Source organism: Gouania willdenowi, chromosome 20, assembly GCF_900634775.1.
Source record: "Gouania willdenowi chromosome 20, fGouWil2.1, whole genome shotgun sequence".
Taxonomy (NCBI): Eukaryota; Metazoa; Chordata; class Actinopteri; order Blenniiformes; family Gobiesocidae; genus Gouania; species Gouania willdenowi.
In genome coordinates, this window is record NC_041063.1 from 5,524,127 (window position 1) to 5,582,117 (window position 57,991).

General features: G+C 38.4%; 2 protein-coding genes and 1 long non-coding RNA gene across 5 annotated transcripts; 2 read left to right on the top strand and 1 right to left on the bottom strand.

Moving 5' to 3' along the window:
- Positions 1–18,033: 18,033 nt before the first annotated feature.
- Positions 18,034–27,066, top strand: LOC114454308 (heparan sulfate glucosamine 3-O-sulfotransferase 1-like). Its single transcript, XM_028434666.1, has 3 exons — positions 18,034–18,093; positions 25,087–25,382; positions 26,292–27,066. Exons 2-3 carry the CDS (start codon positions 25,119–25,121, stop codon positions 26,955–26,957), a joined length of 930 nt encoding a protein of 309 aa, XP_028290467.1. The 5' UTR covers positions 18,034–18,093; positions 25,087–25,118; the 3' UTR covers positions 26,958–27,066.
- A 2,953-nt stretch (positions 27,067–30,019) lies between these two features.
- LOC114454487 (kinetochore protein NDC80 homolog) lies at positions 30,020–45,655 on the top strand. Of its 3 annotated transcripts, XM_028434997.1 has the most exons (17): positions 30,031–30,144; positions 31,896–31,994; positions 33,401–33,484; positions 35,314–35,440; positions 35,553–35,725; positions 37,665–37,767; positions 37,867–37,956; positions 39,132–39,225; positions 39,322–39,422; positions 40,540–40,684; positions 40,834–41,039; positions 42,005–42,154; positions 43,238–43,327; positions 43,415–43,507; positions 43,585–43,715; positions 44,660–44,762; positions 45,308–45,655. In XM_028434997.1, the coding sequence occupies exons 1-17, from the start codon at positions 30,137–30,139 to the stop codon at positions 45,434–45,436; spliced, it is 1,926 nt and encodes a 641-aa protein (XP_028290798.1). In that variant the 5' UTR covers positions 30,031–30,136; the 3' UTR covers positions 45,437–45,655. The 3 variants fall into 3 exon arrangements, with proteins under 3 accessions (XP_028290799.1, XP_028290798.1, XP_028290800.1); XM_028434998.1 differs by lacking the exons at positions 31,896–31,994; positions 33,401–33,484 and having other exon boundaries at positions 30,020–30,144; XM_028434999.1 differs by lacking the exons at positions 30,031–30,144; positions 35,314–35,440 and having other exon boundaries at positions 31,941–31,994.
- A 1,636-nt stretch (positions 45,656–47,291) lies between these two features.
- On the bottom strand, positions 47,292–49,371 carry LOC114482155 (uncharacterized). Its single transcript, XR_003676311.1, has 5 exons — positions 49,300–49,371; positions 48,331–48,395; positions 48,106–48,197; positions 47,820–47,970; positions 47,292–47,498 (listed from the first exon to the last, which is right to left on the bottom strand). It is a non-coding gene; the product is annotated as an uncharacterized LOC114482155 (long non-coding RNA).
- Between the last annotated feature and the right edge of the window lie 8,620 nt (positions 49,372–57,991).

Below are 57,991 nucleotides of genomic sequence, written 5' to 3' on the forward strand. Positions count from 1 at the left end.
CTGGATGTGGTGTTTTTTTAATGACCCCTTTTAATGAAAATTCAAAGCAATACATCCTGTATACAAAACATATTAACACATTTTTTAACCAAATTAATGTTGGCCTTAAAACAGTCAAAAAAAGCAGGTAAGCTGTTTACACTATTATTAATACAAATTTATGTTTGGAAAATAAAAATTGTGGAACTTCCTAAACATATTGTATATACACATACATATGACTATGTACTGTATACTTATCGTCAATCAATGCAGTTATTGATGACAAATTACCAAAAATCCAAGTTATGTCACGAGGAATCAATGGAATCGAATGGCCCGCCACTAACTTCCGGGAACAAATTCAGTCTTACATGAATCACGTGACAGTCAAGCATTTTGGACTTTGTTGTCGCAACTCTCTCTCTATACGACTCTGGGCTACACAATCATGGAGAAGACTGCTGACCTGACAGTTTGTCCAAAAGACCACCATTGACACCTTGTTCAAGGAGGGCAAGACACAAAAGGTCATGGCTAAAGAGGCTGTCTGTTCACAGAGCTCTGTGTCCAAGCACATTAATAGAGAGGCGAAGGGAAGGAAAAGATGTGGTAGAAAAAAGTGTACAAACAATAGAGATAACCAGGCCCTGGAGAGGATTGTGAAACAAAACCCATCACAAATGTGGGGGAGATTCACTAAGAGTGGACTGCAGCTGGAGTCAGTGCTTCAAGAACCACCACACACAGACGTATGCAAGACATGAGTTTCAGCTGTTACATTCCATGTGTCAAACCACTCTTGAACAAGAGACAGCGTCAGAAGCGTCTCACCTGGGCTAAAGACAAAAAGGACTGGACTGCATTTTGCATGTCCTTTGGAAATCAAGGTCCCAGAGTCTGGAGGAAGAGAGGAGAGGCACAGAATCCATGTTGCTGGAGGTCGAGTGTAAGGTTTCCACAGTCAGTGATGGTTTGGGGTGACATGTCATGTGCTGGTGTTGTTCCACTGTGTTTCCTTAGGTCCAAGGTCAACGCAGCTGTTTACCAGGAAGTTTTAGAGCACTTTATGCTTCCTGCTGCTGACCAACTTTATGGAGATGCACATTTCATTTTCCAACTGGACTTGGCACCTGCACACAGTGCCAAAGCTACCAGTACCTGGTGTTAAGGTGGAAAAAGAGGAAGGTTACCTCGTTTTGGCTGTATGACACCCTCTGCGTTGGGAAGTGATGAAAATCAGACTGAAGAGTTGGTGAATTAATAAAAAATGATTTTATTCTAAACTAAATAAAAGAATACAAAGTGGAAACAAAAATGGTGACCCCCTGGCCAGGCGATCCAAAGACAGAGTGACGAAACACAATATTAAAGCCACGTATATCTCCCCTTAGTTCCCCCCTCCCTCCTCCCCCCGAGAGATAGGCATAGAGACAGGGAGAAAGAGGGAGGGCAGGAGATGGAAAGAAAGACAGTTTTACTCTTTGAGTCAAAACAGTTCGCTCCTCGTTATCTGGTTGCTATGGAAACGGAGGTGTGTGCGAACTATGTGTTTGTGTGTATGAATGAATGTGTATGGGGTGTGCTATGTGAGTGTGTGTGTCTGTCCTTGTGGTTGTTTTGAAACTTTGGACAGGTTGTTCTGACCCAGAGTGAAGACAAGTTAAAGTTGAAGACATGAGAAATCACACAATGAAAAGTTACACCCCAAGGCTTAAGGATTAAAATATAAGTAATTATATTATTAAGCATAACTAATTATTCTGCCCCAACAATCCACTCTTTTTGGACAAAGTCCAACACAAAAAAGCGAAATTAATTAGTGAGTTGTTTATCTTTAGCAAAGCACAGCCCAAAACACATAAAACATTAATCAAAATTAGTGTAACTTTAGCAACCTCCTGGTCCGTAGGACAAATGATATTGACACCGTTATAACACTATGGATATAAGCATTATTTTTTTTCAGGGGACACAGGCATCCCCAAAGTTGGAGCAAGAAAAAGGAGGAAAAGTCAAAGAACCCCATAAACACATAATGAATATTACGTGAGACGAGGCCATCACAATAAAATCAAATACCCTTAGCAACTAAAATCATTGGCGATCACGGCAATGAATATGGACTATATATATCACTAATAGCGAAAATACACATGGCAAAAACAATGTCAGTCAGCATAGCATCATATAAAACAACATGCGTAGGTGGCATCACTGAGCAGAGTCATCATCAGAATCAAAAACATGCATCATAAACACCTCAGGCTGGATCTCCATCTCTGGAACGGTTATGCGGACGTGCCGGCTTGGGAAAGCGCTCTGCACTAAACGACGCAAGATCGGTATACCGCAACAGAGAAGAAGAAGAACTGACACCAGTGTAATAGCGATCTTAACCAAGAGAGGGCGCCAGCCTGCAAGTAGAGTGGAAAACCAATCCGGTCCGGCCAAGCTATCCTTATTCATGGCATCGCGTAGCCTGGAAATGTTTTTGACTGCCTCTGCTATGATCTGACCGTCTGCCGTGTTATCCGGGATAAAGCTGCAACAAGATGCACCTACCATTGCGCAAACGCCTCCTTTGGCCGCGGTCTGTAGGTCTAGAACCATTCTATTTTGCAGGACCATTAAACGTATATTCGTGACCTCCCCCGAGAGGCCAGTAAGGGCCAAAAATGATGCGTTAACGAAGGACTTAAACCTGTAGTCTAAGGTTTCGACGCGCAGCAGTGTTTTGCCCACACCCGCCCAGGGGAACAGCGAAAGAGTAACCTTCTGGCCTGTCGTCCACAGTTTATGTTCGGGGGGAACGTCCGTGCCCCAGATTGCGTCGTGTGGATCAAAACCCAAAGGAGTGTGTGATTCGCGTTTACGTCGTGACGAAAGGGGAATAGTTGAGACTACGTATGTGTGATCAGTCACATGCACGGGTGCACACACCCCATCCCAGTTGGGGGAAAGGTGTGTATACAGTCTGTAACCGCATAGCCAAAACCCTTTTGCTAAATTGAACGTGCCATTAGTCCCGGGTGTATGAACGTGGGCACAGGTGTGCGAATTATGTGCGGTGTCGCATTCAGGACCCATAGTGTAATTGCAATTGTGACCGGGAATCTGGCCTAGTTTGCGAGTTCCATTTCTGGCGAAACAGAAGGGAAAAAGTGTGGTTCGCGTGTAATCTACATACATAGCGGAGGATGTATCATCGCGCAGTATAGTCAGTTTTTTTACTGGCTGTTTAGAACAACGGTTGGGGTCCCCCATGCCGAAGTTAGAGTAAGACAAATAACAAAAGGAGTCGGAAGCATCCATTGGTATCGCGGTTAAGCGGGGATGTGTTGATGACACAGGCATGTAAGAACAAACATAACAGTTGGATAGGCCCCTACTTTTAGCTTGATAGTGCGCGTATCGGTACCAGGTGTTTGTGAAAAACGGATGAGTAACATTGGTCGCGGCTAAAGTGTCGTGCAGGACGATATCGTTTATCCAGCGTCTATTTCTGCTTGCATTAGTCACCCTGTAAAAAGAATCATTCACATTAGGAACAACACTTGCATTCATTGGTTCAAGTCCAGTGTCCTCGATTGTCCCCCTGGAGGCCAGGAGCCAGAGGAGTACTGGAGCCGCGGACAGGACCATCGCGCCAATCGATGACCAGAACACGAGTGACATGAAACGACAGAATAGTGGCATAATTCCAGCCTGTTCCTGGGGCATAAACAGAGGGGCTCGTGACCTCTTCATCACAGCGGGAAAATGCTTGTGATCTCCCACGATGTCCTCAAGGTTGGATTTCAAAGGTTTCAACAGACCATATGCCCCGTTTGAAAGATTAGCTTGTAACCCCGGGGACTTTTTCTTCTGCCCTTTGTTGCAACTTTCAGGGCAAACAAAGGCTCCTCAACACACTGCTCCTAATCCAGAAAAGAGGAAACGCTCCTTACTGCGGTTCCACGATCAGTGGTGATGTTGGTACTTCCTCCGTTTGACCAGTCGCCTCAAGATCAGGGTCGACTGGTGTTGGCACCTTCCTGCAGTGTGATGCGTGAATCCACGTGGCTCGCTCTGCGACCTTCACAGCCGTGTGTGTCGTCAGTTGAACCTGAAAAGGGCCGATCCACCTTCGGTCGGTCCACCTTTTTCGTCTCGCGTTGTGCACGATCACAAAGTCACCTGGAAGGATATCATGGAGGTTCTCGGTGGTAGTCAGTGGGAGGGCCGCTCGTACTCTGGACCTGTTGAGAGTAAGAATCGTAGAGAGTTGTGCACAGTATTTTATCAAACTGTCGTCCTGGAGCGCTGTCTCAGCCCAGGACGAAACTGAGGGGGATAAACCCACATTGGGTGGGCGTCCAAAAAGGATTTCAAAGGGTGAAAGTTTAGACTTTGGATTAACCTGTTGTCTCATTTGAAGGAGGACAAGCGGTAAAGCTTTGATCCAGTTCAGCCCTGTCTGGTCCATGCACTTGTTCAACTTGTTTTTCAGAGTACCGTTAGCTCTTTCTACGGCCCCAACGGACTCAGGGTGATAGCTGCAGTGTTTTCTAAGATCCATGTCTAATCTTAGTCCCAACTCTGTTATCACTTGGCTGGCAAAATGTGTGCCGTTATCAGAAAAGATTTTGTATGGAATGCCCCACCTAGGAATGATGTCAGTTAGTAGTGCTTTGGCTACTGCTGTGGCTGTCTGGTGTTTGGTTGGAAAGGCCTCTACCCATTTAGAGAACATGTCTATGATGACCAGACAGTGCTTCTTTCCTTCACATGGTGTTAGCTCAACAAAATCCATCTGCAAGTGGTGAAAGGGCATGGATGGCTGAGGATGGGCTGTCTGGCTAGTCAAAGGTTTCTTTCTGCCTGGGTTGTTTTTAGCACAGATCATACATTTCTGACAAAACTCAGCTGCAAAGGAAGAAAATCCCTTTGTGTACCACACTGTCTGAACAGCTGATATCATACCACCCTTTGACACATGGGCTTGACCGTGTGTCAATTTAGCATAAGCAGGGAAAAGAGCAGTCGGTAGGCAAGGTTTTGAATCGGGGCCGTACCAAACCCCACTCACCTGGTGACAGTCTGAGGCCTGCCATTTGTGGCGGTCGGCTGGTGTGACAAAGGCGGAGAGTTCAGACAGAGAGGCGACTGGTTGAGGAGTGGAGAGAAAGGAAGAAGAGGGAGGAACACATGTGCGGGCCGCAGACTTGGCCGCCGCGTCAGCGCGTGCATTACCACGAGAGACATTGTCAGTAGCAGAGGAGTGAGCTGCACATTTGCAAACAGCAACAGAGGAAGGTAGCTGAATAGCATCGAGAAGAGCAGACACAAGGGTAGAGTGAAGGATAGGAGAGCCATCAGATTTGAGAAACCCACGCTGTTTCCAGAGCGCCCCAAAGTCATGCACTACCCCAAAGGCATAGCGAGAGTCAGTGTAGATTGTAGCGGACTTACCTGAGGCCTGGCGGCACGCCTCGGTGAGAGCACAGAGTTCGGCGGCTTGGGCGGAGTAGTGAGAAGGGAGCGAGGAAGAGGAAACAGTGGCTGAATCAGAAACAACAGCAAAGCCCACTTTGTTAGTCCCGGTGTCAGGGTCCCGGGATGCAGAGCCATCCACGTAGAAAATGTAGTCAGAGTTAGTGAGAGGGACAGAGGAGAGGTCAGGGCGAGGAACCAGGACCTGAGAGAGAGCAGCAATGCAAGAGTGAGGCTCTCCATCCTCCGGGAGAGGTAGGAGAGTAGCAGGGTTCAAAGTAGAACAACGGCGGACATGCACATCAGGAAGACCCAACAGGGTAGTGTGGTACTTGAGCCAGCGGGCCGCTGAGACGTGTGAGGTCTGCATGTCTCTCAGAATGGAGGTGACACAGTGAGGCACATGGAGATGCAGGGGAGCATAGCCAGTGATTTCACGAACTGAGGACACAGCAGCCTCACAAGCCGCGACTGAGCGCAGACAGGGCGGAAAGGCTCTTGCAACTGGGTCAAGTTTCTTTGAGAAGTAGCCACAAGGTTTCAGCTTGTCCCCGTGCAGCTGGCACAGGACGGAGGTCATGCAACCACCCTTTTCATCCACAAACAGTGTGAAAGGGCGTTGGAGATCAGGGATGCCCAGCGTAGGGGATGTCTGGAGAACCGTTTTTAAGCCCTCAAAAGCACGGAGGGCTTCAGGGGTCCAGACAAGGACCTTAGGGGGTGAGTTTTTCACCACTGCCCTCAAATGACATTCGTAGCTTGAAAAGTCAGGAATGAAGTTTCTGCAGAATGAGCACATGCCCAGAAAGGACAACATTTGCTTCTTGGTCGCAGGTTTTGGGAGAGCGACAATGGAAGCCACTCTTTTGCTGGACAAGGTTTTCCCGTCACGTGAAATGGAGTGACCAATGAATTGGACGGCCTCCTGGACAAACTGAAGTTTGGAAAGTGTAGCCTTGTGGCCATGTTCATGAAGGTGAAGCAGCAGAGATATAGTGTCATGTTCACACTGTTCCTTGGAGGGAGCTGCAAGGAGTATGTCATCAACATACTGAAGCAGGGAAGATCCCTGCGAGAGGACAAGGGAACAGAGGCTCTGCTCAAGGGCAGAACAGTAAATGTGAGGGCTGCACGTGAGACCTTGTGGCAGTCTGGTCCACGTGTACTGGTGTCCCTCAAACATGAAGGCAAACCAGAACTGTGAGTCCGGGTGTACTGGGATACTGAAGAATGCGTTGGCCAGGTCCACAACCGAAAAGTACTTCGCTGATGATGGAATCAGCGAAAGAATGGTGTGGGGGTTTGGAACAAGGGGAGCAGGAGGGATGATGGCTGAGTTAACAGCCTGTAGGTCCTGCACAAACCTCCACTCGGTCGGTTGGCCTTCTGGGCGAATCTTCATCACTGGAAAAATGGGGGTCAGAACTGGGGAGTCGGCAGATGGCACAATCACCTTTTCTTTTAAAAGAGAGTCGAAGACCGGTTGGATACCATCTAAGGCATCACGTCGAAGGGGGTACTGTTTCCTGTGGGGCCTGTAGGAGGACTTAGGTGTGATCACCACAGGAGCACAGTCTCTGATGAGGCCAACGTCATACTTGTGCTTGGCCCATAGGCCAGATGGCACTGAAGACAGTAGGGGTGAGATGTCCCCTGGTTGCGGTGCTGTCAGCGAGGTCAGTCGATAGCCTGTGGACAGGCTGATGGCAAAAACCGAACGGAGGCAGTCAATGATCAGTGGGGGAACCTTAACCCGATGGGCACTCGCGGCCGGTGAATACCATGTCAAAAGGTCTTCAGTTTGTTGCCAGTCATTGGTTAGATGACAGCGCAGAACAAAAGGGCCCAAGTCCTTCCACTGAAGGTTAGGAATTTTTGCCACCGTGATGTGAGGAAAAGAGTCGGGTACGTCAAACAAAGGTAGTTGGTCTTCCGTTAGCTGTACAGCAACAGCAGCGTGTCGAGAGTCAAAGTAGAGAAAGTCGGCGGCTAAGGTGTCATTTATACAGGTGTCCCTGTAAAAGGTCTCAGCAAAGGGATGGTCTGGGTGTTGTGAGACGTGTACTGTGCAGTGGCTGTACTCAGGTTTCTTAAATGTGAGGTGCTTGGGCACATGTTGTGCGGCCCAAAATTTAAGCGTGCATGCATCATCAAAACTAACCCACCAGTTGTAAACAAAAAGTGTGCCAGCGGACTCTTCTACAGAGTCTGACAGTCTGAGGAACATTTGTGCTGGGGTTAAAGGTCGTGAGATCTCGATTCCGGCATCGGTGCAGGTGAGAACTGCTTTAAGTTTAAGAAGCAGGTCTCTGCCCAGTAGGTTCACTGGGCAGTCGTTTGAAACCACAAATTGATGGGAGAAGTGTGTGTTCCCTGCTGGCCAAATACAATAAGCAGGTGTGGACACGGGTTCGCGAGAAGTAGCACCATTAGCACAAATCGAATAAACGAAAGATGGGATGAGCTGTAGACGGCAGCGTTCGGAAAGTTTAATCACCGAGTTTGTCGCGCCAGTGTCGATCAAAAACTGAAGCGGAGTACCGTTAACAATGATTTTGGTTACCGGTAACCTTTCGTAGGCGTCGGCCTTCATGAACAGACACGATGTCGGCCCATCAAGGGAGGCCTCCGAGTCAAAAAACAACCTTTCATGCAACAAATCTCTTTGGAGGGCTTTTTGAGCTTGCACCTCTTCAGCTAGGTCTGGAAAAAGCCTAAATAACTCATCATCAGTGTGAAAATCCGGGTGTTGCAACGCGTGTCTCTTTGTGTTAATCAGTTCTATAGAATGTGTGTCTGGGGCTAAAATGGATGATGTGTCCGGTGCATTGTTAGTCGGAGGAGTAAGCGTTGTATCCTTCGGTTGGACGGTCACGGCTTCTCCCAAACCCGCGTCCGCCAGTCAATCTGCCTGTTGGTCGTTCTCTCTTGGAGGGCGACCTTCAGGTCTCCGCTTGGCAGGGTAGCGTTTTTTGTTGTTGCGTTTGGGCTTTTTCCTGTGGGGACATGTGTCTGACCAGTGGTCCGGTGCGCCGCAGATGAAGCACTTGTCTCTGTTTTCTTTTATCCTGTCACGGTCATCATGTCGTTGAGAAGTGTGGCCTTGGTGTTGTCGGAACAACGTGAGGGCAGGGAGGGCGTTTGCCAGCATAAGTCCATCATTGCCTTGTTTTGCTTTGTTTTCAAGGTCCTCAGCATGTAAGGCGTATTTGAAAATGTCAGTCCAACGATTCTTTTGCCATCCGCCAATCAGTGTTGTTTCGACTGTGGAGCGGAGAGAGGGGCGGAGCCCCGATACGAGGAAGCTTTTAGCTAGGGCCTCGTAGGATGATTCATCAGGTGTGTTGTAGCCTTGTGGCGGCTTGACGTGGCCGCTGAAGGTGTCGACACAGGCTGTCAGCCTGCGGCTGTAGTCGTCAACCCGCTCAGTAGGTAACTGCGTGCAGGCCTGAATTTGGCTCATGTCCACGCGGACGCTGAAAGTCTGAGCGAGGAGTGCGGCGGTGGCTTGGACGTGCTTTTCCCAGTCTCCATTGGGGTTCCAGCCCAAAACCGTCTGACGTAGCCCAGCATTTTGGGGTGCTTCAATGAAGATCTGAATGCGGGCATATTCAGTTGAAGTCAGCAGAGTCTTGAGAAGTCTGTTTATTTCTGACCCAGTTGGTCGCCAAACTTTACAGAATGCGATGAGAGCATCCCCAAATGGCCCTCCTCCATTTGAGATGGGTGGAAACTCATCCTTTGCTGCTGTAAGCATTTCAGGCAGCATGTGTCTGTAAACCAAAACATTGTCTGTTGCGCCTGGGTATTCGATCATTGGGAGGCGGAAGTTCTGGATTGGAGAGTCCAAATCAGAGGTGGAGTCCACCTGCGCCCGTGATCGTGTCAGCGGTCCACAGTGGCAACCGTGGTTGATGGTGGGTGTACTTTGCGTTGAAGAACTGGTTGTAGATTGCGGCTCTTGCACAGGTTGAACAGCATGTGGGCATGCCTGTGGGACCCAACGGGCCAAATGTGCTGCCCCAGCGTCATCGTCATGTAACGTGGGTTTGTATGATGGTGGTTGAACTTGAATTGCTGGCAAAGTGTATGAAATTGGAGGAAAAGCATTAGATGAAGTCTCTATGGCTCCATTGTGTGTCATTGTTTGGCTGGGGGTTTCAGCTGTGGCCTGTGGGTAAATGTATGGTGGAGCTTTGGCTCCCTCTGCCGGATGACCAATAGCATTACACTGTGAATTTGGAATTTTACTTGTGTTACCCAATTCTGCCACCAGAGGGCGGCAGAGAGCCGTGGTAGAAACGTTAGAGGCAGGTGGTGACGTGGTGGAGGGTGGAGCCGTGACGTCCGGATACAATGGAGCAGGGGGTGTGGTTTGTGTGTGTGTGATGAAAGGGTTTTTGCTTGTGTGTGTAAATGTGTCAGTGTTAATTTTTCCCTGTTTTGGCATTATAACCGCTTCTTTTTTATCCCTAGCAGCCCTGTGTGCACTTTCTTTCTGCCAAATGTGTAAACAGCGTTCATGTGCCATCATTTCTTTCACATAATTGCTTTTAACCTTTGTTTTGCTCAAAAGTTGCTGTTTATGCTCAGATAGCGCGTCTCTCAGCTGTGTGAGCTGGCGTTCGCTCAAGCTGCCTCTGTTTGGAAAACCAAAGCATTCCACCCAAACCTGCAGCTTGTCACAACAATTTTCACCATACTTTTTCTTCATCTGGTCTACTAATGGTGCACTCCAGTCCACCTCCGGCTTAGCGGGGTTCACACTTAGATTATTGCCCATTATGCCCCCCGACAGTCTACTAGCTGCTGATCAGGCAGAAATGGCACGGCCGTGCTCTTAGTCACAATCTCAACTCCGGTGCCGAACCGAAGGAAAAACTCACCCGCCGTCCGTCTCCAAAGATATAAAAAAATCTCTGAATCAGCAGGGCTCAACCACCGCTCTTGAAAATAAGAGTTTGGGAGATAATTCGCAACAGTACCAAACTGAAGGAAAACACAACCTCCGGTACCGAACCGGGGTAAACTCGACTGTCAGGGTTCTTTTTGGGCACTTCTAATATTATTCAACTTTAACTGGACCGGAGCGACCTTCTCACGCACCACAGCAGAGGTGTCAAAATAAAACAGAAACAAAAAGAAGCATGAAGGCTTTGTGAACAAAAAACCAGCTTCTCACCTTTTTTAGCCGAATTGTTTGAGGTCCACCGTGGTCCGTTTTGGTCCCGTGCCAACCGTGCGACGACCCGATGCGAGCCTTCACGGAGGTATCCTGCACATTAAATGCTGGCTTAGGATCATTGACGCGTCCGTCACCCCCGTAATGGGTCGCGGGCCGCGCACACGGTCCGGACAGGGATCTCGTTCGTGACGCCAATTGTTAAGGTGGAAAAAGAGGAAGGTTACCTCGTTTTGGCTGTATGACACCCTCTGCGTTGGGAAGTGATGAAAACCAGACTGAAGAGTTGGTGAATTAATAAAAAATGATTTTATTCTAAACTAAATAAAAGAATACAAAGTGGAAACAAAAATGGTGACCCCCTGGCCAGGCGATCCAAAGACAGAGTGACGAGACACAATATTAAAGCCACGTATATCTCCCCTTAGTTCCCCCCTCCCTCCTCCCCCCGAGAGATAGGCATAGAGACAGGGAGAAAGAGGGAGGGCAGGAGATGGAAAGAAAGACAGTTTTACTCTTTGAGTCAAAACAGTTCGCTCCTCGTTATCTGGTTGCTATGGAAACGGAGGTGTGTGCGAACTATGTGTTTGTGTGTATGAATGAATGTGTATGGGGTGTGCTATGTGAGTGTGTGTGTCTGTCCTTGTGGTTGTTTTGAAACTTTGGACAGGTTGTTCTGACCCAGAGTGAAGACAAGTTAAAGTTGAAGACATGAGAAATCACACAATGAAAAGTTACACCCCAAGGCTTAAGGATTAAAATATAAGTAATTATATTATTAAGCATAACTAATTATTCTGCCCCAACACTGGTTTAAGGACCATGGTATTCCTGTTTTTGATTGGTCAGCAAACTCACCTGGACTTTACCCAATAGAAAATCTATGGGGGATTGTGAAGAGGAAGATGTGAGACGTCAGACCAACAATGCAGAAGAGCTGAAGGCCACTATCAGAGCAACCTGGGCTTTCATAACACCTGAACAGTGCCACAGACTGATTGACTCCATGCCACGCCTCTTTGCTGCAGTAATTCAGGCAAAAGGAGCCCAAACTAAGTATTGAGTGCTGTACAAGCTCATACTTTTCAGTATCTGTCTTAAGTAATATTCTAATTTTCTGAGATACTGAATTTGGGATTTTCATTAGTTGTCAATTATAATCATCAAAATTAAAAGAAATAAACATTTGAAATATATTAGTCTGTGTGTAATGAATGAATATAATATACAAGCTCCACTTTTTGAATGGAATTACTGTAATAAATACACTTTTTCATGAATTTCTCATTTTATGACCAGCACCTGTAGATCTGAACTCAGAAGTGGATCAACTTAACCACTTTAACTATACCTAAAATCTTTGTCCTTGAATATAAATTAAAAAAAAACCTAAAAACTGATAGTTTGTGTCTCTGTCGACCAATGTTGGCTTTCTGAACTTTATTCTGTTCTTTGCCTGTGGAGACACAGAGGTGATGGAAACTATTCAGTCATTTCATAGTTTTCTAATGAACTGAATGTGTTCCAGTCTTGTGGATGGACTTGTCCATTGTCCATGTACTTGAAGAAAACATGTCATTTCATAAAACAAAAGGTCCTTGGAGTTTACAAGCTCTTAGATCAGTGATCCCCACACTGTGAGAAAAAAAAAACTGTGAAATTTACGGTAAAATACTGGCAGCTGTGGTTGCCAGGAATGTACCGTGAAAAAAATGGGGAATCCGTAAAAAACAAAACGGTATACTGGTTTTGCAACCCTAAATTTTACAGTAGAGAACATGTTTTTTTTAACTGAAATCATGGTAGAAAAAAACAAATATTGTAGTTTATTATACTGTAATTTGCTGTAAAAAAAAAACTTTCCACAGCTTTTTTCACAGTTAGTTGCTGTTAAAACAACAAACATAATATAATAAGTTTTACAGTAATTTGTTGTTAATTTCACAGTAATGGGATAGACACTATTATGGAAAATAACTGTAAAAATAACAGAAATATGGTAAACCTTAATAAATCCTTTGACCGTAAAAAACACAGTGAAATTGTATAACAAATTACAATATTTTATTTTGACCATTTTACATTTTACGGTAAATTCCTGGCAACCACAGCTGCCGGTATTTTACCGTTAAAAAAATACAGTATAATACATGAGGAACATAAATGACATTTTACAATAGCAACCACTAAATCTAGAACAATCTAAAGATTCTCATATATAACCAAGGTAGTGAATATTACTAATAAACAATAAGAAAATTGACATTTCATCTATAAAACAGACTGAACAGGTCATGTGTTGTGTTTCTATACTCACAAAGCAGCATAGATCTTGAGTATACAGCATGTGTCCATATTTATATGGCTGGTAATCCATGAAGGAATGAATAAACATAAAACAAAAAGTCACTTGCCCCTGACCGATCAAGAGTAATGAGTCACTGGGTCCTGCCTTGGTTAAGAAAACACTCAAACGTGTAGTGGAGTTTCTAATGCACATGATGTTGAAGATAGAAGCTCTGCTGGAGTACTGAGATGTCCATCAGGAGTTCACTATGGACTGGCAGGATCTCCTCTGTAGAAAAACATGGACACAAAGTTTCAAAAGTTTGATCAGTGCTTGAGCAAAATGTACAGTAATGAACAAAACCTGTTGTCAAAAACAGGTCCAATGATAAATTATTTAAGTAGTAAGTTTGCAGTTCTTAAATCTATTTATGTAAAAGTGATACACAGCACAGCCCTAATTATAATCATTATTTGTGTTACAGTGTATTTAAGTTTCCCATTGATTTATTATAGAACTTGAAGTTAATGACTCAATGTGACGGTGACTTATTTTATAGTGTCAGTTTCCTTCATTGTATGAAACTACTCACCTGGACAATGAACCTGACCTAGACTGATTAAGATTTGTGTTTTCTGTCCATCTTTCTTTAGTTAAATTGATCAATACCCTTGCTTACCTCTTATTGAATCTTTAGGTGCAGACTTAATTGAAGATGGTGAGGGCCTCGTACAGACAGGGTGTGATGTTTAGGGAAACCAAAGAATTCATACAGGTGTCATCATTTCTGCCAGAAGACTCACAGCAACGTTGGCAATGAAGCTTTGATTGTGGACTGGTTAGATCCCTTCTGCATTCAGAAAGAAAACAACAAAAAGGGCATACACCATAAATAATAACAATGACAAGAAATTAAAATAAAATAAGTGCAAAACAAATTTTCCAATATTGACACTGTGCAAGTTTGTGCTGCTTTCCATACAAGTGATGACCAATACATCGGCCAGCTGATATTATTGGCCGATGTGGGCTGGTGCGTTCGCCGATCCGCATTATATACAAAGAGCAGAAATATTTTTTACTTCATCTTGTTCTACATCACCTGTTTTTAATATTTGTTAAATATTTTTTTTACTTGTCGTTCTACCTGACCTTTATTAATTTCAATAAACGTTTGTTCTTTTAAAATTGAGACTCGTACCATTTGTGATCATCATTGTGTAATTTTCATGATGTAAATCCCTATTCCATACTAGAGATAGACCGATAGGGCCGATACAGATTTTTTTCTATCAGCCTTAGCCGATGACCGATACAGACGGCTGATTTTCTTGAGCCAATATTTGAAGCCGATACTACGTTTGCTCCCTCAATTTACATCATAAAAACTACACAACGATGATAACAAATGGTATGAGTCTCAATTAAAAAAAAGAACATTTATTGAAAATAACAAAGGTGAGTTAGAACGACACCAAGTAAAAAATATTTAAATAATAAAAACAGACGATGTAGAACAAGAAGTAAAAATAATTTCTGCTCTCTGTAAATAATACGGATCGGCGAACGCAGCAGCCAACATCGGCCAATGTCGATACACGTAAAAAACGCAAAAATCGGCCGATGTATCGGTTCAGTAATAGGCTAAATTACTTCTCAAGTATCATTATTTAGACGTTAAGTTTTATACAATGACATAAGTAGTTGTTTGCTTTGGGCTGAGGTTTATCCAAACTACTTAAATTTTTTTTTTTTTTACTTCCTGGTATCAGTTAATTTAAAAAATGTGCATGCCTTAAATGTATTATAATAAAACATTGAACCAAAGATACATTAGTTGGTTGTGGTAATTTTAGCTGAATGTTTTTCAACAATTTGATTTAAACTACGGTGTAACAGTTAGGCAAGTGTCAAAAGGGTAAAACAAAAAATCTACCTAATGCTACAAATAAAGTAACCTCGAACCTTGTATGTATGAAATGAATAGTTAGTTAATGAATAGGGGGCACACAACCAAGCTAGAAAATGGTGAAGATTTCTAATGTATACATAATTTGGATTTTAGATAAATTAGCAAAAATCCTTGCAGCCTGTGAATCTATTGAAAAATACAGCAGTTTAAAGGGGACATATAATGGTTTTAAATCCTTCCTTTTTAGATATAAATCATACAGTTGTGGTCTATATAAAGTGGAACTGCACTGCTTGGGTCTGAATTCCTCATTATTATAGCTCCCCAGACCCCTTTTCTGATGTGCTTCTAAGAGCAACTCATTTTGGTGCGGTCTCTTTAAATGCAAATGAGACACTTCATACCCCGCCCCCTCTCCAGGTTCAACTCCACCCTGCTCGGCCATTTTTGTAGTTTGATAGAAGAGATACGGCCACGTAGCGGCGCAGAAAAAGTTTATTCACACGTTATTTACACAATGTCAACAACAGAAGACTTGTCCATCCAGCCTTACATGTTTGAGCCAGAGTTGGACCCGGCGGAGCGAGATGAAAATGAAGATGATGAACCTGCAGAACCCTAACAAGTGAGCTAACACAAGCACCGAGCTAACGCTAGCGCCAAGCTAACGTCACGAAATGCATTTTAATAGTCTTTACGCTACTTTACTGTTGGAATTTGACAGTCTTTTGCTGTATATTTTACGGACTTTTTTTTACAGTGTATAAGATTTTGCAGCATCTGGATGAGCCAGTGCTGGAAGAGATCCATGCCTTGTTTAACTACATTTGGGAAGCTGGATCGATGCCAAGGGTGTGGAAACATGCTGTAGTAATTCTAATCTTGAAGCCGGGAAAGGATCCCTCTTCTCCGTCGTCGTATAGACCTATTGCATTGACTTCAGTGCTATGTAAGGTGATGGAGAGGATGGTCACTAATAGACTTGTGTATTTTTTAGAAAGAACTGGTTATTTTGTGAATTATCAAAACGGATTTAGCTTTGGAAGAAATACCATGGACTCGGTTGCAGTATTGGATCAGGATATCCGAAGGGCAGTGGTTAATAAGGAGGCCGTGGTGGCAGTTTTCCTCGATATAGAAAAGGCTTATGACAGTATGTGGCGGGAGGGTTTGCTGATGCTGGCATTAGGGGAAGAATGTTTGTATGGATTAAAGAGTTCCTTAATGGTAGAACAATACAGGTAAGAGTAGAAAATCAACTTTCAAAAATCGTTAGTATTTTGAATGGTACGCCTCAAGGATCTGTAATTAGCCCTGTTTTATTTAATGTAATGATTAATGGTATTTTTCAGGGTGTTAATCCAGGTTTTGGAAAATCCCTGTTTGCAGACGATGGCGCTATTTGGCATAGGGGTAAAAATACAGAACACTTAATCAAGCAAACTCAGGTAGCCCTGGATCAAGTAGTACACTGGGCAAAAATGTGGGGTTTTAGGATTTCAGCATCTAAAAGTAAGTACATGATCTTTGGCCTGAAAAAGAAAATTCCACAAATGACTTTGTATTTATATGGAAACCAGTTAGAAAAGGTAAAAGTGTTTAAATTTCTCGGAATGTGGATGGATGAGAGGCTAACATGGAATACGCATATTGAAAAGACTGTTGGTAAGTGTGAAAAAGTTGTAAATGTACTTCGTAATTTGGCTGGCAGTGACTGGGGAACATAGGTCAACTCTGATTATGATTTATAGAGCAATGATAAGATCTGCATTGGACTATGGGAGTTTTGTATTTGGGGCTGCAGCAAAAACTGTGTTACAAAAGCTGGGCAGAGTTCAAGCAAAAGCCTTAAGAGTGTGCAGTGGAGCTTTTAGAACCACACCCATACCTGCACTGTTGGTTGAAATGGGGGAAACATCTTTAAAAATTAGAAGGCAGAAGCTGGGGCTCCAGTACTGGACTAGACTAGCAGGACTGCAGCATAAATCTGCGGCCAACTGCCTCTTGGAGGATTGTTGGGAGTTTGCAAAAAGGGAGGGAAAAGCGCATTTTTTGAGACATATTTGTCAGCTGGCTGGTAACGTGGGTTTGGAGAATGGGAGTGTTGCTGAGTTAATGTGGTCCCCTGTCCCATTCTGGCTTTTGCCAGAGCCGGACGTTCAATTGGGCATGTTGGGGATGGATAAGAGTTTTGTTTGTGGCCAAGTAAATGAATTTGTGGCTCTAAATAAAGAAACGGCTTGTCACATTTTTACAGATGGGTCTAAGGATCCGACATCAGGAAAAGCCGGTCTTGGAGTCTACATTATAAATAATGAAACTGGGAAAAGTATGCGTGTATCTGATTATGTATCTGTGTTCACGACTGAGTTGTTAGCCATTAGGTGGGCTTTAGATTGGATTGAACGAAATAAACCTGAGATGTCGTATATATATTCGGATTCCATGGCTGCCTTACAGGCAATTTCTGACCATCCCTCCGGGGCTAGGATAGATACTGTGGTAGAGATTTTGTGTTGCCTTCACCGGATAGAGTTGATGGGGTCTAGTATTGTTTTTTCCTGGATCCCATCTCATGCAGGTATTGTGGGCAATGAAGCTGCTGATAGGCTAGCAAAGAAGGCTCTTCTCGAGACGGAAATTGAATATGTGGTCCGATTGGGGAAGGCTGAGTGTGTCAATGTTTTCAAAGCTACTGTGTATCAGCAATGGCAAAGGGAGTGGGAGAATGAGTCTAGAGGGAGGCATTATTTTAAGTGTCAACCTTGTGTGCAGGGCAATAGACTCCTGTGGGCAACTTGCCGATCAAATCAAGTTAAGATAACCAGATTAAGACTGGGGCATTGTGGACTAGCTGCATATTTAAATCGAATAGGCAAACATCCGGATGGATTATGTCAGTGTGGTCAACTTGAGACTATTTCCCATGTTCTATTGGCCTGTAGATGTTATTCTGTTGAAAGGGGAACGTTATTTAAAGACCTTTCAACTCTTGGGCTGATAGTGTTTTCAATAAAGTCAATATTTGCACCAAGAACAGAGTCGATTTTAATAGATAAGGCAGTCGTGAGGTATCTCCAATCTTCCAACCTCTATTTGAGAATCTAAAATGGAGTGACTCTAAGTGAACAGAAGAGGGCAGCATTACGCTTCTTTTAGTGTATAGCCTGCCGGAAACCATTAGAAGAAGAAGAAGAAGATAATTTAGACCGAAACACGGAGCTCTCTGAATAGATCATTTGAAACCATCAGCCACTGGTGAGTCTTTTGCAGACACGTTTCCCAACCCGTTCAATTCTCCATCTGGAAAAATGTGGATTCTCTGTGGTGCCGTGCATGGAAGCTAAGCTCTGACCACTCGGTTCAAAGATAAAAAACGATTTTTGTTTTTTATAAAACAAACAGCCGAATTGTAGATAATACTTTAATTTACTTACTCACTCATGTAGTTTGGAGCTTTACGTTTTGTTTTGCGCAGTTTTGTTGTTTTTCTGATTGGCGCTACAATCAAAAATTATACTAAATGAGTAAAATAAAACAAACAACTAAACAATATTTATACAAAAAGTACACAAATTGACTCCAGAATCACTCTATAATGGCAACCAAAAACACTTACACAAAAAAATGCACAAAAAGACAACTGAAAGATAAAAAAAACACTCAAAATGACTCCAAAAAACATACATTACAGAAAAATACACCAAACAACAAAAACGTAAAAATGACTCAATACACAAAACTAAATATTTATACAAAAAATACACAAAATGACAACAGAATCACACTCCAATGGCAACAAAAAACTATAATTATACAAAAACACAACAGAAAGATACAAAAATACACAATGACTCCAAAAAACATACATTACAGAAAAATACACCAAGCAAAAAAATATAAAAGTGTGTAAAAAACAAAACAACAACAAACACATTTATCATGTTCATGGAAATCACACACACTGTTTTACTTTGCACCCACAAATAAAGCCCTTTATAACACTACAGAGCACAGAGTATGTACACCTCTTTGTACATCCAACCTTCAAACACATACTCATTTGGCCATAATTAACTCTACTTAAGCTCCCACATGAATGCATATTTCTGACGGGCACTGTACTAGTTTACAGAAATAAGAATAAACCAGTTGTAACCACAGGGTGCGACATCAACCCAGTTCTTCTCTATATGTTGCATTATGATGAGCACTTAGGGACTGTTCTCTCACCCAGGGGGTTGATGGGTAGGAGGTGTGGTTTTACGCCCTATATAATGTGTTGACGCGCTTTGTATCATTTATTCATGTGATGCTGCTGAACTGATTAAAAGCTATACTAACCTCCACCTCATCGTTCCTCATCCTGCCCCAACATCTTCAATTACAAAAAGATTTTGTGATTTATATGCAGAAAAATAGCATATGGATTTATAATGATTAACATTATATTTTATAATATTCAAAATATTAATAATCCAATATTTGAGAAATAATATTTATCTTTTTCATTTCATTTTTTCATTTTTATTTGCACAAATAAACAAGACAAAATGTATACAGTGGTTAAAAGAACATAACTGTGCAGGAGAGAGTGAGAAGACCATTTGAGGTCTTATAAGACCACCTCCCCAAAGTCAAATTGAACAAAAACAGGCATGAGCAGGTAGGTCAATATTTTAAATATATATACACATATTTAAAGATGACTTGTGTATTAACATTTTTTTAGCTGCATTTTAAAAGAGTCAAAAGTGGATATAGTCTTTAAAACAAGAGATAAATGATTCCAGAGTGAAGGTCCTCTATATTTGAGTGTATTTTGTCTGGCTGAAGTTCTACAGAAGGGCAGATGCAAATCTCTGCAATGCCTGGTGGAGGAGGCATGAACATCTGAAGTATATATGAAAAAAATGCTACAAGCCCTGGGCCTTATATTGGACATATGCACATATTTATACATGAAGAGACAAGTGCAATAAATATTAACATTATACATTGTATTTCCTGAAAAGAGGAGCAGATGAGGAAAATCTATTTGAAAAAATCAAAATTCTTAAAAATATTTTTTGTATCAATAAAATCTTATTCAGATAAGTTTGGCATGTAGCACCCCAAATCATATTACAGTATGTTATATGTGGATAAAGTAAACTATAATACAGTGTCATCATACATTTAGGATCTATTAAGGAGGAAATTCTACTCAAAATAACTATAGATTTCATTATTTTTCGACAAACATGTTGAGTGTGAGATTTCCAGGTCAATTTTTGGTCTACAATGACGCCTAAAAATTTAGTTTGAGTCCCTTGACTAATTTTGGTTCCATCAATTAATAGCTCTGCATCTTCTTCATTGAATCTTTTGTTTTTTGTGCCGAATATCAAAAAATTAGTTTTTTGTACATTTAGAAAGAGTTGATTTATTTTAAACCACTCAGAGATATTTGATAATTCTTCATTTGCTTCTCTTATTAAACTATTATAATTTGAATGAGATAATAAAAGACGTGTCATCAGCAAACATAAGAGGCAGTACATTATTACAAACATTTCTTAAATCATTGACATAAATAAAAGAGGTCCCAAAATGGAACCCTGTGGTACCCCACATCTGTGTTTACCTCTGTTTGAGCTTTGATTGTTAACATAAACAAATTGTTCTCTCTCATCCAAATAGTTTTGTATCCATTTTAAGGCATCATCTTTAATACCATAATTTTCTAATTTTGTTGAAAGGATTTTATAATTAACAAATGCATTTGACAAGTCTAAAAATATACCAATAGTGTTATTTTTATTATCTAGATCTTTAGTGACTTTATCGACAAACTGCAAAAGGGTCATTTCTGTAGACATTTCTTCTCTAAAGCCATACTGATGGTCATACAAAATATTATTTTCTGTCGTGTTTAGATATTCTTTAAGTTTTCAAGTACTTTAGAAAACAAGGGTAAGACATAAATTGGTCTGTAGTTGTTAAACAAACTGGAATCACCAGATTTGTACATAGGAGTTACTTTGGCTAATTGAAGATCTCCAGGAACAACAGCTGTTTTGAGTGACAAAGAGAGAACATGAGTCAAGGGCTCAAGAATAGAGGAAGCTACTTTCTTTATAAGACAAGCTCTAATTTAATCGTGTCCTGGTGCTGCGTCCCTCATCTTTAATATTATCTGAAGTACCTCATTTGGAGTTGGAGGATCAAATGCATTTAAACAAGAATAAATTTTAACACATTTTATTAAAGTAGGTTTTCCTGTTAATACAATATTTTTTGCAAGTGAAGGACCAATATTTACAAAAAAAATTGTTAAAACCATTTGCTATGTCTATGGGATTATTATAATCTCTGATGCCATCAGAAAACTGTGGTGTATACTTCTAGTTGTTTGTTTTTTGTTAAATAATTCATTTATGACATTCCATGTTTTTACTTGAATTTACCAGCTTTTCAGAAAAATGTTTTCTCTTGGCAACATTGAGAATTTTAATGAATTAATTTTTATATTTTTTATAGTATGAAATATTTAAAGGCGCAGGACTAGTGAGAGACTTTTTATACAACTTATTCTTGGTAATAGAGGATTTTTGTAAACCATGGCTTAGACATTTTCCTTTGTTTATTTTTACTTTTTACATAAGGAAATGATTTATCAAACAAGGATGAAAATACATTCATAAATGCGTGATAAGCCATCTCGACATCCTGGTGTTTGAAAACCTCATCCTATGTTGAATGAGCGAGTGTGGTTTTAAAACATTCCTCATTTTTCTGGTTGAATCTACGACGTCTCAAACTGCATTTTGACTTTGTTTGCAACGGATTTGTAAAATACTGAAATACAGGAAGATGATCTGAGATATCAGCAAGCATAACACCTGAAATAATTGGATTTACAAAATAGTTTGTTAATATGTTATCAATTAACTCTGTGTTTTTTAGTGTTTCCACTTTTCATATTTCAATGTCTGTGTTCATTTAAGTTAATAAACTGTATTTTCAGTGTATTCAACAAAGCTTAACCTCAGCAAGATTCTTTCTTTTTATAATATGTTAAAGTTTTATTTATTCAGAAAAACTGTTCCTCAGGAAATCCACTTTGATCTCCTGACATGTTTCCACTAAAAACTGCCAGTCTTCCTCAGAGGCATCTGCTCATTGCTTTGATATTTCTTTTGAAGTTTTTTTTTTTACTTCCGCGTAGTAATAAATAAATAAATATGCAAAATTTCAGTTTCCTATGTGCTGTAGATTATGAGATATTAGAAGCTAAAAATGGAAGAAAAATAAGAACCTATGAAAATAACCCCCCCCCCACTAAATTGTCCATATTTCATAATACGATCAAACAAAAAAAAACTTAGTGTGACTATTGAATATTTAAGAAACAATTGGTAAAAAAAATTCTGATTTTTTTTTTCAGACTAAAGTGTGATGACATGAATTGAGTCGTATTACTTAATGTTGTTTTCTATTGAAGACACTAGAGAGCAGCACATACAGTAGCTCTGCAGCTTGTGTGCACTGTGATGATTGGCTGATCAGGAAAAAGATTAATTTAATCGAACCTTGGTTTAATGAGGGACGAACGATAGAAAATCTGCCTTTAACCTAAGTTTAAATAAGATACACAAGTGTTTATTGCTTTCTTCTTTAAAAGGTGATGTTGAAGGACTCCACAGAGATGGAATGGATTATTATTCATTTGTAGCATAGATCTAGTGCAGGGTTGGGCGACTATCACAGCGGGGGCCACAAAAATTATGATTGTATCTGATCCAAGGACCATACTATTAACATTTATGACAGCATTATAACTAGTGCAGTGTCTGTAGGAAGTCTGTATTCATAGATGTATGGGCAGACTATACTGTATACTATCTATATAGACAGTCTGTCCATGCATGTATGAATATATACATATGTAGGTGTTTGTACACATGTATTATCCACACAGCTTTCAACTTATCCTGAGTTATCATGACTACCTGTCAAACACTGAGCTGTTCTGCAAAGCTGCATTTTAGGCAATTTTATGAAATACTCCATGAATGGTATCATTGCAGTTCAAACAAATCAAACGTTGCACACCCTTGAACCAAGCAGCAGCCATGTTGAAAGTCTCAGCTCAATCTGAGCCTGATTCACAGACGCACACACACACAGACAGACAGAGATTCCTTGCTTTTATAGATAGATGACTGATCTGAGCATTAATACAGGGAGAAAAGGTGTTTTCATTTTTGTGGTTTTGTTGTTTTGTCAGTTTTTAGCCACTTTGTGCTTTTTTGTTATTTTTTGTGTTCTTGTTGTAATTTTGTGTATTTTTCTGTCATTTTCTGCATTTATGTTGTCAGTATGTGCATTTTTGGGGTCACTTTCTGTATTCCTCCTCCTCCTCCTCCTCCTCCTCCTCCTCCTCCTCCTCCTCTTCTTCTTCTTCTTCTTCTTCTTCTTCTTCTTCTCTCTTCTTCTTCTTCTTCTCTTCTTCTTCTTCTCTTCTTCTTCTTCTTCTTCTTCTTCTTCTTCTTCTTCTTCTTCTTCTTCTTCTTCTTCTTCTTCTTCTTCTTCTCTTCTCTTCTCTTCCTCTTCCTCTTCCTCTTCCTCCTCCGCCGCCGCCTTTGGACGTAAATGGTTGTCATCTTAGGGAACTGACGGATCATGTCCAAACACATAAAAACACGCTATAGGAACAAAAGCAGAGCAGCAATGTGCTTTTGAGAAGGGGGCGTGGCCTTCTCCTGCCTTACAGCGGAGTGAGACTGTGCAGCATCTCTGCCGTACCAGGAAATAGCGATGTTTTGTCATTTGGGTTATGAAAAGCACAAAATGCTGACACTTTCAAACTTATAGGTACTGTAGGCTATTTGAATTGGAAAAACACATAATTTATAATTATATTAAAATCAAAACAAATAATCAAAATATTAATTCACCCTTGGGTAGGCACTGCCTACCTTGCCTACCCTGACTGCACGTCACTGCTTAAAACCTTGCTTATGTATTTATGGGCTAAAATAAGTTAGTATTTAAAATACAGTAAATTTCTTTTTAATACAATTCAAAGTGAAAATATTTAATTTATGTATGAAAATAGTATAATATAAAAGTATTTCTGTTGAGAAATTGTTAAATTGAAATTGTAATATCTATATTTGATATAAACATAAAGACAAAGGTTTCAGGTTATAAAGTAGACTTATATTTTAATTTACTACTTTGTATAGACTCATTTCATAATACAGAGGAAAACTCTATACCCAAAAACAATTCTTTAAATAAACATTAAAAAAAATAAATAAATAAATAATGCAATCAATATTTTGCTGTTCCCGCGGTTGCGCAGGCGGTAATTATAAGACTGTGACAAAGGCTGTGGGACAACATTAAAACAGAAAAACAGCGAGAGAGAAAATGGAGCACTTTCTTGTATGGTCGCCTGTGATATCGTACATGATATGAGTGACAACAAGTGTTATAAAGGCTCTTTTGCACAATAATAGGTGTGCCTTCAGATTTTTACTTGTCCTTTGTTGTGCCTTGTGCACAAAAAGTTTGGGAACCACTGCACTAGACTAACTCTTAATTTGAACCAGCACATTGTTACAATAATTACTTATTACTTTGTTCTTATTACTAAAAATTATGATTCTTTCCAAATGAGGGTGAATTTAAATGGTGCAAAGGGTGGAGATTGGCATAATTCCACCAGGCAGGGTTGGGGTCAATTACAATTGTAAGTGCGTAATTGGTAATTAATCACAATTATGACATTTTTTTTGTAATAGTAGCTGAAAAATCTGTTGATGTTGTTGTAATTGTAATTGAATTGTATGTGAGTTCATTTATAAATGTAATTGGCATTCATTTTATAAAAACTATAATTTACAATGTAATTTAACTTAAAACTAGAGAACCGTGTTATCGTTATATTGCTTACACATAGGCATATGTAGTTAACAAATTAAAATATATGGATTATTTATTAAAGGCTCAATAAAGGTGTTTAGTTGTAATTGAACTTCAATAATTGAGAACGTAATTGAAATTTTAGCTGTAAATAGAAAAAACGCTGCTCAACATAATTAATTGAGCATAGATAATTGAAGAGGTAATTGTAATTTAAAAGTGTAATTGACCCCAACCCTGCCACAATCAGAATATTGTTGTGGTTTTAAAACAACTGTTTACATTTAGAAATGGAAAATCTAAAAATCTGAACGTTTTTTCCTTCTTGTCTCACAGGTTTTTAAAATCAAAGGCCTGTGTGTGTCACCATGCTGTGGACGGTGCTGTTTGCCCTGCTGTTGATCCTGGTTCTTCAGACCCAGATGTTTGTGTGCTTGAAGGAATTACGCACCAGACATTCCACCTTGTCCCTTTCCTCTTCCTCCTCACGCTCTTCCTCTTCATCCTCCTCTTATAATAAAACTCAGCAGCGACTGCCAGGAGCCATCATCATAGGAGTGAGGAAAGGTGGAACCAGAGCTTTGCTGGAGATGCTCAACCTACATCCAGATGTGGAAGTGGCCAAAGCTGAGGTCAACCTAGTGAAAATGTACTCATCAGGCCTGGTCCAGTTATAGTCCAGCCCAGTTAGTCCAAAAGCTGAGGTAAACCTATCAATGGCATAAAATACTGGTAACAACCAGTGTTAATTTAGACAGAGCATTTTTATTTCGTTTTTGTCAAAGTCTTTTGGCTTAAATGCAACTTAGTTTTAGTTCAAATATCCACGTACTCTTGGTTCTTTGGTTATTCCGTTTAGTTAAAACCAAAACTGAAGTACAGAAAAATAAAAAAACGGACAAGCAGTGTTTTTCTGTGTTAAAATGAAATCTCTTTGTGTTTTTTTTGGATATTTATGGGAAACTATAGACGAGTAGCACAATCAAAAAAACAAGCAGTGTGCTGGATCAAAAAAGGTCCAAAGTAGCTATGAAGAAACGAAGGTCCGCACCACTGCGTAGTTTGCTCCCAAATTCAGTTTTTAATAAAACACCAAAAGACGTGACGTTTCGGGCTGATCGCCCTTCATCAGACATGGACGAGAGCTTCATGTTTTAAGCTCACCAAACAGAGGGGACACACAGGGGGGCGGACTTTTACTCCTGGACAAAAAAAGGAGCAAAAACAAAGTCACATTACTGATGAACTGGTGAACTGAAATGTTATTAATACATGAATGAATCCTAACCAAACAATGGGTGTTAAAAAAAAATCACACAAATGATATGTGACTAAAGGAACCAGAGGTGGTGTAATTAATCTACTGGTGCTCCTTGTTTCTTGTGATCAACTTCTCTGTGTTGATGGCTGCTGTCAATGGCTAGTGGTATTATAACGTGTAAAATAAATATTTTTAATAACCTCAAGAAAGCTGTAATTGTTTTTGTAACGTCATAATATAAGGGATGTAATAAAACGCTTTTCTGTACCTTGTGTATCAGGTTCACTACTTCAACGTGGAGGAACACTACCGCCGTGGTCTGGACTGGTACCGATCCCAGATGCCTTTGACTTCCTCTGGTCAGCTGACCCTTGAGAAGACCCCAGGATACTTTGCATCACCTCCGGTTCCTGAACGTGTGTGGAACATGAATCCAGCTGTGCGTTTGTTACTCATAGTCCGGGACCCCGTGGTGAGGCTCATATCCGACTACACCCAGGTTCTCCACAATCGCCTGACCCGACACAAGCCCTACCAGCCCCTAGAGGAGCTCCTTCTCCACAACGGCCAGATCGACCCAGGCTACAAAGCCCTGCAGAGAAGCCTGTACTACCACCATCTTACTCAGTGGCTCGACGTCTTCCCTAAGAAGCAGATCCACGTCGTAGATGGTGATGCCCTCATTCGGGACCCGTTTCCTGAGCTGAGAAAGGCCGAGAGGTTTTTGAAGCTCTCGCCTAGAATCAACCCCGACAACTTTTACTACAACACCACCAAAGGCTTCTACTGCCTGCTGTCTGACGGACATGACAAGTGTTTAGATGAGTCTAAAGGAAGGCCACATGCACCACTCAGTGCACAAGCGCTCAGGAAACTTTGTCGGTACTTTGAGCAGCCGAACAAGATGTTCTTTGAAATGATCGGGCGGTCCTTCTCCTGGTGCTGATCCAAAGCAATAGAAGAAGAAACACGGAATAATGACTTGTTTGGTTCGAGGCTGGATCTTTTGGAGTTTAGAAACGTATTTAAATCTGTATCAACTCACAGAAAAACAACCATTCACACGCTGATCAATCAATCAATCAATCTTTATTTGTATAGCGCCAAATCATAACCAATGGTATCTCAAGGCACTTTACAGTAGAGCAGTCTTAAGGACGGACTCTTCATTTTATGGATACACACATATGCATATATACGTATATACACATACATATGTATCCCACACCCAACATGAATTCATCATGGCGGCAAGGAAAACCTTCTGTTAAGCAGCAGGAACCTTGTGTGGATCCCATTCCTATGATGAACAGCCATCCACGTTATGCTGTGTTGGGTGTGTGCAGAGGAAAGGGTGGAGACAGAGCCGCTGAGACTCTGTAACTCCACACTGAGGATCCCACGGACCTGCAAGACAAAAGCCAGAAGGAGTACAGGAGCAAACACACAAGGGAAGAAGCAGACATAGAGGGAGTGTTTGAGAGAGGAATGGGACCCTCTCCGGTCCCTCTCTAGCCTAAATGACCTCTCTCTTAACGCCCTCTCCAACCTCTCTCCAACCGAGCATGCCAGACCCCCCCCCCGGCAGTCTATGCTGATAATTGAATATACGAGTAGTGCAAGATGACTGCGTGATTCTTTACAATATAAACTCCGGTCTCATAAAAAGACAATCACTGTTTATTTTGTAACAATTTTGTACAGAAAACAATTCAACTCTTAAATTTTGTGTTATTTGTAAACTGAGTTTAAAATCCGTTATCGAGAAAGTTTTTTTTGTAATTGTGTTGTTTTTCTATTTCACGCTATTGTTTTTCCAAGTTATTTGTAATTTTAAAAAATGTGCCTAATAAAAGGACATGTTTTTTTGTATAGACCCTTTGATTGTTTGTAAACATTGTGACATATTTTGTTGGGCGGGGCTTAGCCTGGAGGCAAAACTACTATTGTCTTCGTTTTTCTGAGCTCCAGTGTCCGCTGGAATCCTATAAAACTTTCATTTATGTCCACTAACGTTATCTCTCATATTCTGGCGCCCAAACACACAATAAGATGACATTCTATAGCTGTAACATTAGCTTCCACAGTCTTTAGCCAGCAGCGTTTCCTGTTTTTGCCTCCAGCCACGTCACTCGTGACAAGGCCATTAAGGGGTCTATAGTTGGACTTGTTTAAACCTGGGATTAGTCAGAGATACAGAGTCGGACAAAAATTTTTTATGAATTAATAAAATATTTGATAACAGACTACCAAACACCAGATGTCATTTTGACGTTCAATTTTGGGCTAAATCTGGTCTTAGCCTCGATTTAGCACAAAAATTGTCATTGAAATTGGGTTTTTTTGGACTGTCAGGATTGGTCCAAATTTAGTACCAATGTAGTCATTGAATTGAGGTTTTTATTGGACCGTCCAACATAGTCTAATTTTAGCCCTTCTTTAGTCGTTGAAATTGGGGATTTTTTGACCATCAAAATTGGTCCAAATTTAGCCCTAATATACAGTAGTTGTTGAAATTTAGTTGTCATTTAATCGTCCAACTTGGTCCAGATTTAGCACATTTGGTCCAAGTGTAGCGCAAAAATAGTCTTTGGATAGGACTACTCATTAGTGTTAAGTAGCTCAACAGTTTTAACTCTTTTATTTGGGTTAATTTAAACCAAATTAGCTTAAAAAAATAAATAAGAAAATGTAATGTAACAACCTCAAACATAACAGCCCACAAATATGGACCAAAAATACAAATATGATCCTGGTCCAAGTGGACTACAACGGTTCCCAGAATTAGGTATTACATTTTGAGAAGGTAAGATTATTTAATTAATTAATCAATAAAATTAATCTTGAGTGCACAGTACTACGATCAGAAAACGGCGGCTTTTCACAATTCTCTTTTCGACCAAATGTTGACGTTGTTTATATGGCAAAGACGTCTTTTCAATGGTTTTTCAACCATATGTTACTGGATGGGATAGACATTTAACAAATTAAATCAACAGGAAACTCTTCTAGCACAGCTGTGGGCTACAGAACCAATTCCAATTTTTAATTGTTAGTGTTTTTTAATCCAGTTTTTTTAAATTTTGTTTTTGTGTCCTTCGCGTGTCGTTAAAGTCATTTAATTATTAGTTCTCTATAATCAGTCAGTCACACCCCCCTTCATACTACCTTATTTTATCTATGGCTTTTTACACTTGCTTTTATTTTTCAGGCTTTTCTCTATTAAATTGTGTGAATGTGAGTTTTCTCCACAGCTTTTTGTTTTGCTTTTTTTTATTTAGATTTTCAAGACAGTTTGTTTGTCTTCTGTTTCCTGTCTTTTACTCTGTCATTTTTCCCCCTAGATTACGTTTTATAATTTACTTTAGATTTTCTCTATTTCTTTTTCCTTTTCTTTGTGTCAGGTTGTCTTTCTTTCTTTTTTTATGTATTTTTTGGGACACATGAAGGAGTTGAGATCAATGCAGGGACACCTCAAAGTGAAGATTATTTTGTAAATCAAACGAGTAATAGGAGGAAAAGGTATTTATACCCCTTTGATGAAAGAAACACTGCAAATAATGTTCCACTTCTTTGTCACTTGTCTTCTCAAATTCACCTTAAGCAGTAAAGATGTTCACTGTGGATGGAATCTGACACGCTTACGTTTAACAACAGAACAAAATGTAGTTATATAAATGTTTTATTTATTTATTTAAATTATAATCATTATATTTTAATCTATTTTATATTTTGTAAATATAAGCTAAAGATTGTTCATTGCACTTTGTATTTGAAATAAGAAATATGAAAAATCATAATTTTTTTTTTTGTTGTGGTTAATTTAATTCCTATTAAAACACTTAGAAGAATGACTGCAGTTTATTAATTGCACTTCGTATTTGAAAGTACCTTGGTTCTAAAAAGGTAGAAAACACTGATCTATACCAAATAAAACCAGCAGAGGGCAGCATTGTCATCTTGTTGATGCGTAACGAGGAACAGGGTGTGGAAGCTGAATGTGAGTTTTGTCCTTGGTGGCTTTCCGTAGCACAGTGACGTCACAGTTATTGACTGTTTAATTTCTGGCGGGTTGGATTTTTTCCTTTACGACTACGATTGTTTTTAAAGTTTAAACCAAGAAACATGGAGCGGTAGGTGATAAAAAACACATTAACTTGTTTAGAGACGCCACAAAAAACTATTCTGGGTTGGATTTTGGTTACTTTGCTGCCTAACTTTCGGTCTTTATTCAGTTCCTCTACTAACCGACGCTTGTGGCGTCAATGACCAGATAATAATGTGTATTTAAACTTCATTTTACTGCTTAACTTTAGATTTAGTTTTGACACAGCATTGCTGCTTTAGATTGTGAATACTAGAAAATATAGGTAACATAAATACCAAGCCGTCGTTGTTTAAAACTGGTGTTTATCGGTGTTATGTATTGAACGGGATCTGTTTTAAATGGTGACTGAAGAAATCAGCCTTTTGTGTGTTTTATAGTCACTTTGGTTATAAATGTTAATGTACAAAATGTAGTTAACCCTTTTTTAGCTGAAAGTCGATCAGAAAATAGCAACACTAATGTTACATGTTTACTACTTCGAGTTTTTCAACCTTGGGGTTGGAACCCCACATCGGGTCGCTTGGAATGTCTAGCAATTGATAAATATGTATATATATATTTTTTATTTTTTCATAATTATTATTCTTTTTCAAACTAAAACTCACAATCTTAAACAAGTGTATTTTATACTTTTACTTTGCCAAATATAAAAAATAATAATAAAATGTTGTGAAAAAAAAAAAAAATCAATCTTTATTTATTGTAGTAAAGCATAAAAAAAATGTCTTGGGGTCGCCAGAAATTCTTGATGACAATTTTAGTTAAAAATAATACAAAAATGACTGCAGAAGATTGTTAATTGCATTTTTTATTACAAAGACAGAATATTAAATTAATTAAAACACAATCTTAAACAAACGTATTTTATACTTTCACCATGTCAAATATAAATCTAGTTTAAAAAAACAAATCTGAGTTGGCACAACTTGTCACTAATCCTGCCTATTCTGTATTTGTAAAAAAAAAAAAATACACCATAACAAACATAATCAAAATGAAATTCTAGAAGAATAAAATGTCTTTGGGGTCACCAGAAATTCTTGATAACCTAATGAGGTCACAGTCACAAAAAAGGTTGGGACCCACTTCTTGACATTAGTAATTTGTAGATATTAGAGAACAATGACTAAAATGTGATATTGCAATACAGAGGTAGGCAACTTTTATGACAGCGGAGCTGAAAAAAATGTTTTTGTTTGATTGGGGGCTCACATGATCAACATTCATGTCAGCATTTAGAATATTGAGTGATCTGAGCATTAATACAGGAAAGAACAAAGAGTTTTTATAGTAATTTTGTGTGTTTTTCTCTCATTTTCTGTATGTGTGTTGTTGTCTTGCTCGTTGTGAGGCATTTTGTGCATTTTTTTCTGTAAAAGACATGTTTATTGGAGTCATATTGTGTTTTTGTGTGTGTCTCATATATTTCTTTACTTTGAGTAATTTTTGTGTATTTCTGTTGTTGTTTTGCTTGTTTGTTAGTACTGTGGGTTTGCAGAGTATTTTTCACGTGTTTTTTTTGTATTTTTATGTACTTTTGTTGTCATTTAATGTAATTGTGTGTATTACTGTTGTCGTTTTGTTCATTTTTGTATTTTCTGTGTTTTTATCTTGTCTTTTACTGTATTTTCTTGCAATGTTGTAATTTTTTGTATTTTTTAATGTGTTCTTGCTCTTGTTTTGTGTATTTTTCTGTCATTTTGTACATTTATGTGGCCCCCGTGCCACCAGTTTCCTGTCTGTTGTAATAGTTTTGTTCTAATAACCTGTGTTCAGTGGGAGGATGAGTCGAGCCACAACGGGCAGAGCCTCAGAGCTGCCGATGCGGGTACAGGACAGCAACAGGATGAGCATGGTGTATGCCACACCTCAGAGGTTCGTCTGCATGTTTTTATCAGAAAATATCACACTTTGAGCCTTTACTGTAAAATCTGGGTAGTTTTTTAGTAGGGATGCACTGAATATTGCAAAAAAAAGCCACATTCGGCCTTCGGTTTAGTGAGGTAAAATCAATGCCGAATAGTAGCGTGTGACACAATGATGCAATCAAACAACGTGCAGTGATTTTGAGTTGGAAAAGTGTGTGCACGTTGCTGCAAGCGCACAGCAGCAGCTCCTCCTTTCCACACAAACACAGCCAGACTTTCTCCTTTGCACTCTCCGTCATTGTTAGCGCTGTGAACCACACATCCCCATCATTTCCTCCTTACACTACACCGGGTCTCGCTGCATAGGCTGGTGTAGCATTAGCACGGAGTGCTAACAGCTGATGTGTGTAAACAATGGGTCTGTGGCTCCAAGCAGTGACTCCCAACACAATCAGCAGCAGAAAAAGTAGTGCAGTTTGTATTTAAAATAAAATATAATAAAGTATAATATATATTGTATTTTAAACAGCATTGTTATTTTAGTTGTTAGATAGTTGGAGAGGGAGGAGCTCATATTCTAGGAGGCGTGTTAGGTGACGTCACCTACCAACGTGGGCAAAATCCAACTGTCCTGTTTAAAGCAGACTTTACAAAATGTGGAATAACAAGGGAGGGAGGAAACATAACTTTTTTAACTTTATCCCTCTGAATGAGGCTAAAGGGATGAATATCACTGTAGCAGAACCATTATATAGTGTTTTTTTTTTTTTCATCATACCTCCGCTTTAATGCACTTTTGTTTTTTTGGATGCATGTTTTGTTTTATTTGAAGGCCTAATATAAATGAAAAACTTTGTTGTGCTTTTTTTTTTGAAAAGCAAAGACTACTGGAATATTTAAAAAATGTCATAATATTCAATAAACATTTACTTTCTTTAAAAAACATGTCTAAAAATATGTTCGAGGCTATTTATTTATGCACTAGTAAAAAAAAATAGTGAAAAACTTAACAAGAACTTAACAACTTCGATATTCGGTATTCGGCCAATTCAATTCATCTAAAGTTCAGTTCAACTTTAATTATATAGTGCAAAATACAACAAAGTCATCTCAAAGTGCTGAACAAAATGAAAAGTCCATAGTAAAAAAAAAAAAAAAAGAACCCAACAAGATCCACATGAACAAGCATTTAGCGACAGTGGAAAGAAAAAACTCCCTCTTTTTTATAGAAAGAAATCTCCAGTGAAACCAGATACAAAGCTTCATTTCGGTGCATCCCTAGTTTTTAATCATTTCTCCCTTCATAGTTGGCGGTAAGACGATCATTTCCTGTACATTTTTATTCTTGATGCAGTTTAAACCTACTTTTATGAAGCGTATCACACAGTTTAATGCTGTTATTTCTTTCTACAGTAAACAGCCTTCATTTGGAAAGCTCAGCATTGGAAAACCACCGTCTGTGACCTCTGAAAAGAGAACAAGCTTCTTTGGTGCCAGGTATGTCATTTATGGGAGAGAAGAGAAAATAATTTTGGGCAATTCAAGAATAAAGTCGAAATGTCGAGAATGAATATAATAGAATGGACCTTTATTGATCCCTAGAGACACGCAACAGAATAGCAGACAGTAAGAACAAAAAATAATATTGCAAATATTTGACTGTGGGATGGACATAAATTAGAAAAAAATTAAATAATGATTAAAAAAACACAACAAATGTGCAAATAAAGGAATATGATTGGTGGTGGTGGTGGGGGGGGGTATTAGAGTAGTTACAGTTATTGAGTTAAACAGTGGGGTTCAATAATTCGATGGCAATGGGAACTAAAGTTGAAATGTTGAGATTAAATCTGAAAATTTGAGAATAAAGTCGAAATATGAAGTCGAATTTTCAAAAATTACCTCAAAATACAATATTGTGATAAAAGCCAAAGGTCTGCTAATGAAGTCAAATCTACGGAAGCTGACGAGGGCCAATTCACCATGACAACAATCATCATATTGTGGCCATCGGCTCGAAAAAAAGTTTTTTAAGGTGCTTGTTGCTATTTTTTCTCAAAAAGGCAATATTTGAAAAAAATGTCTTTTTTTTTTTTTTTAACTCAAAGTCGTACCAGAACAGCAATTCTGGGTTAAATTTACTGATTTATTAACACACAGCTGCACAATATGTGCCACTTTTGGCTCTTTTTTTTTTCCTGTAAGGGACAGCACGTGTGAGTGAGTTCTGTAGTGTGGCTTGTTTAGATGAAGGTCTGGGTTAGGATACACTCAGTCATCATCTAACTGAGCTTTTCATGCTGTTTTGAGAAGAAGCAAAAGCAGCGACTCCTAAAATGAGTGTTTTAGTTAGGGATGTAACGATTAATCGTAAGGCAGTTAAAAATCGATTCATAGGTATCACGGTTGATATCGATTTTCTGAAAATTGAAACGCAGTACTTTTTTCCACAAGTGTAGGCGGCGGGCGGAGTCTGCTAATACTTTCTTTCTGGCCGCCTTCTACTCTTAAATATGTTAATAAATGATTCATTACCCCTTTAGCACCGAAAGAATATCTGTAATATTACTTGAATATCTGTAAAAGTCACGTTTTTCTATTAGCTCTGTCTGCCAGCATCGCTTCTCTTCTTCACTGCAAGATATCTGCATGCCAACCGACCACTGTGTTACCAGCGCCCTCTGCTGGTCCAAACAAATATGACATAAATCAGCGCAATCACGGGTTTTTTTTTTTTTTTAAAGTCCAATTGTTAAGGCACAAAATACATTTTCAGTTGCACTTTTAAAAAGAAAAAGAACTATTATGCAGTTTTGCATTGTTTATTATAGAACCAGAGTTTAAATGAATAGGCTTCATTTTCATTTGTATTATTCCTTTATTTATTTCATTCAAGATTTATTTTTAGTTAAATTGCATTGTTTTGAATAGTTTATCAAGGAATTATTTTGACAATGAAAAATAAAAGGAAAATAGTACCATATTTTCTGGTTTTTTTCCCAAAAAAAATTTTGTTTACAGTCCCATTTTGTAAAATAAATCGTGAGAGAATCGTATCGTGAACCCAGTATCGTGAATCGAATCGTATCGGGAGTTGAGTGAATCGTTATATCCCTAATTTTAATAGAAAACAAGCTATAAAATAAAAAAATATTTCATTACAGGTGATATTGTAATTTTACATTTTGCCAAAACAGAAATCTCGATATACAGTATCTTGACACTTGATATCTCGCCCAGGCCTACATGTTACATTGTTGCAGCAATGAAATGCCAACTTGAAATGTGTCTTTTGATGGTAATCTAATGCAATTTATTAAAAACAGAACGAGTGGAGCTGGTATGCCTCGTAACAGCACCATGTCTGGGTTTGGAGGCTCCGAGAAGATCAAGGATACCAGACCTCTGCATGATAAATCCTTTGTTCAGCAATGTATAAGGCAGCTGCATGAGGTACCACTAAAGAATTCAGATTTGTTTGTATTGCTCATGTTGTCATAATGTATATATTATGAGAATCCTTGGTATGCCTCGTAGATTCTATCCTGTGTTTTTTTTCCTTCAGTTTCTGACAGAGCAGGGCTTCCCAGGCCCGTTCTCCTCAAAGATGCTGCAGTCGCCCTCCACCAAGGAGTTTGTCAAAATGTTTGAGTTTATTTATCGGCAGCTCGATCCAACATTTGAGATGCCCAACTCAAAGGTGGAGGAAGAGGTTCCTGCTATTCTCAAAGCCCTGAGGTAAACACTTAAAGGGATCCCCCACTGTTTTTACAAATGTGGCCTAAAATCTTTAAAATGTACTTATTAGTAGATATATGTCTAACAACACACTTTATTTGTTTATTTTCCTTTCTCTCTCTCTCTCTCTCTCTCTCTCTCAAGTACCCCTGTAGTGCTAGGGGTACACTCGCTCCCATTTGAGAAACACTGCTCTAAATCGTCAGGAAAAGTTAAAGATGTTGATGTAAACCTTTTGTTTACAGAAAGAAGATAAAAACAGTTGTGACTTGAAAATAATTGATAACTACAGGGGGCGATAGTTCCAACTCTGCTGTTTGGTAGTAGATGATGAAGCAGAGCAGAAGAGCTCTCCTAAGGGACCTTTACTCTCCCTTAAACAGTGCGCTGACATGCTCTGGTGGCTGAAGTTAGTGAGTAAATCACTGACTGTTGAAGACACACAAACCCTGAGGATAGAAGTCTTTTTGGATGGAAGTCCTTCATGAGTCCGTGATTTACTTTTGGTAAACAAGAAGTTTACATCGACATCTTTAACTTGTCCTGATTTTTTAGAGCAACTAAAAGCAACACAAGTTGTTATTTTGACTGAAAAAGCTGCTAATGATCTAAAAATTAGGCTGAATGTTTCACTTTAATAGAAAACAATGGGATGTTTACAGACAGTGGGGCCATGTGACATCATCAATCACGTGATTTTAAATCTGTATTGTAAAGTAGTCCCATTTAGGAATGTGCGATATTTTATTGTTTATGATATATCGTCAAAAATATTCTCACCGCTAAGATTATGTCATCCCACGATATAAACAATAAATTTCCATGTTGGAAATTAGCGAGGCCCACGGGCCATTTGTCCCTCAATTTAGCCAAGAATGCCCATAAAAATCTTGTCCCACAGAACAAAACTGCCCCTGTTTGTTGTCAACTTATTATGCTGTGTACGGGAGCTCCGCAGCGAAGCTTTCGTGGCCGCGTTGTGCACCACTCCTCCCGCCCCCAGTTCTCACACCCACAGACGACGGTGCTTGTCACGGCTACCTGGAGCTGCGATATATCATGGACCACTACTTGGTTAAAACCAGATAACCATTAAACAAAGGGAACCGATTCAAGTTCCTCCATCAGATCCACCCAAAGTTCCACAAACACAGGGACAGAGATGAACCCGTAGCAACGATTATGAACTGGAAACTCAACTAAAGCTAACTATGCTAAGCTATCCCACTGACACACAGACTGGGCTAGAAGCTAATGCTAACCACTCCATATAAGGAATAATAGACCAAATAAAAAGAACAAGTCTTACTGTCATAAAACCACTAAGAGCCACTGATCTATTTATGGTCAGATTTAACACTTTTATGGAAGAATAAAAGCTAAACATGTCACACACTGTGTGAAATAAATGTTAGCATAATATTAATGTCTCTAATTAATCCATTCAAACTTGTGAAACGCAATGTTTTTTATTATATTTCACATGTTTACAGACAAAGTTGTCCCATTAGACTAATGTAAATATTGAGATTATTACACATAAATATACTGAATGATTAAATCATCAGCTTGATCTGGTTTAATTATAGTAATCATAGAGTTATTTATTAATCATAACTTTATGTAACTCATAAGATAAATGAAACAAGATTCAGCAGCAGTAAAAACACTGATGGAGTTATTTGTGTTTTGCATGTGCTTTTTTTTTTTTTAGAAAATTTCATTTTAAGCTGTTTCTATGCAAGCTAAAAATAAATAAGTGAAAAGGCTCTTTAGTGCCTCTTAAAGGTACTGTAGATAAAATATATATATAATACTATTTTTACACGCAAATACTAAAACATGTAATGTTATTAAAAAGTTTTGTCACATTATGTTTTCTGTAGGTCTAAGAAACAATGCTAATGATGCTTCTTGTGTGTGGTGTTTTATTTTGGAGGTATCCGTTCGTTCTTTCAAAGTCTTCCATGTATTCTGTTGGAGCTCCTCACACATGGCCACAGGCACTGGGTGCACTAATGTGGCTCATCGATGCTGTCAAGGTGAGCAAAACAAACTACATCCACTTTTCAAACATAGTCTTTAAGCGATCGTTAATAAAAAAATTAAAATATACGTGTTTTGTATGTTTTGTGTGGCAGGTTAACTGGAGTCTGCATAAACAGGAGCTGCTCTTCAGTGACTTCAGTGGCGACAGCGACAACATTGAAGAAGGGCCTGAATATAACAAGGTGTGTCATGTCTTTAAACAGTGTTAGCACTTTAATACAGTGTGTGTCTATGGGGTGTAAAAGCTTGGTCACGTTCTCATAGCTGACAAATTAAACATTTAGCTCATTTTTCTTTCATTTGAGACAGAAATTCATGTAAAACAGCATTTTCTATATCATTGTCAAAATGTGTCCACATGAAAAATTAATCTAAATGTTAAATGTAAGTGTTGCATCTAAATTTTAAATGTAAATCTAAATGTTAAATTTTGTGATCGCCTACTCTGTATAATTTCTGAACATTTAGCTTTGCACTTGACGACCGATTTAACATTTAGATTTAACACTGAGATTTAGATTTAACATGTAAATTTAGATTTAACATGTAAATTTAAATTTTACATTTAGATTTACATTAACACTTAGATTTAACATTGAGCTTTACATTTACGTTTAACATGTAGATTTAAATTTTACACTTAAATTTAGATTTAAGATTTAGTCTTACATTTAACATTTAGATTTAACATTTACCGTATATTTAACTTTTACATTTAGATTTTACTTGCAATTTTACACATATTTTTCATGCAGGTTTTTAGTTTAATTTAGTTTTTTATGAAATATGTTTGTTGCATTATGAAACATGATATGACTTTTTTAACCGTTTGTTCATTCCATACATTCACTGAATTTCCTTTTTTGTTTTCTTAAGCTTTTTGTCACAGATTCCAAACAATGTTTTAATATTTTTACATCTGTTTTTATTCCAGTCACTAGTTTAATTTAGTTTTTGATTTATTATAAAATATGATGTTACTTGTTCCCTGTTGGTTCAATGCATTTGAAAATGTGTTATATGTCAGGATTATTTGGGGGGCAATGGGTGCAGGTGGGGCTGGAAAGTTCACCTTTGTTCAAAGTGGGGAGCACCCAAAAAAGTTTGAGAACCACTGGTTAAATAATTGTTAAAGAGCAAAAAAAAAATTTGCATCAATTCAGACACATTCATGGTTCCAGTTTTTATCTTTGACTTTTAGTTAATCTGTATTATCTGGAGATTAATAGGACTGATAAGAACAAGTTAGTGTTTTCTGTCAACTTTGTTTAAAGATTAAATAAATAAAAGTATGGAAAGTGGGATATAAATACAGATTGATTGTTTAAAAAAAAGACTTTCACCTTTTGTTTTGTAGCTTTTCCTGGATTACACGGCGGAGACGTATTCAAAGTTCATGCAGGGCAACGACATCTTTGAGGATGAAGACGATTCTTTCCTCACTCGACTAAGTAAGTCAGTCAGTTCTCAGTAATCATAACAATAACATATGTCTATGTTTTAAATCCAGTATCTTGCTAACTGAAGTGTGATGAACGTCCTCACAGAGAAACTCTACAATGTTGACGACGCCCTGTTGGCCTCAATGGAGGAAAAATACAGGATTCTCAGCGATGAGGTGGAAAGACTGGAGAAAGACAATAAAACTGTAAGACTTTTAAACTCCTGAAAAAAAATCAGTCATGGGCAACTGGCGGGCCTCGATCTAATTTTATATGGCCCCCAAAGTAAATGTACAAAATGACAGAAAAATACACAAAACAAAAGCAAGAATACATAAAAAAAATACAGTGAAAATACTCCAAAAATAGAGAAAACCAATAAACACAGGAACCAAACGACAACAGTAATACACACAATTACTCCAAATAACACAATACAACAACAAAAATACACAAAATGACAATAAAAACACAAAATTACTCCACAAACCCACAGTGCTAAAAAACAAGCAAAACGACAATAGAAATTCACAAAAATTACTCCAAAAAATGCAAAATGACAACATACAGTAAATACTGACTCCAAAAACATAATTTTTTCAGGGAAAATACACAAAATTACTCCAAAAAATTATTCAAATGACAGAAAATCACAACCTGGGTACATAAAAATACAAGAAAAACACAAAAAAAATTACCTTGTAAACCCACAGTACTAACAAGCAAGCAAAACAACAGAAATACACAAAAATTTCTCCAAAAAATGCAAAGCGATGACAGAAATACTCAATATGATTTCAAAAACATACATTTTACAGGAAAAATACTGAAAATGACTTAAATAAATATGCAAAATCACAGAAAATGACAACAAAAGTTCACAAAAAGACAAGAAAAACACAGAAAATGACTCCGCAAACCCACACAGTACGAACAAACAAGCAAAACGACAACAGAAATACACAAAAATTACTCCAAAAAATGCAAAATGACAACATAAATACTCAATATGACAAAAAACGTATGCTTTGCAGGAAAAATACACAGAGACAACAGAAATGCACAAAAAATAATTATAACGAGCAATATAACAACAAACATACAGAGAATGACAGAAAAACACACAAATTATGATTAAAAAAAAATATTTGTTATTTCCTGTATTAATGCTCGGAATCCTGCCATAAATGTTGATAATGTGGCCCTTTTTGTGGGCCACACTCTTCTGGTGTAGAGTCCACTTAAAAAAAGAACAAAACCTCATTCAAAAAGTGAAATTGAAAATGTGTCAATGACACCAAACCACGTTCTTGCTGTGAACAGGACCGCCTGATGACTACGAGGATGGAAAAAGTCAAACTTCAAGCAGATCTAAAGAAACTCCACAGCTATCGGAGCAGCTTGGACTCATTTAAAGCAAAGCTGGAGAGCAGAGACTCAGAACTTAAAGATGAGTTGGAGACAAATCGTAAGCAGCAGCATCATCATGTTTCTACTCCACATATTTATCTAAATATGATGAATATGACCTGATATTATAGGTGCATCATAAGCCATAACATTATGTTACCTAAATGTACTTTAATGTATTTTACTTGTGCCGTTTGACTTCTCTAGTCAGTCTTCTAGAAACTCTAAAACATGAGAGAGATGAGCTGCAGCATCTCCTGCAGAACCAGAAGTTCACGCCTGCAGATGTGGAGAGAATCAACAGAGAGAAGAGAGAACTCCAACAAACCATCTCCAGCCTCTCAAAGTCTCATGAAGATGCTGAACAACACAAGTGGAACGAAGAGATCGCTCTGGCTAAAGTCAAGGAGAAGGTACTTTGTAATCAATAATCAAATATCATATTTTACAGATTGATCCCAGGGATATTTATCTCCAGAAAATGATTTTCATAAAATTGTTGACCACGTTTTTGTTGTTTATTTGTTGAATCCATAAATAATTCCTTGATAATGAAACCTTGACCTGTTCTCTAGCGCCACCATCAGGACAAACTTATAAATTAGAATTCATTTATTTTGAATAGTTTTCATCCAAATCGTCTCAAATTTACTGATAACATCAATAACCATTAGAGTATAAACCCTATTGGTTGTGGTGATGATATGACCTTTGACCTTTCCTGCAGCACCACCATCAGGTCACACTTTCAGTTTTAGAGTTGGTGTATCTGGAAAATCGTTTGTCCAAATCTTTTCTAATCTGGTAATTCATGACTCTCACAGAATGAACCATAATGATTTATGTTGGTAATCCTCTCTTTCCTCTTATAAGCATATTTATTTACTTATTTTTATCTGCTTTTTTGTAACATATTTCAGTTTATTCACTATAAAGTTTCAATCAACCCTCCTATTTAGTTATCTGGGCTTTAGAATTATTTGATATGATTTTTTTTATTTTATTTTATGTGTGTGTGTGTGTGTGTGAGTGTGTGTGTGTGTGTGTGTGTGTGTGTGTGTGTGTGTGTGTGTGTGAGGAGTTTGATCAAATTGACCCCAGAGGAACACCAATGCGTGCAATATGTGTTCAGCACATTGAAAAAAAATGTCATCATGATAATTTTATGCTTAATCAAAATCAAAAAAAGTCACAAGAAATAAAGTCAACTGTTGTATTTTTGAATGAGGCCAAATTGACCCCTTGGATAATAGGAGGGTTAAATATAAGATGCTATAGACATATGACTATTAGCTAGCTTTTTCTAAATGTTCATCCCGACACTATATTGTCAATAAATATAAGTTAATGTTTTTTAACGCTGTTCTGTCCATGGTAGGCGGAGCTAAAGCTGACGGAGTATCACAAACTGGCTCGTAAACTGAAGCTGATCCCACTGTCCGCTGAGAACGCATGTGGTCACGATTTTGAAATCAGACCTTTTGAATTTGGAAACGCTCTCATGGTTCAACAGAAGTCTCAGATCCAGGTACGTCATTTAGTCATTGTATCGCTAGTTCATGATCAATTCTGGTATCAATAACAATGATTACTACTACAATCCGTGTACCCTTCGTTCTTTGGTTTTTCTATTTTAAAACCAAATCTAAATAACAAATAAACTGTGTGGTTATTTAGTTTTTCTGACTAATCGGATGATAAATCGTACAATTTTTTGTTCTATGTTGCTACAATCTTTTAATGCTTTTTTTTTATTGTGTCGGGGGTGAAATGCTCCCAGACCAGGGATGATCGAATGTATCCCAATAATGTCTGCTGTTTATCATGGTAACGATAAAAATTACGATAAATTAAAAAAATAAATAAATAAAAGTATTTCCAACTTTAAGTGTAAACAGGTTCCTTACAAACACAAATAAAAATAAATAAATCATCACTAGAATCTAATTCAGTAATAGCATTTACACATACATGTGGATCACTCTATTAGTGTTATTGTAAATAATTAATTTATAATGAAAAAAAGCACAAAAATAACTCCAATAGTCTTTTTACTCTTTAATATAAACTTTTTATATGAAGTTGTTAGTGTTAGCTCTTAGCCCAGTCTTTGTGTTGGTGGGTTAGCTTAGCTTAGTTAGCTTTAGTCCAGTTTCCACTTCATAATTGTTGCTACTTTGGGTGAATCTGACAGAGGAACTTAGACTGGTTCACTTTAGGGGGGGTGTGGTCTGGTCACGGTTCGTGATGTAACTTGTATGGCAGCTTCAGGTAGAGTGCGGCGCTCCCGTTAACACCGCTCCAGAGAATAACAAAGACAAAAGACTTGGAGGCATCGTTGGCCCCGTGGAACAAGGTTTTTAGGGCCGTTCTTGGCTACATTGAGGGCGTAACGTACATACAACTCTGAGCTAAGATGTATCAAAGGTGCGATGAGCCACTCCTCATGAAAAACAATGATCAGCTCTGTCCACAGCTTGATGACGTAATCTACAATGCCGACTAATCGTTGAACCCTTTCTTCACAATGGAGGCTCGAAAGGGTCGGATTTGGCCCCTGGGCCTCAGGTTTGACACGCGTGATATTAAAAGCTTGTGCACTGTGCGTCAGATCAAGCTGAGGAAGCTGATCAGTGACGTGGAGGAGGAGATCAGTCGCTGCTCCAACATGAAGCTCAGCCTGGAGGAGTCGTGTGAACAGGTGTGTGTGCGTGTATAAAGCTTCCTCTGTGTTGTATCTACAGTCAAAACTCAGTGATTAAACCCTGCTGTGTGCGTGTGTGTGTAGGTAAACTCTAACATCATGGATAAGTCCAACGACCTGAAGCAGCTCAGAGAGCAGATCCGCAAGTTGGACGAACGTCTGGATTCTGAGATGCAGGTACAGCCTTCGTCATCACACAGAAGTGTTTCTGTGACCTCCACCAGACTTCATTCTATTTTTAATTTTATTTCTAGGAGCTAGCGCGAGAAGAACAGGACTGGGCAGAAGAAATGGAGTCTGCTGATAATCACCGCAAACTTCTGGAGAAGAAAGTGAACTTTGGTTATGATGAGGCTGTGCAGCAGCTGAAGGCAGCACAGCAACAGTAAGTCACACTGAAACGTGCATTTAGAGCAGTGGTTTTCAACCTAGGGGTCACCTGGAATGTGTTAAAAATCATTTCTGATTGAAAATATATTTTATATATGTTAATTTTTCTTTTTCAAAATAAAATGCAACACAGTCTTTAACAACTCTATTCTTTACTTTCAATTTCTCAAATCTAAATCTAGTTAAAATAAAATGCTGTATAAAGAAAAAATATATATAACAAAGGGTAGCACTCTACTTAAAGTTTCTTCATAAAGGCTGACATTACGCTGTCATTATTATGACTTTTCTGCAGCTCCCATTTGCTGTTCCATGAGCTACAAGGAGAGGCATAAGCAGAGAGAGCGGTCAGCAGGACCCCCTGGAACAGTAGCCCAGATATTTAGATGGCAACAAAAGACAGTTTAATTAGACAGAAGAGGAGGAGCTTTGGTGGGGGTGGGTTTGCGAGGCGTTTGCATACAAAGGTGTGCGGAAGTAGGCGTGTTGCCGTGTTTTAAATGCAATGCTGAGACCAACTAGAACATGATCAGCTGGATGATTAACTGATTAGGGGATGGATGCTGTCAGTTGTTAACAGCTACTGACAGATGAAGGGGTGGGGCTAGCTTGACTTTTGTGCCTGCCTGAACTAATTTTATGGAGACACCATGAAACGAAAAAAATAAAAAAAAATAGAATAATAATTTACTCAGTAAAGGTTGGGTGTAGAAATGTAGCAAATGACTTCTTTTAAAACATACTTACAGTAAGTACAAGTAAAATTACTGATTTAGAAATATACTCAGAAGCACCCATAAAAGCAACTCAGTTACAGTAACGTGAGTACTTGTAATCCATTACTTTCACTTCTGCTCCTTTGTCTCTCGGCTTTAGTCAATAAGTTAGTTTTAATGCTTTGCTCTCATGTTGGTCATGTGTTTTATTTTTAACGTGTAGGTACCATCTGGTGCTGCAGGAGACCAATGAGGAACGGAGAACAGTAGCAAACAACCTGGCTTCTGTGTTTACCACCGCTGCCAATCACCTGTCCATCACAGAGGTAACACTTCTGTTTGTCAGGAATCACATGAGAACTAGAAAAGCAGCTCATTTCCACCCATGCAGTTTCTGCTTAATTTTGTTTAAAAAAAACAATAAAAAATAACTTTAGAAATAATAAGGGGGTCGCCATTCCCATTTCAGGATTTTCATTCTGTTTTTTCCGTCAGTTTTAAAAGGAAAACTTCAAGAAACTACAACCAGACAATGAAGCTATTGATGATTTCAGGAAGTTTTTTTTAGCTTGTAATGAGTCTGATTATTAGGGAAAAACAAATAGCAAATGTTTAAACTGGTGAGGCTGTGGTTTAGGTCGTATTCATAATTGACGAACGCAGCAGTGCGCATTGGCTGATGCCGATACACGTAAAACACGCAAAAATGGGCCGATTAAATTGGCCGGCCAATGAATCACTATTTCCACGGCACAGTGTTTGATAAACCCTGAACTATAGTACCTGATGTGGTTTGTTTGTTGTTTAATATTTAAGTTTGGGTTCTAACGTGGTGTTTATTGATGTATGTTGTGGTTCCTGTTTATAACAGAAGTGTCTGGAGGATCTTCACAGTCGAATCCAGAGGATTTGCTCCAAGGCTGTGGAAGAGGACAAAGCTTCTCTACAAAAGATGCAGGAAACAGTGAAGAACTTCATGTCCAAAGCAAACAATATGTAAAAAAATAAAGTAAAAAAAGATCTTTACAGGGACAACAGAAATGTTTGTACGTTCTTTCGTTCTCTGAAAAAAAAAATGTTTAGTTGAACCGTTATTGTTCCCTGTTTGAAGTTTGTCTTTTTAACTCTGTGTTTTTTAGTATTTCCACTTTTCATATTTCAATGTCTGTGTTCATTTAAGTTAATAAACTGTATTTTCAGTGTATTCAACAAAGCTTAACCTCAGCAAGATTCTTTCTTTTTATAATATGTTAAAGTTTTATTTATTCAGAAAAACTGTTCCTCAGGAAATCCACTTTGATCTCCTGACATGTTTCCACTAAAAACTGCCAGTCTTCCACAGAGGCATCTGCTGATTGCTTTGATATTTTTTTTGAAGTTTTTTTTTACTTCCGCGTAGTAATAAATATGCAAAATTTCAGTTTCCTATGTGCTGTAGATTATGAGATATTAGAAGCTAAAAATGGAAGAAAAATAAGAACCTATGAAAATAAACCCCCCCCCCCCCCACTAAATTGTCCATATTTCATAATACGATCAAACAAAAAAAAACTTAGAGTGACTATTGAATATTTAAGAAACAATTGGTAAAAAAAATTCTGATTTTTTTTTTCAGACTAAAGTGTGATGACATGAATTGAGTCGTATTACTTAATGTTGTTTTCTATTGAAGACACTAGAGAGCAGCACATACAGTAGCTCTGCAGCTTGTGTGCACTGTGATGATTGGCTGATCAGGAAAAAGATTAATTAATTAAACCTTGGTTTAATGAGGGACGAACGATAGAAAATCTGCCTTTAACCTAAGTTTAAATAAGATACACAAGTGTTTATTGCTTTCTTCTTTAAAAGGTGATGTTGAAGGACTCCACAGAGATGGAATGGATTATTATTCATTTGTAGCATAGATCTAGTGCAGGGTTGGGCGACTATCACAGCGGGGGCCACCAAAATTATGATTGTATCTGATCCAAGGACCATACTATTAACATTTATGACAGCATTATAACTAGTGCAGTGTCTGTAGGAAGTCTGTATTCATAGATGTATGGGCAGACTATCTACTGTATACTATCTATATAGACAGTCTGTCCATGCATGTATGAATATATACATATGTAGGTGTTTGTACACATGTATTATCCACACAGCTTTCAACTTACACTGCGCAAAAAGCCCAAGAATCGAACCCCGAATATTCCAAGATATGAGTCAAATGCGGTGATATCCACCTGGGATACTCTCCGAACAGCAGTTGAAGTCGATGTCATGTTCGGAGCATGTCAAACTCCGGATATGGGAACACTTTTATACTTGCCATATCCCGGAGTTCAATTCTTCCCGGATACTCTCCCCGGTCATATCCGAAGTCCGAACACCACTAGTATTTTGATTCCGAATACTGCACCGATACTCTGCCCGGTCATATCCGAAGTCCGAACACCACTAGTATTTTGATTCCGAATACTGCACCGATACTCTCCCCGGTCATATCCGAAGTACGATATACAATTCATGGCCCATAGGGTGACTCACCATACCCAGGACAGTTAAATGCAGTGTCCCTAACTCTATACTAGGTCCACTTAAACCTTTTTCACCTCTGTACCAATTGTCTCATCAAAAATGGCAGATCTACTTTGAAGATAGAGACTATCAAGATAAATATTAAAAACAAAAATCACTTAGTGCACATAACATTTTATTCTATCACAATAAAATTAGAATGAGTTAGAAAAAGAAACACACACACACATATATCACACAAACAAAATTTTAAACATCTCTATCTGAGTCTTCTTCCACCTCACTCACATGCAGATAGATAGATGTTTTATCTGAATTAGGGCGGAGCCTTTTTGAAAAGTGTCCAGAGTCTGTGCATAAGTGAGTGGATCTTGGCTCAACACTTTTTTTTCTGTTATTGCCCAGTGCTTTCTGGCAGGTTTCCATCATCTCTGACAGTTGTGTTGCTCGCCACTTTGGTAGAGGCAAATTTGTAAACAGTTTTTTTCTTCTGGAGAGAGGATCCTCTGTCCCACTTTGACCCATTCCTTGAAAAGCTGTGTGACAAATGGGAAGAGAGGTCAGTATCCTGACCATTTTTATTTCAGCTGTCCTAACATGAACACAAGACCCACTTTAAATATTTAATCCGATACATTTCTTGGCTAACACAATGTAACAAAACAATTATGGGTCCTTAAATTATGACAATAAATGATAACAGAAACAAATCCATTGCTGTTATTAATTGTTGTTCCAATTGGTTTATTGATGCATTAACCTTAGCTCAACAGCTTGTCGCAGGCAACTAAAATGTCTTAAAGAGTCACTTTAGAAATAGCCTGTATACACTTTGTTTACAGGTGATTGATAAATACCATGATCAATAAATGCAGCAGTATGGAGCACGGCAATAACACTGGATCTCTCCTGGTGGTAAGAGTCTTCCTACTCTTTACATCCTCCTTGGTCCCATTCAGGTCCTGCTCCTCACTGGCCTCGTAGGATTCTAAAGCCATGTTGCAGCTCCTAGTGAATGAAAATGACAACACAAATACTATGTCATGAATTCATACTAAATGTATTATTTTAAGGCATCTGAAAAGGCTAATGATCACTCAAATACATTAAATTAGGTCCCCAGATTAATGTGATCAGACTTACTTCTAACTTGGCTTGTGCCCCAGTGTGGCTCAGCATCTTAAATGGCCCCCATCACAGCCATGGTCACTTTTTCATTGTGATCAGAACAGAATCTGTGGTGGTGGTGGTGAAGGTAGAAGATACTCATCATTCAGCAAAACATGTTACAAAAAAAAATCTAACTAACTGTGTTTTGTAATTTTCACAAAATGTGCCAATTCAGAGGGAAAAAGACCAAAAACATACTTGTCCTCTGGCTAGACCTTCCATTGCAGCTCTGTGAGGCTTCTATATGTATGACGGACCAAGCCCTGTATGGATATAAATACAGTGGTGATCAAATGTGTGCAATGTAGAGGACAGACATAAATACATGCTTGGACATACAATCTAGCCATAGTACATGGATTCTTGGACATGCAATACACAAGTGGTTCTCAACCTGTGGGTTGGGACCCTTCCACTCTATTAGAGTTTTTTTTTTTCGGATTGCTAACAAGTATTGGTTGAAACTGAAGTCACATGTTCAAAACTCTAAACACAGCCTGCATATCCATCAGTCATCTCAGCTCAACAGTTACTCTCATCTCCAAAAGTGTTTCTCACCAACAAAACACTTCATACACGTCTCAAATGAAGCTCATTCAACCACAACACTAACAAATAATCTCATCTAGTCACTCTGAGCTCACTGAACTACTAAATACTAACAACAAAGAGCATTACATTGTCAGGTACATCAGTATTTTAATACAAAATAAGATCTTTGCACAAAAAAAATATAAAAATTACTGTAAACAAAAAAATAATCTATAGGGTACAATTATATAAAACACAAAATACTGTAATCATTATATTTCGTTTAGCTGATGTGTTTTGAACAAAGTGTGTTAGCATTTTAAAAATGTGCTGTAAACGTTTAGTGTTTTGCAGGTGGTGAACTAATTATAATAACTCATCATTATTAATAATAAAAACTAGTGAGTGAGAAAAGAGTTGATGAATGTTGTTGACTGTGGTCAGTGAATGTGTTTTGTGTGAAAACAATGAAAAATGAGTCACAGTTTAGTCCACATGGACTGAGAGATTTGCAGACCATGTTTTGAACATGTGACTTCAGATTAGACCAATGCTTATTAGCATTGAAAAAAAACACTAATACACATGAAAAATAGTCACACTGACCAAAAACAAATCTAATATAATAACACTTACCCTCCTTGATCTTAATCGGTCACGTCTGAGCTGAACTCCACAGCTGCGATGAAGATGTGGTTTGTACTGAAGCTCCTGCAGTAGAAGTTCCCTTGCTACCCTGATTTGCATGTGTATAGCTCACAGCATTTTCATTTACATGTTAAAGCCTCTCCTAGAATTGAGGGGAAAGGTCATGGGGGTCCTCCCCCCAGAAATGTTTTAACAAAAGACATGCAAATTCCTGCATTCTGGTGAATTTTAGCTGCAAGAACAAGTAAAAAATCTTAATAAAAACGTTGGTACAATAATTTTTCTGAACTTAGTCACACTTCTGTCACAACCAGTGTTGTTCTAGTTACTGAAAAAACATAACTAGTTACTGTTACTAGTTACTTCATTCACAAATGAACTCAGTTACTATTTTGATTACTTACCCCAAAAACTAATGAGTTACATGAAAAAGTAACTTTTAAGTTACTTAGAATTAAAGAATGCATTATTTTTTGGGTCATCTGTGTCTGTACAGCTTTATATCAGCGCTGTATCAGAAAAGAATCCACTGTTGATCAACTCTCTGGTGGAGGAACAGTGGTTAATGAAGCTGACTTATAATCAGAGGTTTGAATCCCTCCTACTCCTACTGTATTAACATTGCTTTGGATAAAAGCCTCTGATAAATGAAATGTTATTGTATCTAACCCTACAGTTTATAATCATTTACATTAACAGTACTAAACTCTGCTCAGTATTAATCTTTACAAATACCAATCTGACTGAAACACTAAGAATTCTATTCTTTCAATAACAGTTTATTTACCTGAGACCAGCAGAAACTGAAAATGTTACAAGGAATTCTGAAATAAATAACACAAAACAACCTGAATATTATTCAGAATCAAAGGTCAAAACTTAAAGTGGCTTCACCTTCATAAAATCAGTTGTGTTTAGCCTTAGAATGTTCCTTTACAGGCATCAAAGAATGGAATGGGCTCCAAGATAATCTAAAGAACAACACAGCTTCTCATGGGCAGTCAAAGATTGACTTTAGCACAACCATGTTCGTAAGCAATGAGACAAATCAGATATAACTGAGGCAGATTGAAACTAAAAAGACAGTTTGGAAGAAAAATACACAAAATCTAAATTTTTAACAAATAATTCTAATTTAAATACTAAACTTAATACACATTAAACAACTCACATACAGATACCAAATAAATCAAATAAAGCAGGCACAATAGACCCCTAAATAATAAATAATAATAAATCAATTAATAGATCTTTAACATAATTTGTGTTGCTTTAAATCAGCAGTAAATTTAATCTTTAACTAACTACAAGAAATTGATCATTTGATTTGTAAATGTAAAATATCTTCTAATTAAAAGAATACTGTAGATATACACTTTTAAAATCTATGATTTGGCCTTTATAATTTATGTGTGTCTTTATCTTTGATTTTGCCGAATGGCAACGATTACATGATGTTTTTGCATTCGGAATTATTTACTCCGATTTAAATCATTCGGAATTAAAGTGGTAATTCCCGAACGAGGTTTACATGGAAAACAGGTTTATTCGTCTTTAGATAATTCCGCTTTAGGGCTGGGGGTTGGGAAGGCTCTGACTGGACAGGGGGACAGGGGTTTATCAGGACAAACATACAACAAACATTTTATTGTCGTCTATGAAACAGAAGACCACACACGAGAATTGGTTTCACCTTTATTTTGATTTAGTTTTGAAGCATCAGCTCAACAATAACACATGGTTTCAGTTTGGACCATGGAGCGTAAGGGAGATATGAACTAATCACTGGTAAAAATCCCAGTAAAACTCTGAAAACAATCACCACGAATAAATATTTGCTCCCTGGTAAAGACAGTAGCTCTAATAACAGGTAAAATGATAAACTGGTGATATTACAGCCTGAGAATGCAGTACTGGGACGCATTTACTCCGGGGGGTCCTAGTGCCAGCCGTCCGATGAAGCCTGTTACGTTTACCGAGGTTCGTGTGTGTTTAATAAGTCCGTGTATGTCCGTGTGAAAGTCTGCATGCTTATGCCTTTGTCCATCCACTCTTTTCATTATATCCATGTCTTTTAAGGCTCTTATCAAATAGTCTAGGCTGGAGTCCAGGCCGTCGCTATCTTAGATTATGTCGTCACCAGCGCGTCATCTTCGCAAGTCGCGCATGCGCAAAACAATACAGATTAAAATAAAGCGGCTTTAACCAAGTTAAGTGTTTACAAGAAAGAGGAATTATCTAATTTGGAATTAAAAACGGAATAAACCAGCCACATAATTTGGAATTAACTGTACTTGGCAATTAAAATGATTCTGATTCTGATACGGTTTAGAGGGGAAACACTTTTTCACATCACTGTAGTTCAAACCACAGATTTCATAGACATCACATCCTGGATGAGCCGTAATTTTCTCCTTAACCAGGATAAAACCAAAGTGATTTTATTTTGTCCAAAACACCTCAGAGTTAAATTATCAGAGTAAATAGTGTCTCTGGATGGCATTACTCTGTCACCCAGCACCACAGTAAAAAACTTAAGCACTTTGAGACGAAAGTTGAACTGAATTGAATATTTGACCAGATATGGGGCATATCAAAAAACTCCGGATATGCATCAGAATAGTCCGTATTCTCGACAGAATCAAAAACCGGATATTTAGGGATTCTGGGTGTTTTCACCCTGAGGACATTTCCGGAACACATATATGACAAAATATAAATACTGTTAGTATCCTAATACAATATACTGTCTTCATGAAAAATATTGGGTCCGTATTTGACCAGATATGGGGCATATCAAAAAAACTCCGGATATGCATCAGAATAGTCCGTATTCTCGACGGAATCAAAAACTGGATATTTAGGGATTCTGGGTATTTTCAACCTGAGGACATTTCCGGAACAAATATATGACAAAATCTAAATACTGTTAGTATCCTAATACAAAATACTGTCTTCATGAAGTATATTGGGTCCGTATTTGACCAGATATGGGGCATATCAAAAAAACTCCGGATATGCATCGGAAATGTCCGTATTCTCGACAGAATCAAAAACCGGATATTTAGGGATTCTGGGTGTTTTCACCCTGAGGACATTTCCGGAACACATATATGACAAAATCTAAATACTGTTAGTATCCTAATACAATATACTGTCTTCATGAAGAATATTGGGTCCGTATTTGACCACATATGGGGCATATCAAAAAAACTCCGGATATGCATCAGAATAGTCCGTATTCTCGACGGAATCAAAGACTGGATATTTAGAGATTCTGGGTATTTTCAACCTGAGGACATTTCCGGAACACATATATGTCAAAATCTAAATACTGTTAGTATCCTAATACAATATACTGTCTTCATGAAGAATATTGGGTCCGTATTTGACCAGATATGGGGCATATCAAAAAAACTCCGGATATGCATCGGAAATGTCCGTATTCTCGACAGAATCAAAAACCGGATATTCTCGATTCTTACTCTTTTTGCGCAGTGTTATCCTGAGTTATCATGACTACCTGTCAAACACTGAGCTGTTCTGCAAAGCTGCATTTTAGGCAATTTTATGAAATACTCCATGAATGGTATCATTGCAGTTCAAACAAATCAAACGTTGCACACCCTTGAACCAAGCAGCAGCCACGTTGAAAGTCTCAGCTCAATCTGAGCCTGATTCACAGACGCACACAGACAGACAGAGATTCCTTGCTTTTATAGATAGATGACTGATCTGAGCATTAATACAGGGAGAAAAGGTGTTTTCATTTTTGTGGTTTTGTCAGTTTTTAGCCACTTTGTGCTTTTTTGTTATTTTTTGTGTTCTTGTTGTAATTTTGTGTATTTTTCTGTCATTTTCTGCATTTATGTTGTCAGTTTTTGGGGTCACTTTCTGTATTTTTGTTGTTTTCTGTATTTTCCTGTTATTTTGTGTAAATTACCGTTTGTGTGTCTTTGTATCTCTTCTGTAATGTGTTGTTGTTTTTCTAGTCACTTTGTTTAAGTGGTTGTTGTGTCTGTCCTTGTTGTCATTATGTGTATTTTCAGAATTTTTTGTGTACTTTGTGCAATTTGCTGTCGATTTGTGTGTTTTGGGAGTTATTTTGTGTATTCTGTTGGGCTTTATACAGTATTCCTTCCAACTTCTAGAAATATAATGTTTGAGGATTTGTTTAGGGGTTTGCACATATTAGATCTATGTCGGATTTAGTGTGTGTGTGTGATTGCAGGATGTTTAAAAGAGCTTAAAAGGTTGGTGCCATGTGCTAACAGCTAAAGTGACTTCATTCAGAACCCGTATGCACAGGTGGTGTCCATAGAAGTCATTTTATTATAACCATCTTTGCATAAAAGAGAAAAACGAATGTCATCATTTGTGTATCTTTGGACCACCAGAGGATTTACACAGGATGAGAAATGAGTGTGTGTGCGTGTGTGTGTGTGTGTGTGACTGTTGGCAAGAAATGTTGTGCTTCCTTCTCCATAAACATCTTCTTCTTCTTCTTCTTCTCCTTCTTCTCCTTCTTCTCCTCCTTCTCCTTCTTCTTCTCCTTCTTCTTCTTCTCCTTCTTCTTCTCCTTCTTCTTCTTCTTCTCCTTCTTCTTCTTCTCCTTCTTCTTCTTCTCCTTCTTCTTCTCCTTCTTCTCCTTCTTCTTCTCCTTCTTCTTCTTCTTCTCCTTCTCCTTCTTCTTCTCCTTCTCCTCCTTCTCGTACCAGTAGTTTCTTTCTGTGTGAGTATTCTTTTGTTTCATGTAGTTCGTGACCTTTCTAACCCCTTTTTATGTGTGTGCGTTGGATCACTGCATTAAAGGCACATGAATTGTTAATAAACTGTGGAAAGTCATCATGACCTCCCTGACGGCTGAGTTTGACTCTGGTGGAGATGTTTGAGTGTCTCTTAGGAGTCACCCTTTACGTGGTCAATCACAGGTTATGGGCTGATGTGTGAAGTGTGCAACCAAAGAGCCATAAAAATTCCCCAAAAGTACAAAACAAAGCAGAGGTTTTGTCCGTCCCTGATCCCTCTGACCTGCAGTAGGTACATGTTGTTACTTCTTCATGTTCCACTGAGCTTTCAGCAGATAATCAGTCATTGCTGAGACAGGAGGACACAGTAGAGCTCATGGGTGCTAACGTTCGGACACCTGCATCCGCCACTGGAATAATCCTTTATACAGATGTGGAAATAAGAAGAAGAAGCTGGAAATGAAAACGTGAAAAAATAAGTGTCCTGCTAAAAAACAACATTATTTAAAGATGATTAATTTACATTGTAGATAAAATGATACAGCAGCCCTGATTATAAAACTCTGTCATCAATTGCATATGAAACAAGAGAAAAGACACAGGCATCACAATTTAGTCATCAGGACTATTTCACTAAATGACGTTAACCCTGTAAGTTTACACACGTTTGTGTACACCTCATGTACACAAATGGTCTGTTTCATAAAAGTGTGCTTTTTTGCATCAGATCTTTTCAACTACTGTAGACCTATCAATAAATCTAAAATGTATTATAATTTTCAGTTTTAAAGCAGCATAAGGCAGGATTTGTGAAAAAATAAACAATGTTCAATTTATCAAAGCATGTGTTTAACTATACATCAAAGTTTGGTTTAATAACAAACAGACTCTTTATCGTTTATCTCATAAACATGGTGTTGTAATGTCTTTCAGGACTTTGAAGAGACTTTGCTAAAAACGTAATTTCGGTCAGGACCGCTTTAGTCAAAATAAATAATATATTTACAATAAATGTGCATTAGGATTTGTATTTGAGCGCTTTACATGGATATGCATGCAATCGTATATTTGGCGGTATGGGTCTGTTCCGGGACTTCCTTGCCCTTTCCATGAGCTTACTTAGAAAGCTGGAGGTAGGGAGAGCACTCCTCCCTGACCTTCCCTGAGCCCTAGCTAAAGGCTAAAGCAAGGAGAGCGGTTAGCGGAGGCAGCTGTCTCATAATGTTCCATAATGTAACAATGTAGTTACAGTACAGTTTGATTACATTTTGTGCTCAGTTCTTTTGTTACATTATTGGTCAGTTATTACATTTAGAGTTTTATTGATTATTAATCAGGGCTGCCCTTTGTCTCCTCTCCTGTTTGCTATAGCAATTGAACCGCTGGCGGAGGCTATTAGGCGAGACCCCTTAATAATCGGATTGGATGTTAGCAGGAAATCACACAAAATTACGTTATATGCAGACGATTTTTTATGCAAAACCCTTCTGTATCAGTCCCTCACTTATTGATTAGTTTTCTGCCTTTTCTGGTTATGAAATAAATGTTTCCAAATCTGAGGCGATACCTCGGGGTAACTTGCAACAGCAGCCTGATAGCCCCAATCGGTTCCCATTTCAGTGGTCCCCCGCAGGATTTACCTACTTAGGTATATACATCACACCAAAATTCAATCAGATGTTTAACGCAAACTATAACCCACTCATTGACAAAATCAGACAGAATATGGAGAGATGGACTAGTCTTCCTACATCATGGCTGGGCCGAATCTCACTTTTGAAAATGAATGTCCTTCTGCGTCTGCTCTCCTCAATTCAAATGATCCCCATGTTATTTAATCATAAAACAATTAAGAAACTGAATGGTTGGTTTAGTTCTTTTATTTGGGGAAAGCGTAGACCCTGGATCAGATTGTCAGTGTTGCATTTGCCAAGTGCTATGGGTGGTCTGGACCTACTGATAGTAAAAAACACCAACTTAGTGCCCAAATGAAGTCTATCAAAGAGCAGCGGAGCAACCCAGTTACAGTTAACACTGTTAGAGCATGGAGGATCACACAGCATGTGGAAGGGAGGTCGGGGCTTACCTCGGTCTTTACCACAATCACTGGCATTCACATTTTTTACCAGGGATGTTCAACACAGCTTTCAAACACTGGACAGAGGGAATTCCTACCCTGAGGGATCTTTTTGACGGTGGTGTCCTCATGTCTTTTAATCAGGTTGTGGAAAAATACGACATATCAAGAAGAGATATTTTCTGGTATTTTTTTGCTCACTGATATGACGGTTGCAGTAATGGAGAAAAAGGTACTTCTCACTGTTGGGGACGCCTCCATTAGTTCCTTCTACAATAGTGTGAGGGTCTGCTCAAATGTTGGGATCTACCTGGGAGAGAGAGAGTGATAACTGGGGCGATGTGGGAGGATATTTGGGATAATGCAAGGAAGATGTAACCAGACAATATTACACAGAGCACATGTTTCTCCAAACCACCTCTCTAAATATAGAACGGACGTCTCTCCTTTTTGCCTTAAATGTAAGACAGAGATACAGTATGTGATCTTAGTCACTGTTTCTGGTCTTGTGCTAAAATACAAACATTTTGGAACTGATGTTTTATTTGAGATTCAGAAAGTCCTGAAAATGAAGCTTGATTTTGACCCGGTCTCTCTCTGTGATGATCGTGCTGTGTCAGAACAGCCTCAGTGAGGAGCATCCACAAAGTCAGTCCTTCCTTTTGCTCCATTCACTGTAGAAAATACCAACAACGTTCTGACCTTACCTTTGCTGAAGCTCTGGTAACTCAGGTGTTGGTCTCCATCTTTTAAAAGCTGTTGTTTTTCCTCAAAAGAAAGTTTCTCTATTGTCTCTAGCGCTGTCATCCTGACTGTAGTGTTATCCCGCCCACTAGCTAGAGAACGTAGCAGCAGCGGTCACATGGAATCAATTCACTAATGCACTGTGAACTTACGTTTAGCATTTAGCATAGCGCAGTTACGTCCAAAGGCAGCATAGAGAGCTGCCTTTGGACGTAAATGATTGTCATCTTAGGGAACTGACGGATCATGTCCAAACACATAAAAACACGCTATAGGAACAAAGGCAGAGCAGCAATGTGCTTTTGAGAAGGGGGCGTGGCCTTCTCCTGCCTTACAGCGGAGTGAGACTGTGCAGCATCTCTGCCGTACCAGGAAATAGCGATGTTTTTTCATTTGGGTTATGAAAAGCACAAAATGCTGACACTTTCAAACTTATAGGTACTGTAGGCTATTTGAATTGGAAAAACACATAATTTATAATTATATTAAAATCAAAACAAATAATCAAAATATTAATTCACCCTTGGGTAGGCACTGCCTACCTTGCCTACCCTGACTGCACGTCACTGCTTAAAACCTTGCTTATGTATTTATGGGCTAAAATAAGTTAGTATTTAAAATACAGTAAATTTCTTTTTAATACAATTCAAAGTGAAAATATTTAATTTATGTATGAAAATAGTATAATATAAAAGTATTTCTGTTGAGAAATTGTTAAATTGAAATTGTAATATCTATATTTGATATAAACATAAAGAAAAAGGTTTCAGGTTATAAAGTAGACTTATATTTTAATTTACTACTTTGTATAGACTCATTTCATAATACAGAGGAAAACTCTATACCCAAAAACAATTCTTTAAATAAACAGTAAAAAACATAAATAAATAAATAATGCAATCAATATTTTGCTGTTCCCGTGGTTGCGCAGGCGGTAATTATAAGACTGTGACAAAGGCTGTGGGACAACATTAAAACAGAAAAACAGCGAGAGAGAAAATGGAGCACTTTCTTGTATGGTCGCCTGTGATATCGTACATGATATGAGTGACAACAAGTGTTATAAAGGCTCTTTTGCACAATAATAGGTGTGCCTTCAGATTTTTACTTG

Bases quoted from the DNA above. Each gene is read 5' to 3' on its own strand.
- LOC114454308 (XM_028434666.1), top strand. From the start codon at position 25,119: ATGCTGTGGACGGTGCTGTTTGCCCTGCTGTTGATCCTGGTTCTTCAG. The intron at 25,383-26,291 runs GTCAACCTAGTG...CTTGTGTATCAG, and splicing joins TGGAAGTGGCCAAAGCTGAG to GTTCACTACTTCAACGTGGA.
- LOC114454487 (XM_028434997.1), top strand. The intron at 37,957-39,131 runs GTGTGTCATGTC...TTTGTTTTGTAG, and splicing joins AAGGGCCTGAATATAACAAG to CTTTTCCTGGATTACACGGC. The intron at 39,226-39,321 runs GTAAGTCAGTCA...ACGTCCTCACAG, and splicing joins TTCTTTCCTCACTCGACTAA to AGAAACTCTACAATGTTGAC.